At 52.3% G+C, this 62619-nt stretch overlaps 1 protein-coding gene across 8 annotated transcripts; it reads left to right on the top strand.

The window, feature by feature from the left end:
- Positions 1-11597: 11597 nt before the first annotated feature.
- PCBP3 (poly(rC) binding protein 3) lies at positions 11598-52987 on the top strand (the record flags this gene model as incomplete). Of its 8 annotated transcripts, XM_082311686.1 has the most annotated exons (14): positions 11598-11663; positions 30780-30851; positions 31155-31178; positions 32172-32204; positions 32928-33044; positions 33457-33588; positions 33901-34029; positions 36779-36853; positions 39879-39920; positions 44127-44205; positions 44970-45029; positions 47969-48021; positions 50996-51165; positions 52951-52987. In XM_082311686.1, the coding sequence occupies 14 exons, from the start codon at positions 11598-11600 to the stop codon at positions 52985-52987; spliced, it is 1089 nt and encodes a 362-aa protein (XP_082167812.1). The 8 variants fall into 8 exon arrangements, with proteins under 8 accessions (XP_082167812.1, XP_082167814.1, XP_082167811.1 ...); XM_082311688.1 differs by lacking the exon at positions 11598-11663 and having other exon boundaries at positions 30783-30851; positions 44130-44205; XM_082311685.1 differs by lacking the exon at positions 11598-11663 and having other exon boundaries at positions 30783-30851; positions 36779-36922; positions 44130-44205.
- Positions 52988-62619: the final 9632 nt, after the last annotated feature.

Below are 62619 nucleotides of genomic sequence, written 5' to 3'. Positions count from 1 at the left end.
AGGGGGCCCATGCCCCGTCCCTGCAGCAGCCCAGCCCTGTGCAGCCTCCTCCGGCGGCCGCTGCACTGCAGAGCGTCCCCACGCCAGTGCAGATGCTGCATGGCCCCCCTGGGAATGGCACAGAGCACCGCGCCTCAGGGCGTCCTCCCCCAGCTTGCAGCATGGCAAGCCCGGGGCAGATGGGGCAGCTCCAGGCCATGATGCCCCAGGGGCTCCCACAGTGCTGGGCGTGTGGGGTGAAGCTGGGTGCTGCAGCCATGCAGTGTGGTGCAGGGGACCCAGGCTTTCCCAGCCTGCAGCCATGGACGGTGCACGCTCACTCTCCATCCTTGCGAGAGGAGAGTGTCTGCGCATCCCAAGGGATGCTGTAGCAAGGAACTGGCTGGTCCTGGTGGGAGATGCACTGGACACTGCTGTGTGCCGATGTCTGAGGGGCATTGGGAGGTGCACAGGGGTCCTGGAGGGTGGAGGGCATGGATAGCAGCACCTAGTGCAGACCAGCTCCCACCGTAAGCAAACAGCCTGGGGATGGAGAGCCCCATGGGAGGTGAAGAAAGCACCCAAAATCTCTGCGATTTATTCCGTGCTTTCTACGAGCATTTCCATAGCGGCCTCTGGGAGGATGCGAGAGGGAAACCCCTGTCTGAGCTCATTTTAAATGATGGCCAAGGAGGTGTAGCTCTGTTATGAAGTTCAGGGCAGGCCCATGCGGGTGCCGAAACTGCTGCCGGACACTGCTGGGGTGGGCTGAGTGATGCTCAGCCCCTGTGCTGCCTGAGCCCAGGGTCCATGGGGCTGCAGCAGGAGGCTCCAGCCCAGGTTAGTGGGTATAAATATAACCCCCAGCTCCTTTTCGTTCTCTTTTCAGTGGCCCCAGGAGAGCGTGGGCTTGTTTTGGGGCTGGAGCTGCCTCCCACCCACCCGGTTGGCATGCCTGCACAGCAAGGCTGGGGTGCTGCAGCCACCCCTGCATGCATGGTGTCCCTCCCACAGGGCAGAGCCTGGGGAGGGGGAACAAATGTCCCCAGCCACCCGCCCAGCTGCCGCAGGGCTGTCTGCGGTGCCCTGGTCCAGCCCTGCGGGAAGCAGGCACGGTTCAGGCAGCTGCCAGCAGCGCTAATGGCAGCGTTTCCTCTTGGCCTTGGTGATCGGACAGAAGCTCTGCTTCTTCGCCCTCCTAACTGGGGAGGTGAATTAGCAGTGCAAAGATGTGGCCGGCATCCCATGCAGTGCCCGCTGGCTGTCCTTCCCTGCACAGAGGCTGCAGGGATGCCGGAGATGCATGCCAGGCTGGGGGACAGCGTTCGTGTCCTCAGGGTGGACCCTTTCCTTCCAGCCCTGGGGCAGTGATACTTGGGGCAGTGACAGGGACATTCTTCACCTTCCTGCCCTGTCCCAGCACAGCGATGCAGAAATACATCCACTTTTCATCAGGCTGGCAGGCAAGCTGGGTGCTAGCACCTCTCTGACTGCCTGCTGGGAAAAACCAAAGAAGAAAAGCTCTTTTAAACACAGAAGGTCCCTCCTTTGAGTGTCCCGAAGGGGCTGTTTTCTGTCAAGAAGGGAATATGGGATCTTCCAGTGGGCAGGTTCCCCCCATTTTGGGGAAAGCCCATTGAGACTCGGCACACCAATTGATGGGGAGCCCTTTGCAGGAGCTATGGACAGTTGGTGACTTCCTAAATGAAGCAAGCACTCAAGAGTGCAAAAATGAAATGCTTTACTCTGAAAATGGCAAAATGGAGCACTTTGAATTTTCCACCTTGTTTTTTTGGTTGCTTCTTCCCTTTGCTGAACCCCAAACTCTGGCCTGTTTGGGCAGGCTTTGCGACGAGACATGCAGAAGAGCAATTCCCCAGCTTGGGGGAAATGTGTTTCCAGCCCCTTTGGTCTGGCAGCAGCCCATCACCAGGGTCTCACGGCGTGTGCCCCCCTGGCCTTGGCACGGGAGCGTTGGCGTTGTGTCCACCAGCCGAGTGGGCACATGCGGTGGGGAAACCCAGGGTCAACCGGAGGAGGAGAAAGAGGGCCCGCATGCGAGGGCAACCAGCCAGCATCTCCCAGGAAGGGGTTAATCCTAGAGCTCCAGATCTGGTATCCTATTGCTGGCTGCTTTGGGTAAAAGCTTTTTTGGCTTGGTTTCAAGGGCAGCGGCTGGAGAATGACTCATGCATCCCTGCCACCAAGGAGTAAACCCTCTTGTCCAGACTCCTAGCGCAAGGTGATGGTTTCCTGAAAATCCAAGTGCCCTGGAGGGCCCCAGTCTGCTGGCCTGGGGTTTGGGAAAAGCTGCTTCCCAGCAGTGCTAGGACTGGCTTGTCCTTAGGGAACTGGGGGGGCGGCAGCATCTCCAGCATGAGTGCTGGGTGATGCTGAAGCGCCTGTGTGGGTGTCCCCAGGATGAGGACCTGCTGTGGCAGGTGCAGGGTGAGCAACCAGCACCAGCACAGCCTGCCCACGCTTGGCTCGGGGTGGGAAGGGAGCAGGGTCTTTTCTTAAAAGCCACTAAATGATAGTAACTTGAGCAACTCATTTGGAAACATAAGCGACATGCTGCTGTGAGTAGAGGTAGCCAATGCTCTGCTCATTCCCGACATTAGCGGCTGAGCTGCTGCTCCTGGAGGGGTTTCTCATCTGCGACATGCGGCTTTGCTCTCTGCATGGTTTGGAGCTCCCCCCAACGTGTTCATAGTGAACATCGCATGAACACCGGACTCATGGAACCACAGCTGGTGTGGGGCTGGGGGTGCTGCCAGGGGTCTCTGCCTTGAAACCTTTAAATCTTGAGACCTTGAAATCTTCCCACTTGTGCAGACATGCCATGATGTGGGCTCTGCCCCCCAGGTCCCTCTCATGACACAGTTACACATCCCTGGTTAGGACATCTTTGCTCCATCAGCCTTGCGAGGATCTTAGGGGGGTTGCCGCTGGGCAGCCGTGTGCCTTGCATTGCATTGGGGCATGTTATTTGGAGGATGCTTTCACCCCGGCGCAGCCTGACTCTCATCCCTTTTGTCCACAGGGCAAGAGCCACCCAGACAGCTGCACCGTCACTTCCCAACACCTCCAGATGTGCCTCCGAGTCGCGCTGCACAGGGGGCCGGCCCCGGGGGTAAGGAGGCAGGAACGGCCCCGCCACAGGTCCAGGGCTGCCCAGGGGACTCCAGGCATGATGGTGGCATGTCCCTCCCTGGCACGATGGTGGCGTGTCCCTCCCTGGCACAGGTCATGCTGGCTGGTGGCAAAGCCAGGCCAGACCAGCTCCGTGCTGCCAAGGGGTGGTGTGTGGCCACTCCATCCCCTCTTACCCAGGTGATGATAAGAAGCTGGACGATCTATGATGAGGTCCCCACTGCCCATTGTGGTCCTGAAATGACAAAAATGAGGACTTTTGGCGATGGCAGTGGATGAGGGCATCCAGCTTTCAGTCCCTGAAGCAAACATCTCCTCCCTTTTGTGTGTCTTGGGAAAGCCCACAGGAGAGGCCCTCCCAGCGTGCAGGCAAAAGAGGGAGGGCTTGGAAAAAGTTTTGAGGTTTCAGGGTGAAATTATTTCATGCCAGGCAGCCTAATCCATCTCTGGAGTGACCCTGCTCGGGGCAGGAGCTGGACCAGAGACCTCCAGAGATGCTCAGAGCCTGACTCGCTCTGTGCCTCTGGCCTTCCTTCAAATATGGAAACGATTCAGTATTTAAAGGCTTTTATTTGACTGATAACATGAAGGCAATGTTTTGGGGAGCTGTAGAGAGGAGACCCCAGGGTACCTGTGAAGCAAAGCCCTTCCCTGTGATGGTGTGGCTCCATGGGGCAGGCGAGCCTCTCTGCTGTGGTTGCCCATGGCCACTCCACGAAACACACCTTGGGAATCTTGGGAAGCTTCAAAGCCCAAAGCCAGCGGGCAAAATCCATATGTTTCTGACATCTCATAGCTTTGGGAGAGATTCTCCTGATCTGGCTATGCTGGATGCTTTTTGTCACGGGAGGAGGATGCCTCGGGGATGCCCAGGGTGGGCTCCCTGAGCTTGTGCAGGGCGAGGGATCTTGCAGGACACACAAGGCTGTCATGGGGAGGATGGTGAGTGCATGGTGAGGTGCAGAGAAGCAGCCCTGTAGCATCATTGGGGTTTTAGTGGCTGCTGAAAAATCCACCTAGGGGGACGTCTTCAGGCACCTCGCTGGTCTGAACACCTCTGTGACTCAGTTTCCCCACGTGGAAAATGTGTTACCCCTCCAGGGGATTTTGGACATCAGTGCATGGCAGGGGATGGACAAGTGAGGGACCTGAAGTTTCCTGTTTTTACTGCACAGCTTGGGTGGCCGTGGTCCCCAGGGACACACACCGATAGCTCACCCTCTCTCTCCCAGGACATTTCCTTGCATGCGGCCTTTGCGCTGGGGGTCTGGCTCCCCAGACGAGCGGCAAAAGTGATGCTGTGCCATGCTGATGTGTGTTACACCTCAGCCAGGTTTTCACTAGGCTCTGCTGGCCGTCCGTGCTCCTCTGTCAGAGGACCAGGGTGCAAACCGTGCCCAGATGCCACGCATCCCAGGCTGTACAGTCTCTGTCCTTGCTCTGGGTTGCAGCCTCTTTCTTTCAAGCATTTATGAGAGCTAACGTGCCTGTCATTGACAGCTCTTCCTGCTGCATCTAGAAAACACCCCAGAGTTTTGCGAGTAGAGCTGACAATATCTGGTGAGACGTTTCTCCCTTGCAAGCACGCAGGAGTAGTTTTGCCAGCCCTTAAGCAAGGGAAGAGGGGCAATGATAAAGAAAGGATGGAAGGAAAAAAACACAACACAGAAGAAGGGAGGATGGCACCAAATTTGCTGACCTCCTTGCTTTCAGTTGCCTCTGGAGCAGAAAGAAAATGAATTGGAGGGTGTTGGCTGCTTGCGAATGACCCCAGGAGCAGGACCGGGCTGTGCAGATCCTGGGGTCTCCTTGGGCTGACCTCTGCTCAAAAAGACCCCAGTCTTTTGGGCAGAAACACTCTTCTGAAAGGCATGGGGTGGGCTTGGCCATGGGTGATGTCCTGGGGAGCTGCTGGTGGCACCTGCTGCTGGGGCTCGGCTCCAGCTCAAGTGCTTTGACATCAGTGCGTTACATCACTCCTAATCCTTTTAGTGATGTCTAGGTTTTAGAGACAGCATGTTTGGCTCTCCAAATCCCATCCTGAGGACCTAAACTAGCCCACTCCAATGGACCTAATCCCTGTCCTTCGCCAAAGGTGAGGAAGGGCCACTGTGGATGGTCCGTCTCATCCCGGTGGCTGCTCCTAAGGCTTCTTAAGCGTACCAAAGACTTCTTGTGTGCAGCAAAGCCTCAGCCCTTCGTGGCTGGGGAGCACTCTGGAAGTTTTAAAAACTCACCAGATGTGGTTTTCCTCAAGGAGACACCAGCTGCTCTGTTTCCCTGGGTAGGGCACTTATGGCATAGCTTGCTGTGACCTAAATGAAATGTCTGCTTGTCCCAAAACCAGGTCTCCACTGGGTACCCAAGGACCCGGCGCTGCCTCCTCTGCCCTCGGGGATGCTGGAGTCCCTCCAGGCCTGCTGGATGCTGCTGGTGTTTGGAGGAAGAGGGAGGAAAAGGCGAAATGCTGAGCTTCCCCCCACCCTTGCCAACTGATTTGTCCTCTAGGAGATTAGTCCCCTTCCCTGGCTTACGGGGGGATTTGCGGCTGCTCCATCTGCTCGAGCCCAGCCGGTCACCAGGTGCCGGGGAGGAGCCGCTGGAGCACGACTGCTGTCCCTGCTCCCAGGCATCCTGGGCAAAGCCACCCTTGGGTTTGCACCCTGGGTTGGGCATTTCTGGCTATATCTGTCAGAAGGGAGCAAAACCCCTGGAGCTACGTGGGTGAAAATCATGCTTGCGATGTGGTTTAGACCCAAGGGCATTTGTCAAAGGAGCTGATGAAAACTGTGTGGAACAACAGCAAGTTTTTTAAGCTGTTGGCTGGTAGAAAGTCTTGAGTATGCTCAAGGACCTCCCCTTCTACCCAGGATGGTCCCAAGGAGATGGTTGCCCCATAAAACCCCTTTGGCCTTTGAGAAAGCAGGTGGGTGGGTGAGGAGGAAAGCATCTTGGTGCGGACTTTCCCAGGCGAACCCACGACATGCCTGCTGGGGTTTGCGGGTAAATGGGAGGAAGTTTGCTGGCTCACAAGCACTTTTAGAGCCAGGTTTTCCGGAGAGGAAAACCGGGAGGTGATAGGGGCGATGTGAGGCTCTCCCCTCTCCCGCTCCATCACTCCAGTCTCATCACCAGGCACTGTTTGAAGGTGGTGGGTAGCAAAGAGGCTGGAGGTAAGTTAGGGAAGAGTTGATGACAAGTAGACTTACAGACACTGGATTTATAGGGACTGACTGAACTAGGTTTGTGGAAGTGGTGGGGGGGAGGCTGCTGGGTGATGCCAGGGGCCCAGGGCTTTGCTGAGTGCCATCCTGCTCCCAGGCTGTGGGGACTGTGGGACATGGAAGACTTTGCCCATGCCCGGATCTCAGCCAAGAGCAAGTCTGGCATGCTGCTGGACCCAGGAACATGCGCTCCTCATGCCCCTGCCTTTTCAGCAGGCATGGGGCTGCGTGGGACCCTGCCGGGCCCCCCCGGAGATGCTCCCGGTGGGGCAGCTCTCAGAAAGCACTGGTTTCTCTTCTAATGTGGCAGAAATTCACACAGAGGGGAGCTCCAGGCAGCAGAGACGAGATGCTGAGATGCCAGCACCATGCCCATCCTGCTCACCCACAGCTGCAGAGCCTGGGGGGGGACCAGTTTCGGCCCCCCATCTCCATTCTCCTTGCTGTTTTGTCAGGAATACCGATGGAGGCTGCCAGGTGTCAGCTCAGAAATCTTTTAACTTTACCTCATCTCCCCAAATGGACAATGTCTCCGCTCATTAGGTACCCGCCCAGGGGGCAGATGTCAGCTCCGCTCATGGCTTTTCTCAGCTCATCTCTGCCGAGACTCTTGATGGCTTCAGAGCGCTCAGGTCCCATCACGTCATGCCAGCTCCTGCCCGCAGAGCTGCCCGGTCTGCCTGCCCGGCAGCCGTGCCATCCCATCGGCGGCTCACCTACGGCCCCCCCCACCCGGGCTCACCACCTCCCCCTCTTGAGGAGTGGGGTTTTGAAGGATGTTTTGTTAAAAGGCTGGAAAACAACAGGCACTAGTGGCACATGCATGGCACGCGCACGCGTGTGTGTAGAGCTGGAATCGTTTTTTTTTGTGCCCGGGCAGCGCCTGGGAGGAGAAGCCATCGCTGAAGCCTGCCCTTTGAGGCTGATGCGTTCTGACAGCTTGTTCACTGGGACATTAAAATCATTGCCTCTGTCTGTGTAAAACACCCAGTAAGGCGGATGATGGGAACACAGGTCAGGGGAGGATCGTTCTCTCCCCTATGCGATGAACGGCAGCACTGAAAACCCCAAGCAGCAGAACAAAGTGGATCCCAGCAGCGCAGGGGCTGGTGCACCCCGACTGGATGTGAGCAGGGTCCTCTCCGACATGAAGGGGGCCAGCAGCCTTGGGGGAGCAATGGAGACAGAGCCGTCTTGCTGAGATTCCCGTCTATAAGGTGTACTATACCTCAGGGATTTGGTGATACAGTGGGAGAACATCCCCATCCCATCCCATCCCATCTGGTGCATTCCTCACCAGCTGCACAGCATGTTTTCCCAAAGAGCTTGAGTTTTCCCTGGGGGGTTGCAGCAAAGCCAGAGAACACCTGCAAGCTCTCCATGCTCTCTGCAGACCTTGGACCCCACACAGGTGCCCCATGGTCCCAAACACAGGGGAAAGCAAGGTGTCCTATGGGCACAAACAGCCGAGTACTCGAAGGTGAAGGGAAGCTGAAGTCCAGCTTTGCTGGCTGAGTTTTCAGGAAAGGCAGGCTGGGTTTTGGAGCAGGCTTTTTTTTTTTGGAGGGGCTGGAATGTAGTAGGGGATACAGGAGGACCTGCTGCTATTTGGGATGGTGGGATAGGGCAGCATGCCAGCGTCCAGAGAGGGCTGCTTCTGCATCTCCAGCCCAGAGCAGGTGCAGAGGTGGGGAGACTCTGGGCAGGGCTGCTGAAAATCTGGTTTTGCCTGAGCAAGCTTTGCTTTGAGGGACCCTTAAAAGCGATTCCCAGTGTGATCTGCTGGGTTGGGCTGGGGAGCAGGGCAGCATGTGAGCTGGGGTGCTCTGAACACCCACCAAGGCAGTGCCAGGGCAAGCCCCCATGCCTAGGTGCAGCCTTGGATGCCTGCAGATGTCCTCAAGGGCAGTGCTTACCAGCTTGCTCAGCCTGAGTGAAAGTGGAGGAGTTGTCACAGCCTCATGGGACTGGGCACAGGACCTGCTCACATGTGGAAGCACCCGGCAGCTCACCTCCGAGGCCGGGCACCAGCAGGGAGCTGCACACAGTTTGTTCACCTTTGCATCCTATTGATGCCATGTGGTCAAACCCTCTTCAGAGAACGCTTGACCACATCTCTGTGATTCCTCCTTACCCACTCAAGAAGAAATGTGAAATTTTGAGCTCACTGGAACAAGGTGGCCGAGTCTTCCAGCACGCATGGGTGGCGTCAAGCTGAGGGTGCTTGGTGCCTCTCTGGGATGAGTTAAGGATGTTGAAATGTCATAGTCTACAAAGGCTGACTGGCCACATCAGTGTTTTGGAATTCATTGCATCCTCAGGTACTTTTATCTGGGAGCAATAGGTGCGATTTTGCTGGGATCTGGACACCTCTGCTGCTCAGCTGTTCACAGATGACTCCTGCAGCATCCTGGGTGATCCCTCGTGAACATTGCTGACCAAATTTGCTAATGGGACTTAGTCCACGAGAGCTAGCAGGCAAGCTGGCCATGCAGGGATGGAGCCATGCTCTCCACTGCCATGGATCAGGAGACAGAAAGCTTTTGGTGTGATAAGCTTGCTGGTGTCTTTCTTGCAGCACCAATGTGTGTTTCACTGGAGAGAAACAACCAAGGAAAAAAATAATTGACTCCTCTGCTTGTACTGCCAGAGCAGACACAAGGTGCAGGGGCTTTAGCCATGCTGGAGAGAGGATTTGGGAGATGATGGCAAGGGTGATAGTCTACCAGCAGACCAAAAAGTTGCTTGTCCATAAGTTTGTGATGATGCCTTTTAAGACGACAACTGACTGCCTTGCATTGGCCACTGATGAGCAAGACCCCGCTGTTGTGTGATGTAGGGACACAGGCAGCCGCCACAGCGGTGGTGGTGCCGCTGGATGGCTGCGCCTGGCAGAGGTCTTCTGGAAACAGCCCTGCAGGAGGTGTTGGGGGATGCTTAAAGCAGCCATCGTCAAGACGTGCTTTGCAGTGCTGAGGTTTCTGCTTGGAGGCAGCTTTGGGATTACTTGAGGTGTACTCGTACCCATGCTGGAACTGAGGTTTGCCCCCATCACTGCACCAGCCCTCTGGGAAACGCATGCATGTCCGTACCTGGTGGTGACCTGCACCTTAATTGCAGAAAACAAGAGTTACATGGCTAGACAAGCATGTGGTTTGACTGACCTGCTCCTGTGCATCTCAGGGGGCTGCAAGACATAGAAATAGCAGGTTTTGAGACTGGCTTACAATTCTATCTGCACCAAATATTTAGAGGAAAAAGCTGTGCTGGAAGCAGGAGTTTCTGTGCATGGGTGTGCACATGGTGCACAGTGCAAGACCATGGGGTTGCGGTTGGGATCTTACCGTGCAGCATGTTAGTGTAAGGGCGGAAGAGTTGTAACATAACAAGAAGCAGAGCTGCTGAGAGATGGACCAATATTTGATTAAGAAAAATGCTGACAAATTCTTTAATGATGCATTTCCTGAATGCTAAGCCTTTTTTGGAGATGAACTCAAACCTGTGACCTGAAAGACAAATAAAAGTTTCTTTCCTCGTGAATTCGTGGGCTGGGTTGCTGTGGGTCACTGCTCTGCGTCTGCGTGGGCAGCGGGGAGGCAGGATGCGCCCATGGGGCTGGGACAGAGGGGCTTGACCTGCACTGGCGCTGGGGAGCAGGACGGGGGGTTTCCTTGCGACCCCTTGTCCTTCCAGCATCCTGAATCCTTGTCTAAGCCCCCTTGTTCACACGTATTTTGATGAAGCTGGTGCCATGGTCAGGGGTTTTCCTTCTTTTTCTGAATACTGGAATCAGTGACCAGAAGTTTGTGCTAATCAGCATAAAAAAATTACCAAGGATTCCTCTGCTTGGGGCTGTTTTACCCATGTGTTTCCCCATCTCCCAGGTTGCCCTCGGCCACAGCGGCAGTGCCAGGAGGATGCTCTTGCGGGTTCTCGGGTAGGGGGCTGGCTGGGCACCCTGGGGTGCTGAGAAGTTGTGCTGCCTTTCAGGTCCTACCCTGCTGCCTGCACTGCTGACCCCCAGCCCTCTGCCCCGCGGCCTCCCAGACCTGCCCCCGCGGCTCCTCCAACGGTGAGTCACCATTTGGGTTTTCCATCCTTTCCAATTTTTTTTGGCAATTTGTTTGGGACCTGTCCTGCTTGCTGGTAACACCAGCTGGGGATGCAGTTGCTACCTTGGAGGACATGTCTGCCATTCAGAGAGACATATAAGATTTTGTAGGGGAAAAAACATTAATTCTGAGGATAGTTGGTCACTGAGAGAGGCTGTGCAGTCTCCATCCTGGGAGGTTTTCAAGCTCCAAAAGGATAAAGCCCTGGGCAACTTGGTCTGATCTTAGTGCTGACGCTGCTGTGAGCAGCAGGCAGGACTGAAGACTGACCTTGGGGGTCCCATGGGCTCCCCTCCCACCGATGAGCTGCTTCCCATGGCAGTGGCATCAGCCCCTTGTGCCCAGGTTGCTGGGGACGAGCGTGGTGGCTGCCGAGTCACCGGGAAGAGGAAGGTTTCCCCTTGTAACACACAAGCTGCCCCGGCACGTCAAGAGCAGCACCGAGTCAGAGCGATGCGTGGGGCCTGCAGCTCGCCCATCCCACTTCCCGAAGAATATTTTGGGTGATGGAGAGGTTTTTCTGCCCTCTGGCCCTCAGCTTATTAACAGCTCAGGCTGCTCAATTGATTTTATTGACGGGTAATGCATGCCCCAGTTAACTTATTGGGAGCAGCAGCAAAAATAAAGCAGTAAAAATAACCCTGCACCCATGTCACGGAAACAAGCTGGATTATTTCCATTGCTGTGGTGGTGTGATTTCTGGATGAAGGAGACCCGGGTTTGCGCTCCCCCCATGAGGGCAGTTCCCACAGCTGGACTGGTAGGCTGTGGTCACCTCGGAGGTCTTGCTGGGGTTGTGTCCCAGGGACATCCCTCCTCCACAGCCTGGCTCTTCGAATGACTTCCCTTGGTCAGTAGAGGCTGGGGCAGGACCTGCCCAAACTTGGTCTGAATGTAGAGAAAAGTATAGACAGGGCTGTGCTGCCTGCCCCATAAACAACTTGGAGGTGATGCTCCTGATCATTTTGTCCCCCCCAAGCCAAACCATGTTTTATTGCTCTCTGAAATTCTCTTTTCCTGGATGGTAAGCAGCCATCAGGTGTCCTTCCTCTGTGCTGTGCCTAACCTCTGCCGTGTCCTGGTCTGCAGGCTTGTGCCGTGGACCCCCGGTTTCCACCCTGCGCTCAGCATGCCCTTTTCTGGTGCAACCGGACCCTCTGAAGAATCGCTCTGGAGCTCGAGGCCAGCCTGCAGGGTAAGGTAAGGTGAGATCAGTCCCTTTCCAAATCCTGTGGGTTCTTTGCAGGTGCACCACAGTCTCTCTTAGGCTATAAATGCCTTATGCCTGCATAAGTCTCTCTTAAGCTATAAATGCCTTATGCCTGCAGGGAGGATGTGGTTGGGCTCTGCAGACAGGGGTATTGCTGCACTGCAGCGACCCAGCCCCGCGTGAGGGGCAATACTGTGACGTGGGCAAAAAAGGGAAGGGGGTTTTGCTCCCTGCACAGTGCAATCCTGCTAATGGCTTCTATGAGAGGTGTGTTTTGCTGCTGGGACCTCTCTCTGCAAAGGGGCCAGCACAGTCCTGCATCCTTGGAGGTCTCCCATCCTGCTGCCTCTGCCCTCCTTGCACTCGACTGCCCACTTTCCACTGTGTTGGTCACAGGGGTCCATTAAAACCAGCTAAAGAGCTAAGCTGGGAAGTGCATAGACGGGGTCATTTTCATCAGCCATTCTGCTTTTGTTACTAAAATAGATCTGCTTTGGCCTGGGGCCATCGTGTTGTCCTAGGCATTGACTATCGCAAATGGATGGCGGGGCAACATTTTCCATTAGCGAAGAGGAGGACACACATTGAGTGAGAAGACGGCTCCATAAAGCAGAAATGTTGTAGCAACAGACAAAGCCACCTCTCCTCTCTCCCTTTCCTTTTAAAAGTGTTGCTAATCCTTGTTTTCCGCACCTAAAACCCTGGGAGACACCAGCCAGAGCAACACCTGTACCTGTGACAAGATGGTGCATTTTGGATAAGGGGATGGAGGGTTTCTCAGAGGAGCTGCAGGTGACCCAGAAAGGGGCAGCAAGGGTAGAACTTGCCCAACAACCTGTGAAGAAGCTTGTCCAAGGTCACTGGTGATGTGGTGGGTACCGGTTGTGCCTGGTTTTGAGTGCACATCATCTGAGGTCTCTGTTGTCACCATCTGCGGGTCCTGTGTGCTATGGGCAGCTTCTTACAAACACGTCCATCTATAGAGGGGTTTTTGGGGCAGTGGAGGGAGGTTTTGGCTTTCCTGCTGGTAGCTTGGAGGCCACAAGCTGAATGAAGGGAAGGCTCTGCTTCTTCCCTGCTTGCTGGCATCCCTCTGAGCACAGCAGGTCTTGGGGAAGGGCTCCCCATAGCCAACTCCAGGAAAACTGGGGCATGGCCTTGCTGGGGGGACTGAGTGTCCAGCCTGGCACCAAGTCCCCAAACTGTCCTCCCACAAGTGCTCATAACCCCAGTCTGTCCAGCAAATGCGTTTTATTCCCTGGCTTTAGTGAAGACACTTTTCTGCAATAAGTGGTTATTAAAGCATCATTTGGATGAACATCATGACATCCCGCAGCTCGCACCTCCCTCCAGGAAGGTCCCCAACCTTATTTTTCTGCCTTCCTGTGCTCCCTGTCCAACGTCCCATCCCTTCACCCAGACCTGTGCCCTGGCCCCTCTCCCACATCCTCAGGCAGGAGAGCAGCCTGGTGCCCAGCTCTGTGCAAGCCAGCAGCTCAAAATGCAAAGGAGGGTGTGGTTTTCATTTTAAATGATAAGCCCCCTTCGAGGCTGTGTCTTGGACCTCTTGCCCCATGGGATTTCATCCTTTGAACTCAGAGCTGATCCTGTGCATGTAGGACCATGACTATTTTATAGAAAAACTACAGGTGTGAAGGACACCTGGAAGAGGACTCTGTTTTTGGAGACCACTTGGCACTGGGAAACTGCTGCTGCTCCATCACACATCCAGGCAATGCAGTGAGTGGTCACGGCTGATGCTGGGGGCTGGAGATGCTGTGGGGCAAGCAAGGTGCTCGGGTGGGAACTGACCATGCCGGCACGGGGAAAAGCTAGCCATGGTGCAACATGAGGCTGCTGGGTGGTGAGGGGGACGTGCCTGCCAGCAGCAAATGTTTCCCAGTTTGACCCTTCTGCTTAATCTGAACTTGAAGGTGAACGAGCAAAGCTAGCGGCATTGATCCGGGATGCGGCTGATGAGCGGCTGTGCCCTGCGGAGAGCTCGGCCCCCAGCGTTGGGTCGCTTTCTCACCAGTTTTTTCCTGCCTCCCCTTCACGCCTTTCCAAAGCGATCAGTCAGAGCGGGGCCTGGCACAGCACCCCGCGCCACCGACCTTGCTGGGGGCCAGGGGGACGCCATATAGGCGCCTGCAGAGAGCAGCCCCACTGTCTGATGGGCTTCTCCCCGCCGTGGACGCCTCCCTGCCACCGGGAAGCCTGGCATCTGCCTGCCGTCAGCTCAGGGGTGCAGGGAGGCACACGCTAAAGGCAAAGGTGTTGGTGCCAATAAAACACATGCTCCGTGCCAGGAGGCACGTTTCTTGTAGGTAATGAAGTTGTCTGCCGAGCCACATGCCGATTCTCCTGAGTCAAGGGGTCTGATGTCTTAACAAGCAGTGATGCGTTGATGGTGTTTAATTCGAACTTGGCTTGCAGAGCAAAATGTAACTTGAAGCGTCTCTGCGGTGCTTTTACGTCTTTAGATAAAATGCCATACAAACTGGCAAATTGTATTTCTTTGACACATTGGGAAGCAAAACCTGAGCGTAGGTTGGAAAACTAGAACTTGCCTTGGCTAATACATACACAGCTCTTTTTGGGGAAAGAAAGATGATGCGCCTTCCCTCAACATCTTCTGTGCTTTAGCCACAGATTTTACACAGCTGAAAATAACAAACCATTTTAATCTAAGTATTGCTTGTTCTGATCTTTTAATCCAGCTTGCTTTCTATCGACAGAGCAGCCTAAAATTATTTCTCCGCCTGCCTCTCTATTATATAATTATTCAGAAGATTACTCGGGAGCCAGATTTAGCTGAGCATTGCTGGGGAAGGATGAGGGGGCTGTAAAGGTGGGGGGCGTTTCTTCTCTCCCTTTGCATGTTGGCCATCACAAAATGTGGGAGGGGAAACCAGCGAGCTAAGCGCTTTTGGCTGTGCCCGTAGTTTGTATTTGAGTATGGCAAGTTTCTCCCTCAGCTTGTATTTGTTGGAATAAAATGCCCGATCGTCTGGCTGGTGGCTGGAGAAGTGTAACCCTCTGAGCCAGAGAGGATTTCAGGTGAAACCCTGCACTTCTCTACACCATTGGGGCATTTTATAGCTGTACTTCTGTCTTCGATAACAGCGTGGTGAGACAGTCCGGCCTAAGGAAGGACCTGGAAATAGGGACTGTGCTCCTGATGCCTCCCATCCCTGTGCAGAACAGCCGTGATGGAGAACCAGCAGCCAGGCTGAGTACCAGGTCGGGACGTGGTAGCGATGCCAAGAAGGCATGGAGGTGGACAGAGCTGTGCTTTCTCACCAAAGCCCAAGCTCAGCTGGTTCTTTGAGGAGCCTTAGGAGTTACCCTTAGATAAGAAGGACTCAAGCCCTTGGATGATAGGATGGCTGGGGACAGCTGGTCTGCAGAAGTAACATCACTGAAATTCAAGGGCAGATGCCAGAGGTAGATTTGCCTGGGGCTTTCCATTGGCAGGGCTGATGAACAGGCTGGACGAATGTCGCTGGCATGACAAGATGGCACAGCTGAGGGATTTTCCAGGTGGAGACTCAGGTTGCCAGAAAAATGCAGCTTCTGACTGGCGCGACCGATGGGCTTGAGCTTTGACAGGAAAAACAAGAGGATGTCTTGGGCTACAAAAATTCCTTTTCCCTTCCCCAAACTGAGTGTTCTGACACTGAAGGGCTGGTACCTGTGGTTACCAAAGGGAGGCCAGGAGCTGCTTGGCCTGTGGACCATGGCTGGCTGGGATGTCGTGGCTCAGAGCTTCTCTCCCCTGGGAAATACAGAGCTGGGGCAAGGACGGACCCCCAGGCACTGGGAGCTGTGGCTTTTCTTGCCTTGCTCCATGGGGCCTTGGGGCCCCTTCTGGGGCAGAACATCCCCAGAATTGTGCTGCATTTTAGGTTTGGTGAGTGTCTGCGGGGGACACTTTGAAATGCTCAAAGGGCGCCTGGCATGGCCATACGATGGTGGGAGCAGGTGATGCCCACCGGGAGTGTGCCACGCTCCCTCCACTGCACTTGGTCCTTCTTCCAAGAAAGCTGTTTCAGCGGACCCTCTGCCTCCAAAGCAGGAGACTCGTCGTCTCTTGGAGCAACCAAGAGTGGTTGGTGCAACCACTGTGCATTAGCCGGGAGGGCAGCAGAGGATGGGATCAGCCTGCAGGGGGGTCAGGAGCAATCGCTTTTTTAGTGACGGAGCAGTTGTAACACATCCACTTCCTCCAAGGCTCAGTGAGCCAGCTGAGTTCTGGGGTCTGCAGTCAGGGCTTCAGCCTGGTCCTTCCTTCCACTGCTGCCTGCCTCTGAGATGCATGGTTTAGCACAGCCCATCACCAGCAGCCAAATTGTTGCTGTACATCCTCCTCTCCCTCCCAGAGGCTCTGTCCCTGGAGCAGGTGGGCAGGCACTCTCTGCCAGTACCCTGGTAAAGCATCTCCAAATTTCCCCGTGCACACGGGCAGCACCCCAGTGCTCGTCTCGTACCCGAGCTCCTTTCTCCTTCATGTTGAAAGCGTTGGCTGGTTTGCCCTCATTGCCTTGAGGCAACATGATTTGCTCAGTGGCCTTTAAAAAAATAAAAAAAAAAATCAAAGCCCACTGAAATGACAAGAACATCAGCGGTGGGTGCATCCCCCTTTCCAGCAAACCGAGGGATTTGGGAGAAAATGGGTCACGTGCTCTTCATCCCATGCCACGTGGTGGCTCTCCCAGGGCCAATGAGGTTTGGAGCCCTCTGCGCCGTACAGTGAAAAAATCACTGGGTTTTTTTTTTCCCTCGTAGCATTTTTCATCCTTTCCAAACGTGAAAAGACTGGCCATCTGTCCGGACCCCCCTCACGCCAAATAGGCACTAAAGCGGCTCTTTGGGGAAGGTAAGAAGATTTAAAATGTGTTGGTGGAAGACCACCTGCCGCGTGCAACTTTTCCTACCAATGATAATCAGGCAAGAATCATGAAATTAGTCAGGTCTGGGGCTCCAGTATGGGTTAAAAGAGCTTTGGACACTTAAGAGCCATCTTAAGTGAATCTCTTGTAGAGGAAATTTAGGTCTGTGTCAGAGGGAGGTGGGATTATGGGAGAAATAGGTGCGTGAGCAAGGGGGTTAGCTTAAGTTAACGGCTGCTCCTCAATTCTGTCCTATAAAATATTTTTGCAAAATTGTTTTGCAAAATATTTTTGCAGAATTGTTTTGCAAAATTGTTGTTGTCTGTTATAGTGTGTGCTTTATTTTGATAACATTCAGTTTTACCTGTGCCTTGTGGCTAACACCAAAGATTGCATCTCTGGGTAGGGAAGCGTTCATCTCTGCATTAACCAGAATATTCAGCCATTCCTAATTTGTGTGATTTACAGTGCAGGCTTTGGACAGTATTGTTTATCTATGCGCTTACAGTGGGAATAGTACAAATCAAATAGCCTTAAAGAAATTGATACTGAAATAACATAGATGTTAATCACATCTTAGTCTGGCAACAATGATAAAACCCCCAACCCTATTTGATTTAATTTTTACCTTTTGGTTCTATTTCCATTAATTTTTTTCCTTGAGATGAGGAAATTTGATTTGGAGAGAGGAATACCTTTTCTTATGAGGGTCGCTTTGTTTTCGTTTCAGTTTGCCTTCAGATAACCATTTTACTCAGGGTGGCTAAATTCTTTCTGATATTGTCGCATTTCTGTTGCATTTTCTTTGGTTACACCATTGCTTTATAAGTAGAAAAGTGAAATATTAGTTGCAAAGGTTATAGAGGACGTAAATGCTGTTGAAATCAATCCCAAACTATCATCTCCTTATTATAAAGGGAAAATGTTCTTGGATGTATTTTTCTTGTAATCTGAATTTTCCGGGATAATGTAATTTTAATGTGAACCATATTAGAAAATCTTATTTTATTAGTCAGAAGTCATGTCCGGCTTAAAAATAAACCAGAAACAGTGAATCAAGGGTGTTGTGTTTAAGTTTCCATAAAATGATTGACCTTTGTTTTGACAGATGCTAAGAGAGATGCTAGCCTGCATTTTGATACAGAAACCAAACCCTGAAAAACAGCAGTTTTTCCTAATATCTGGGGTTTTGCTTTTAATACAGAATTCCAAAATAATTCAGTAATATTTCTGAAGATCTTAATCTCAGACTTTCCCCCTCTTTTATGGATTAATTTGTATAAACATATTTAGTATTCTCAGATACAAAAGTAAATTTGAAATTCTTTCTTCCTGAGAAATAGCTGTAAAAAATGTTCTTTTAAACTTGCTGACTTAAGAGCGCATTTCTTTCTGAAGAAAATCAATCATTTTGGGGTGAGGAAAAAAGGCTACTGATCATGACCAAGGGAAAAATAACTTCTTTAAGTGGTTTCAACATTATTTTAATGTTCATATTGCAATAGGTGCAAATTCTGCCTTCAGAATGCATTAGAGAAGCTGTGGGATTTTAGTGCAAATTATCAGAAAATACAAATGCTGTCAGAATCAGTGGCATGGGTTGTGCAGAGGAGACCTAGGAAACCGCCTCTGCGGTGTCCAGCACCGATTTGAGGTGGAAGCGGAGGGGTCCTGGGTGCCTTCACAGGGAGATGCTCGCCACCTTGTAGGATGCTCTTCTGGGTAACTACCAACGATGCTTTTACCCTCCATGGTTTGGTGGTCCCAGGACTGCTTTTCTCAGGCGGTGATTATTTTTTTTCCTCCAAGTTGCACACCCACTTGGGAAATGGGCATTGTCTGTGCAGCAAGGGGAGCAGGCACCTTGCTGGCGGCACGGTGCTGGCCAGCGTGGCTCCCTGCAGCAAGGGGGCTCATGCCCGGTGCACGGGGACAAGCTCAATCCCACTGGCAGTGGAGCACTTGCAGCCTCAGCTCCTATCTGTAGCGAAGCAACGTATCTGCTTTCAGTAAAGGAGAGGATGCTTTTCTGGCCCTGGGACATGCTGCATGGGGTGGCACCTCTGGCATGGAGCCCCTGTTCCTGCAGCACAAGGATGGATGGCAGCCTGCGTGGCTTGAGTTTGCCAGGCCTCTGTAGCTGCTTTTTGGCCAGCTGAAATGAAAAGTGAATTTAAATGCTTCCGCAATAGGTGAGGGCTGTCCCCATCCCTGCAGTGAGCTTTTTTCAGCTTCTTGCTGAATGCATCTGTCCTGGTGCTGTGATTACACACACATGTATATCTGATTTAATTTCTCTATTTTATGCAGACTTTGCTAAATGAGCTGGTAGCGTGCAGCGGGTGCCAGTACAGGGCACCCCACTGACACCAGACCTGCTCCACCCCATGGATGCACCGTCCACTGGAGCTGCCGAGGTACCACCCACCCGTGGCAGAGGCAGCTCAGGGTGTTGGTGGTGCATCCCATCCTGGATTTCAGCAGGGACCCGCAGCCCCACAGGGATGGGACCACTGCAGCAGCCATGCCCTCGCAGCCGGGGCCAGGTTAGGGGACAGGGGTGGTCATGGCCCTTCCCCAGCAGTTCTGATTTCCAGCCAAGCAAATTCACTGATTCCCTCGCTGGTGCATTTTGCTCAGTGTTTAGACCCGAGGTTACAGAGGACCTACCACGGGGAGAAGGAGAGAGAAGGCGGCGGTTCTCCTTGATTTTAATCGGGGTTGAGGTTTAGCTGAAGTGAAAACAGATCGGGAGTGACAGTTTTGGAGCCTGCTGTCAGGGTCTGAGCGTGGCGTGGCAGCGATCCACCCCTGGCCGCCGAGGGCCCCTTTCCTCCTCCTCACCGGCTGAATGCAGGGAGAGCCACCACCACCGAGTGCAGGACAGGGGCCGTGCATCTCGGCTCCACTGCTGGCACGGCCGCTGGCTGGCTTTGTCACACACCACCCCTGCATCCTCCTTCCTCGCGGTGCTTTTGGCTGGGAACAGCTTCAGGCAGGACATGGCCTTGTGGTGGCCACTGAGCGTGTATTCACCCCTGCCTTCTCCAGCCTTGAGCAAATGGATGCTTGAAAAAGGAAGGATGGGGTTAGTGCTGCATCCTGACCGATCCACTCGGTCCTGATTGAGCGATTCCGAGTTGCTTCTCCAGGGCAGGGAGAGACCCCAAGGGTCTCCCTTCCCATGTCTCCCACCACTCTCACATTCCCATCTATGGCCAGGCTTTAGGCTGATTAGGCTTTAGGTTTCGTTAAGTCACGGGTTTAGGCTTGTGGAGAAATGGCACAGGCAGAGCACTGGATCCAGCCCTATGCCTGGAGGAGCTGGGATTTATGGGACCAGGCTGGTCGTGGCTCCCCCATTGGTCTCACTTGGTCGCCATGCATTTTCCTAAACGTGGAGGGGACCAGAAGAATGATGCTGTACCCAGTCTGTCCCTTATGTCCCCAGCCTGGGTGGGGAGGGAGGGGGGAATGGGAAGACCTGCCTGTTCCCCCATCCCTGGATCAGGAGGGGCTAGGACCTACCCCAGGTTCTTTCAGAAATTTGGTGGCATTCATGAGAGTAGCCCCAAACCCCTCATCTTTCATCCTGCTCAGCCTGACATTGGGCTGCCATCTACTTTTTTTTTTTTTTTTTTTTTTAAAATAAATCATCAGCTAAATCATGTGGGTTTTGTAGAGACTGAGCATGGTCAAAATAACATGCTTCTTGTCTGTCTTGACCCGGCACCTCCTGTTTGCCCCCATGTGCTCTGGGTCAGTCAGTCTATCTGTCCACTGGTGCCTGGACAGACCCCTCCAGGGCAGCCCATGCACTGAGAGCCTCATCCCTGTTTCCAAGGATTAGAGAGAGAGAAATGGAGATAGGATGAGTTGAGGCAGTAGATTGCTTCGCTCTCAGGATGAAGGGATTTGTGGACTGCCCCCAGATCAGTAGATTGAAACTGGAGGGAAATTATTGGGATGATGCTGCCTGTGGGATTAAAGCCAGGGCAGCCAGCAGGCTGTGGAGGAGGGGAAAGAGGGGGGGGTTGTGGATAGGGGGGCCGTGGGATGCCTGCTGCTCCGAGCTGTGGGAGATGCTCCTGGTTGCGTCCTCATCTGTTTTGGAGGATGCACTGGAAGTGGATACCCCCTGGCCCCAGCTCTCCAGGATGCCTGAAAGGGCATGCAGCGTGATGGACCAAGGTGGAGAGAGGGATAAGGGGACAGGAGGCCATGTCCTTGGTGGCTGAATCAAGAAAAATAGTAGTGGTGGGGGTTTGGTGCCTGCTTTGCAGGTGTTGCGGCCACACGTGCATCCATGCAGCAGTGGTGTAGAAACAGGACGGGCAAAAGTCTCGTGCTGGTTAAGTCCATTCAGCCCTTTTAGGTGAGGACAGACTTACCTCCTCGAGGTTATAGTTAAGGCTGCGCGGTCTCTGGCACGGCAGTGGGATAAACATGCCCGTTGCTTTCTGCTTTCCTGAGGCCCCGGAGGTGCTCTCCTCTCAGCTGCACCCTCAGTTAAAAGGATGCCAGGAGCGTGCCTGGAGCACTTTTTGCAGAGCTGTGCTCTGTCATTTCCAGGCTGCTGGAGGACAAGCCGCTTGTCCTCCAAGGTCCACACAGCTTCCCGTGGTCTCTCGTCCTTTACAAGCAGCTGACATGGACCTATGGGCATGAGCATCCTTTTTTGGGTGTCCTTTGGCCTTCCCCTGAAAAATGGCATGTAAAAACTGGCACATAGGGGACTGCTGTCTGATTGTCTCACCCCTCAATCTCCGGAGGGGTGTGTTTCCAATGCTGGCTGCACTGGCATCCTTTGGGCAAGATGTGGGTGCTTCAGAGCTGGTCCATGGCCCCAGCAGAGCATCCCTGGGGCATCTGTCGAGGCATCTCCCAGTGTGAGGTGGTGTCTCCTGGCTCCCGTACCTCAGCCTCTGGCTAGGGGGAAAAGGGCTAAATTAGGTGCATCCCTGAAGCATGACTGACCCTGGGCATAGCTCAATGTCAAGGTTAGAAGTGCAGTTGTCCAACAGAGATGAGCTTTATTTGCAAATACGCAAATATTTGTAAGATTTAAACAACGATGACTGGCAGAATGACATTGTCACCAACAGCACATGGCTGTGGAGAAGCTGTTTTCCAGTACCTGACCTGGATCTTCTTCACTGCAGTTTAAGCCTCTCACTCAAGACTGTTGCCCTGTCTCGCCCCACTCTCCTGTCCTGCAGAGTCTTGGTTCCTCTAGCTCTTTCCCGTGGGCCCTGTTTGCTGGCCCCAGGGATCTGGAGTTGCTCTCTGCTGGCTGGATCTCCTGTGAAGACCCACCTTGTCATTCTTGGTTTCCTTCTGCAGATCCTGAGTTTGCAAGTTGAGTTGTTGCTCCCAGCCCTTTTCAGATGGATGGAGAGCTCTTCCTCTGTCTCTGTGCAGCTAATTGCACACAGCCAAGCTCAGTGCTTTGCCTTGCTGAACTGTGTCTTATTTTCTCCCCTTTGCCAAGCTTGCTTTGGCTTCTTGCCCTGCTCTCCATTATGTTGGCTTCCCCCACTTGGGCAGTCACCTGGCAGTTTAACAGGAGTGCCACTGATAAATGTTTTGGGGGGGTTTAGAGAATTTCCCAGCCATCTTCAAATGGTTTCATCTGCCCCGGGCTTCCCTGGCTCTTTCAGGACAATGCCACGTAGGACAGTATGAATAGCCTTGTTACTGCCACCCCTGTACTACCAGTTAGGGCATATCCCTCCTCTATGAAGATTCATCTCAAGGGTTGTTTATTGCTGGTGCTTGCAGAAATGCTGGATGAGCTGCCCTGGCTCCCTTCACATCACATGGCTTTCTCCATTCTCCAGCGGCTTGGTCCAGCCACCCTCTGCAGCACTGCTAGTGGTGTTTCCCTGTGTCCCACCACACATTCAGGGGTGCAGATGTGGAGCGTGGCACTGAAGTAGTCATCTTCCCAGCCTCCACAGTGGAAGGCAGTGCTGTTTCAGCTAATTCAGGAAAGCTTTGGGATTTTTTTCTGTCTCTCGGTTGCTGCTGTGGAATTTGCCCCACTCTGCAGTACTGAGCTGCGCGGCAGGGTCCAGGCTGGAGTTGCAATGCAGTGCTGCTGGCTCTGCCTTCCTGAGACAACCAGGGCACCTACGCTGAGAGGAGACCGAGCCAACACTTGGTCCTTGCTGGTCCATCAGCAGCTCCTCTGGGGCCTTCACTCCCAGCCTCTCCAAAAAGTTGGCTTGGGTATGGAGGAACAGCCAGTATTGCAGGAAAAACTGTAATGAATCATTTTAATCTGTTCTTTAATGTGCTGGCAGACCAAAAAGCTGTGATGGAGGAGACAGAGTGACCTTTCTTATCCCAGGAAATGTTATTTTCTCAGCGCACAGGGTCTTGAGTCCCCCCAGCACTTGCTAAAGGCTCACAGACATCTGAGGATGCTCTTGGTCACTGAGTTGTAATGGAGCCAACTGAGCAGTGTCAAGAGCATTGGCTCTCATCACCTAATGGGTCAAAATCTCCAATCTACTTAAGCAGTTTGACATTCACTGAAAATACTATTTTTATTGGCAAATTGTTCCAAAAATAACTAACGGGGTGAATTGGAAGTGGCTGAATTAAAGTGCATTTTTCCCACCCACCCGCTCACCCCAGCCTTCCAAAAGAAGCTTTAATTCACTACAGAATTAAACAAATTCAATGAAGACCCATTATTATTCCAAGCAGGGTTGTCTCAGTCAAGACAGTGGTGTAACAGGTTCCAGTCACTGATTTTGCTCAGGGTCCCACAATCAATGATCCCTGAAACCAGCCCAGACAGGGTTTTCTAGGTTGCACAAGGGTATCTAATATCCTGCTCCTGCTAAACTGAATTTCTCTCACTGTCGTGTGTCCAACCTCTGCTTGCAACACAGCAGCAACTCGTGTGAATGAATGGAAATTCTGTATCCTATAGATCTCTGCAGATATATATCTCAGGTTCAGCTACCTAAATTTTCCCTAAACCTGGTAACTAACATAAGCCTCCAGGTTTTATGTCTTCTGCAGATGTGTCAGGGCAAGAGGTAGATGCTATCATTCTGCTGGCCTGTGGTGCGGGATGAAGTTATTGCATGCAAGACCTTCATCCTGGGGTGATTGGTAGGGAAAAGCTGCAGCTTCGTTTGCTAGCCTTCACAAAAAAGACTGCGATAACGGCACTGCCATTGCGACAAAACCAGTCGTTCTCCTCAGACCAGGCTTGCTGTAGAGACAGTGGAGACTAACACCATCTGACATGCAGGGCCCGATTCTGATTTCACGCGTGATTGCGCATCCGTGCACCAGCCGTGCCAGGGTTGCACTTCTGTGGGTGGCTGCTGCTTGTTTGGTTAACTGTTGAGGTGCAGTAGGCTGTGATGAACTACGCGGTGCTCAGTGGATGAGCAGGGACTCTTACTGGACATCCCTCCCTGGGTTTCCAGTGTCCACAGGCTGAAGTCAGGGGTTTGTTCTGCTCTTCATTGTAGAGACTTGCCAGCTTTCCTCGCCCTCTGGGACAGGTCTGTGCTGGAGGAATGTGGTGCTGCATTTCTATTCCTCTTGCTTTATCCATCAGGTCAGAAATTGCTCTGAAATGTGTGAAACCCCACTGAAAACCTACAAATGTAAGGTGGGTTCAGCAGAGGCACATGAGGCTGGTACAGTTGACACCCAAAGCAGGATGCACAGCCTGATATCGGCTTGTGGGTGCAGCAGATGAAGTAGAAACCCAGGAAAGCAGCAGGGAATTTCCTGGAGGGGAGAGCAGGCTTAGCACAGCTTTGGGCTGGTCTGAGAGCAGAGCTGTGCATTTGGTTGGGATGTGGCTGAGCCTACCATGCTATGACAGGGCTGGAGCTATGGGTCATCATACCAGTTGCTCCTGAATTCTAGCTAATACCAATATCTGGAGCCAATATCTCTCGCTGGAGGGCCACCCAGTGTAAAAAAACAACCCTGCTCTCTAGCGGGCAAAGGATCTGGGGAGAAAGCCATGCTGACATGAAGCGTGGTAGGAAATGATTGTTTAGAAACAGAGAAGAGCTTGCAAGAGTTGCAGCCAGCAAAGAGGTTCGTGGTAGAAGCAGGGGACCACCTGAAGCACGGAGATACAAACAAGGCAGCAGGAGAGTTTGCTCTGATGGCCCTGGGACTGAATTTGTGGGCAGAGGAGCCAGCAGAGCAGAGAGGGGAATGGAAGGAGCAGAGGCTCCAGAGGAAGGTGCATTTGCATCCCCACAATAGTAATTGGGGTAATTGGTGTAGAGGTGAGTGAGACTGGAAGAGCCCTGTGGTGCACGTGAGCAAGGAGGGGAAGGCAGGTTATAATTGCTTGTCAGCAGCCAACGAGTGACATCCTGGGCCATGAGCAGAGACATCTCACCTAGAGGAGTGCAGGGAAATGGGAGCAGGTGACTGAGAATGAAGCCTCCAGAGATGCCTGCTGTGAGGGCAAGAGCAGGGACATTTGTCTCCTGTGATCCTTGGAAAGATCAAGGGCAGATGACAAGCAGGGATATACTGCTGGCTGATGTACCAAGGTATCATGGGGTGTCTTTTTTTTCTTTTTTTGTTAGAGATATCTAAAATATTTCCACTCAAGCTGAAGAGTAAGCAGAGGAAACATCAACCAAAATGACTACAGTCTGTGGAAAATGGCAGCAGCTGGAAATGCAGCTGTATTGCAAAATGGCATTTGGTGTCACTCATGTAGATGGTGCTACTGTCCTCTCACGGCTTCATCTTACGACAGCTGAAGCCTGCCGGTGGCGGATGCATTTCCATTTGGAGCCCGGGTTTAAGGGAATGCTTGACTTTGGTTTTCCGCTGTAACATTTTTTCTCCTTCCACCCCCGTCCTGACCTGGACAGACTGCGTTGTCGTCATAATCCTGAGCTGGCTGCATTGCGGTGCTTCCCAGCCACTAAAACGCAATGCTGAAAATCGCCGGATTAGGTCTTAATGGCAGGATCAAGCCGCTGGGAGATGAGTGGGGAGAAAGCTCCTGCTTACGCAGGTGGACAGGCAGTGCTTCTCGGGAAAGCAAGCTAGAAAGCATAAAATGTTGGAAAAGCAGCTTCTTTCTTGGCTTCCCCTGCTTTTCTCTACATTTAGCACATCTTTCATTTTCCAAGAGTAAGAAAATACTGGCTTGAGTTTTGTGAAGGGGATATTGAGAGGTCAGAGGTGTTTAAACATTTCCTTCCTCGCGGTGGAAAATGTTGTCTTGAGTGATGGACTTTCTGGCCAAGATATTAATCCCCAACATGAAAGTCTGCCAACCACATTAGAAATCTGGGCCATGCCATTGCCTGTTGCGGTGGACACTGAAGGACATTGAAGTTTTGTGGTCCATCTTTAACACTTGGCTTTCTGTTGGTGGGGCTCCTGAAGCACCAAAGACCCTGGGAAGCGCGTTGGATGCTTTTCAGGATAGCATTGCCATTGAGCAACTGTCCAGATGCTCCAGGTTAGGGTCTCAGGAGTGGTCCTCTGGGCAGGTGGCACAACATCCCTGAACAGACCGGTGCCCCACCCACCCTGCACTTTACCTGCATGGGTTGGCAAGGGCTCTTGGTCAACAGGGCTCCAAGGTGTTGGAGTTTATCAGCCTGCACTGACCAAACCTGTCAAAAATGTGTGATTTTCCGGAGGCCATGTGATGGGCGAGGGGGGTGATGGAGACTTTCTTCATTGAGTTTGCTTGGTAGTGCCTGTGATCTTTCCATCCAAACCTTTCAGGGAGGGGGTGGGTTATGCCTGTGGGATGTTTTTGTACTGAGTTGTCCTCTCTATTTGTTTTCAGACAGCTTAAAGAAAGAGTTGCTGTCTCCCAAAACAAATACCTAGATATAAAGCAATGAAATTTGATCTCCGTAATGCTGATGAGAATATTCCATGACAAGATCTACCAAATAAACTCTACCTTGTGTGTCTGTCTTCTGGCAGGACCGTCCGTCTCAGAGGCACCAGGGTGACTTTAGTGCAGATAAGAGAGACCCTCCCTTTGGAGTTGGGGTCTGCAATGCTAGTGCCAAGACAAGAACAGTTTTGTGATGGAGCTCATTTATGAGAGCCTGAACCACCTTCTCCAAAACGCAAGCTGCTGCTGCTGCGCCCTGTGGTGGCAGGGGCTGTCTCGAGGGAACTGCCCCCCAGTACTGGCAGCAGATGCCTTGGCTCTCCGCTGAGCATTTGCAGAGGAGGCATAGGCAGCGTTTGCTGGAGCTCCGCTTCAGGACTCACTCGCGTGTGGCTAATGTGCCTGGGGAGCCCGAGAGGATGCATGGGAGGAGGAAGAGGGGGAGGAGGAGGGCTGGCATCAGCAAGCGCAGAGCCAGCAATGTCTCCCAGCCCCTGCAGGGACACCAGCTCTGCCAGAGCTCAACTGAGCCCCCTGCTATCACCTGTCCAGAGGGGGCTGCAGGGATCCCAGCATCCGCTTTTCCAGCTCCTGTTTGGAAACCAGGCTGGAGAACAAAGTCCAGCCCAGAGCTTGGTCTCCCCCCCCCTATTCTGCTTCACGTGCCGTCTCCCATCTGGGAGACAATCATGGTATTAAATTAGTTTAATACATGGTGTTGAGAATTCCCCTAATTAGAAGATTTTGCTCAAATTTTAGGAGAGTGTCAGTGTTTGTTGAGGTATCAGCAAGCATGAAGGTAAGAGCACCAGCTTAGGCAGTTGCTCCAACCTCCAAAAAACTGGAAAGGAGGAAAATTGCAGTGTGTATGTTCGTGTGTGGGGAACGGGAGTCTTTCTGCTATTCTGGGTTTCCATTTTCTTTCCTCTTCTCCTTATCCATGGTCACTGGTGCCTGACCTGCTTTTTCAGACACAGGGAATTCCTGATAGATTAAGGAAATTTCCCAGAATTTAATACATTTAATCTCAAAACCAAGGGAGAGGGAAGAACTGAATTGCTCTGAGTAATGACGATGCCTCCTCCAAGCACTCTCCCAAAAGGCAGCTGCGTTTTAAAGATCTATTTACTCTGCAACAGAATCATCCTTTGGAAAGACGTTACTCAGCTGTTTTGGGGCAGCTCAGCACCAGGCACCGTGCTCCCCACCCTGCAGAGCTCCCCTCACTGCGGTGCAAAGACGTTTGGCTGCTCCCCGCGATGGCCGCGTGTGGCAGGATGCTGCTCCGGGCCTCCACCTGCGGTTGCCCAGGCATGATAGTCGGCAGAGCCTTGCCTGGCTCGCTGTGCAGCTTCCATTTCGGGGCCAAACTCAACACTTCTGTCTCCTAATGCTGCGTCTCTGACCTCTGCGGGGCTGCACCTGCTTTGCACTGGGTTGGAGTTGGGCTCTGGATCTGCTCTGTCCATTGGACTGGATGTAATAGTGTCCTCAGGGCTTTCAAGTAGATGGACAAAGAAGCCATTTCAAAGCTACTGTGAACTAGGCAGAATGCGACGGTAAAGAGGAAGGGTCCAAGATGGGTCTCTCTCTAGGCAGGGAGTGCTTGGAAATGCTCAAAATGGCATTTGGGGGATAATTTTTCCCAGCCCTTTGTCCATGAAGAATGAGAGCTGTGGAGGGAGGCACACGCCCAGGGTAAATGCCTCAGCTCTATTGTTCCCATTATTTCCATTGAGTTTATGAACTCCCATATAAAAGACTTACCTTTCACTAGTATGATTAAGAAAAGGCCAATGTAGCTTTCCCGCTCACTGGAGCATGAAGCGTGTTTAATTTAATAATGCTGATAAATCTTAAAGCCAGGAGCATTTGGCTAACACATGACCCACTTTTTCAATCAATTGGAAACATTTACATAATGGCCTGATGCAGGGTTCCTCCTGTAAGGGATGTGGAGCAGGGGATGGCAGACACCCCTGCACTAAGCACTGCCACTGTAGGACATTTGGTGAAAGCAAAACGGAGAATTTGGCCAGTCCTTAGTGGGCAAGTTGTGACCCACCTTACTGGGACTGCCAGCTCTCCCACTGCCACAAGGACGTGCCCAGGTTTAGAGCACCTCAGCTACCCAGCTGGGCTTTGGGGTCCATCGCCCTGGTGGCAAAGCCCAGACTGCTCCAGGGTCCCAACCTCACCTGCCAGCTCCCAGCCGTGGGGCTGGCACCTGGGCTGTAGCTGCCCACGGTTGGGCAGTTTACAAAAGAAAGCCCTCGGAGTGGTGTACAGAGTGGGATGGCTTTGTGAGTACTGCCTCTGCAAGTCATGAAAGCCACTGCCTGAGCATATGCCTTGACCATCAGCTGTGAACAGCCTCTACTCTCCTCTAGCTCTGCTGTCAGAGGATGCTCAGCAGCCGGGAAAGGGAGCTGTGCCTCTATACGGGCATGTGCCAGCCTCATGGGTGGCTGCAGTGGTGTCATGGCTTTGTTTCTTTCCCTGTGGCAGGGCTAGATTGCTCCTGGGACAGGACATCCCTGGGGATGGCTGTGCCCCTGTGTGATGGGGGCACCTCTTCCATGCAGGCACTTTATCTCCTGGCACACAAGAAGCACCAGCAACGCTGACCTCCACAAATCAGCACGTTCATCCTTTTCAGCGTTGCTTTCCATGCACTGCGTTAACCAACACAACCAGTTATTTATTTTCCTTTATTATTTGGCTGCAGTAGGCTCATTCTTGAAAGAGAAAGTTCCTGATCTTGCGCGTTGTGCTATTGTGTGTCAGGCCACTCTCATTGCTCTGGTCCCCAACATCATCACCTTCTTCCTCTGAAATATTCTCCTCCTCCTCACCCTTAACAGTGCCTTTTGGCTTGACATCTTCAACGCATTCCATTTCTTATCCTTCTTGTGAGGATTTTACTTTTTTTCATTTGTAACATCCAGCGGCCTCAAGCTCAGCATTTGCTAGTAGGTTATAAGCAACCTCATTCCCAATGAGCCTGTGTCCTGTTAGCTCAGTGGGAACACCATCTCCCTGCTAACCATGTAGGTTTTATCCATTTTGGGTTTCATAAGAACCTCTTGGAAGAGGAGGTTTTACATCAAACCTATCTCCCAGCCATGATTTGTACATTTCTGCCTGTTTATTCATCCCAACTGCCTCTTTGCATTAAAATAATACTTAAGAACTGGTTTACCTCCCATTTCTTGGTCACATAAGTCCCCATCTGAGCAAAGGAAAATGCCGGATGCTCGTGACCAGGATGAAGAATCTCCCATCTGATATATACTGAGGGATTAAATAACATGGGGGAGAATTGCTGCAAGTCTCTCCGCATTGCATGTAGAAGGATGCTGGCACCTCCCTCTGAGACAGGACTGGTCTCCCCATGCAGTAGGCTGCAGAGACATTTCACATGCCTGGTCCTCACGCAGAGATGCTACTAAAGAGGTTTCAGGAAAGAATTTGTTGCCGTTCTGTGATCCCCCCCCCCGCCTTCAAAATATCAGTGGCATTTTTGCCTCTAGAGGGCAGAGGAGGAAAGAGAGAGAATAGGAAGGGAAAGGAACACAACAGCACCAGGAAAACTCGCAGAGGTTTCATTAGATACGTGCAAAGCATGAATGGCTGGAAATGGCGTGGTCCTGAGACACAGTGCCCAGCTAGGGTGTTCACAGGTCGGGACGAAAAACGCAGATGTGTAGCAGTCGGGACACCAGCTCCATTCTTCCCGCTCTGTGCTCCTGGGGTCAGACAGATATCCTAGTTACTGAAAAAATGACTTTTGATTTTCTGAGTACCCTTTCACACTTGAAATGGTGAATTTTGGTTTGCTAGATAGGTGCCCTGGGTCTTTTAAAGTCCCAATTCAACCATCGGTCTTTGGCCAGGCTGCTCTGCCAACTCCCTGCTCCCGCATCCACACGTTCAGCTGGACATGGCTACTTTTTGGCTCATGCAGGTGTGGGCTAGCCATCTAGCTGTGCCACCTTGGACAATTGAGTCTTTGATCCCATGACAGCTTTTGCATAAAGCTGGTGGCAAAGCCATGGCAGAGCTTCGGGCTGTTCCCAGGCTCGCACCCAACATGGTCCCTGCAGCGCCATCTGCACCCATGAAGTGCTCAGCCCATGACATCTCCCCGCAGTTTCTCCAGCTGTGGCTTTCTCATGCCCTGGCTGCTCTGCAGGGTCCATCCCATGTCAAGGAACTTGCCTGTTTTGAGAGAAAACCTTTCCCCCTTTCTGTCCCCAGGTGATAAGGCCGTTGTGCTGTCTCCTTCTGCGCCGGGGCTGCCCTCCCAGCTAACACACGTCTCCCGTCCCTCGGTAGGAAATGGAGTCAAAAGTCTCTGAAGGTGGCCTGAACGTCACCCTCACCATCCGGCTGCTGATGCATGGCAAGGTAAGGGGCTCCCTGCAAAGGGGATTCCTCGCAGCTACTTCTGCCTCCACTCTGGCTGTGCCTGGGTCCGGCCAGCCCCACACACTGCCTCCACAGCCCCGGGCTGCAGGGAGTAGGTGTCCTTCTGCTGATGGGGAGGGTGGCATGGTGGCACGGTGTTCCTGGCCCCTCTTATGCCTGCCCCCCGCCTTGCCCTTCTGCCGGAGGCAGTGTGCACCAGGTCTTTCCTTCATTATGGGGTTGGGCTGGATTGTCTTCATATTTTGTAATGTCGATTCCTTTGTGTTTGGCTTTTTTTTGTAGGAAGTTGGAAGCATCATTGGAAAGGTAAGGATGTCTTTTGAATGTGTATTTAATGCTATTGCCTGCACGATTTGCTGCCTATGGTGTGGTAGATGCCAGTCACCTCTTCCCTGTGATGTCCTTAAATGTTTGGTGTGCATGAGCTTGTTGCTGCATTTGTGAGACAAATTATGAGAGACCCACAGAGTGATTAAAGACTATTCCCCTAAAAAAACCCCAACCACCAAACTTATCTAGTACCATTTCCAGCTGCTCCACTGCGGTGATGAATAGGTGTTTATGATCATGTTGCCCTGACTTTTTAATCAAATAGATTCATTAAGAGAGATTAAGAACTGTCATGCAGACCCATTTAAATTCTACAGCACTTGTCTCTGAGGCCACAGGACATCATTTAGCTTGTGCAGAAAAGCTTCATGAGGTGCTCTGCTCCCTGGTGCTTGCCGTGGTGGTTTGGAAATTCCTGGCTATACAGGATTGGGTTTTTGGTGTTTTTAAAAGGCAGGTTTGTGGTAGCGGAGATTTGTAGCATGAACACCTTCTCATATATGCTTGCACCTTATTTTTCCATCACCCTGTCCAGCCCTGGAAATATTCACAGTTGTACCTGCTTTACATCTGAATATAAAGATATTAGATGTCTCTGTAGATACTAGGTAACTGCCCTTCGAAATCACTCTGAAGTGCCAGCTTTTCTCAACATCTGATCAGTTTCTGAGCTTTTTCCATGCAGTTTTCCTCCTAATGGGAAACATAGAAATGGATGTGGAAGCTGCAGTTGTGTAGCTTGTTTGTCTGTCATGTCTTACAGATGCGGGGAGCAGGGATGCAATGGCTTACACCCTCAGCTCTTCAGCCTGCCCATCATGTGGGGACGGAGGGCCAGGCATCACAGAGCTGCCCAAATGTTTGGCTACGTGTTGCCACATATTAGAGAGATGCATGTTCAGAAGGGTTGTTTTGAAGTGAAAGTCTTGAGTTTTTAATAACAGCCTGTGTTTCTGCTTCCTTTTTCAGAAAGGAGAGACTGTGAAGAAGATGCGTGAGGAGGTGAGCAACCCTGCTCTGTAGAAGGATTTGGAGGAGGGGAGAGGAGCGGGAAGGGGCGTCAGACTCTCCTGCCCAGCAGCAGCAGCCAGAGCTGCACATTGCCCTGTGCAGTATGTGCAGTAACCCCCAGGGTCAAGACACACAAGCTGGCTGTGCCAAGAGCTCTTGGGCCCAGTTTGCTCGCTCCATACTCAAACAAACTCCTATAACATTTAATGGGAATTTTCCAGAGCCAAGAATTTGCTCTTAATGAAACAGTGAAATGAAGTCACTCATAAGATGCTTGAGTTTGCCCAAGGTCTTTGTGCCTGCAGCTACCAAGAAGTTACCAGCTCAGTAAGCAACACTTCTTTTTACAAGCATGACCCCGTGAGCTGGTCTTGCCTTGATCGCATGGGTTTGCACTGCAGTAAAAAGACCCAAAGTGGTTGCTTGGAGACCCTTTCAGATGGTTGGGGTAAGACACTGCTGGAAGCACCAAGGAGGGAAGGAGTGGGAGTTTTTAAGGTTAGATGGGATGTCGAGAGGCTGGCAGAGGTGATGACCAGGGACCAAGTGAGCGATGTACTTGCCGGTCACCTGGGACTCTCTGAGCTTGTGCTGTTGGGTGCTGAACCTTCCCAGGCTGGGACAGGATCCAACCTGGAGGAAGGGCTGCACCTCTGGCACATCCCCGCTGGTTGCTTGGCTGTCGTTATTCCAGGGCTGCCCTTCTCTTTCCAGAGCGGGGCAAGGATCAACATCTCAGAGGGGAACTGCCCTGAGCGAATTGTGACCATCACCGGCCCCACTGATGCCATCTTCAAGGCTTTCGCCATGATTGCCTACAAATTTGAGGAGGTAAGCAATGTAAGCCCTTTGCCCCAGGAGGGCAGAGTAAAACGGTCTGCATCCAGACCCTTGGGTGGCCTACCGGCCAAGCAGAGCTCCGGCATGCCCACTGCCAGGGCCAGCAGTGCAGATGGGCCTGGGTACCTCCAACCCTTGCATGCCTGGTTGGACTTGCCTAACTGGTACACAACCTCAGCACAAAACCTTCCAGACATCTCTAACTAGGCAACAACTGAGCTTCAGTGAAGTGTCCCAGAGGTCTCGCAGTTAATTAACTGGCACGACCAGTCTGCAGCTGCAGACCAGCCAGGGTCTGGGGGACATGACCCCTCTTCTCTGGCCCAGGGCATTTGGGTTGGCCTGGATGGCAGGCGTCTGGTTGGGTACCAAGGTGTGATGCATTGCATTCTTCCTTCCCAAGGACATAACCAATTCAATGAGCAACAGCACTGCTACCAGCAAACCTCCAGTGACGCTGAGACTGGTCGTGCCAGCTAGTCAGTGCGGCTCGCTGATCGGCAAAGGAGGCTCCAAGATCAAGGAAATCAGGGAGGTAAGGCAGACCTGGTTTTGTTATTGCATGTAATCTCAGCTCCAACCAAGGAGGAGCGGGAGCTGCCTTGGAAAGGGGGATCCTTATGTTGCAAGCATCATGCATCACGTTGCTTCCCAGGATGGTCCTGCTGACAAGCAGCATCCCATGGGACCTTGCCGGCATGCTCCTGCGGACGCAGGCAGGTTGCCGCATCTGAGCTCGCGCGGGGCAGTGCAGCTCTCGGGAAGCGTGTGGCATCAGAGCTGGAGCTGGCTGCAAGGAAAGGCATTCACCTGTGGGATTTCTCCTCCCCTCTCTTTCTGTCTTCAGTCAACAGGTGCTCAGGTTCAAGTGGCGGGGGACATGCTCCCCAACTCCACGGAGCGGGCGGTGACAATCTCGGGGACACCCGACGCAATTATCCAGTGTGTCAAACAGATCTGTGTGGTGATGCTGGAGGTACAGTCTGTAACAAAGGGGGTAAAGTACATAGGAAAAAAACCCCAGCTGGCACCACAACAATGCTGGGAGCTGTGGAATGTGTCTCTCATACCCTTCACCACACGTTGTCGGACCACTCATTTCCTGGTACCTCTGTTTGAAACCCACCCGGTGTGTTTTGCCCACCATCTTCATTCATTGTTTCTAGATTCCCACACTGGAAACCTGCCTGGTCAGGTGCCCCAAAGGAGACGGTTTGTATCGTAGCACAGGGTGGCTTCAGGAGAGAGGGGTGCCGGAGGAGGTCAGGTGGGCTGGGACAGCCATAGCCTGGCGTCCCAGCAGTGCCAAGGGTGCCGTGGGAAGGGGACGGGGGCTGCAGCCACTTCACCAAGCACCTGGCCCCCTCTGCACAGGGTTACAGTGCCCCGTGAGGACCATGGATGGGAGGAGGAGGCCGGTGCATCCCCTGTGCTGGGGGACCCAGGGCTGGGAGTGCAAACCCGGGCTCCAGCGAGGCACAGCGGGAAAGGTAGTGAGGAAGGCTGGTGGAGAGCAGGCCCCATAGGGTGCATGGACATGTGTCCAGGGTGCTGTTTTCTGGGAGACATGCTAATGAGCAGAGCTTGAAGATCTCTGCCATAGAGAGATGCTGCTGTAACAATGGCTTATTGCCAGGGATAACCACAGCCACATACCCCACATCCGCACCTGCCATCTCAGATGGGAGAAGCTCCGGGAGGAAACCCCCTGGGACACGGTAACGTGACACCCTCCGCTCCTGGTGCCTCCCAGAGGTGGACCCGCACAGACCCACATCAGGCCCCTCTGCCTTGCTGCACAGCCCGCACACCACTGCTCTTTCATGGCAGGGAGGAGTGCATTTGCCCCTGCAAGAGCTTCAGATGAGGATGCCAAGGCTTAGTGGAGGTGAAGCAAAACAAAACGTAAGCAACTTCAGTCTGGCAGCAGCATGGCTAAGGAGGAATTTCCACGAGCCACATTACCCAGTGCTGCTCATAGTGATGCTCAGGCAGGTACACTCTGCTGCCAGAGGAGAGCGATTTTAGCTGCATGGGGACTCCAGGTTATGCTCTGGACTGTGGCAGAGATGGGCCCCAGGTGATGCTTGCAGGTGTGCTATAAAGTCTTTGGTAGCTGCTGTTCTCATCGACCAAAGCAAGGGTTGCTGCTCCTCTGCACGACTCAGCAACAGGAAAGAGAAAAACCCATGAGTTTTCTTGCAGTCTGAAATTGGGAAGTCCCCTGACTTTAACAGTTCGTAGAGATGCTCCTTATAACCTTTCAGTCTTAAATTATCTTACTGCAGAAATCCTCACTCATCCCCTCCAAGATTTATAATGCAATAAAAGAAAAAGCAAGTTTGTGATTATAGAGGCTGTGCTTTGGTCATACAGCTTTCCTGCAGACCTGTGTTAGCAGGAAGATTTGGATGTGCCACTTGGCTACAAGTGGACATCTCAAAGAAAGTACAGAAAAAAATGAAGAATTTTCCATGAGATAGCGTAATTTATATTGCTTAACTTTACATAGCAGTAACTGGGTCATTTCACTTTGGGTAGAACCAGGAAGCTTTTATCTGAAATCTCTCCTGATCTCTAGAAACCTCAAAAATCTCTTCTATGGCCTGTAAGTTATGTTCAAGAGAAAACCAACAGAGATAACTTGGGTAAGAAGATCCCATGCACCGCACAGTGGGATGCATCACTACAGCTTGATGTGCATCACTACAGCTTCTGCTTGGCCCTACCCAGGTACCAGTCAGGCCACAGCAGGGAGGAGCAAGATGTCTTGGCCAGGTGGAGCAAGGCTGCCCCAGGTCACACTGCCACAGGAGGATGACTGGGAGTGCATACGGGTCGGTGCCTCTGATGCTGGCGTCTGTCTGGCTGCTCACATGGACTGCTACCACCATGCAGCTCTAGGATAAGATTTCTGGAAACGCTGGTGTTGCCATCTGAGAGGGGTTTCCAGCATCTGGCTCCTCCAGAGCTCAGCATGCTGGCCAAAGTGATCACTGCCACTTGTCCCACAAGGGCATGGGAGTTCTTGACCACATCCACGTCCCAGCTTGGATGGTGATAGACCATATCAAGTCCTATAGGTGACCTTGTTCTGGTGGTGAGGAAGATGAGAGCGGTCAAAGAGCTTGAGCATCATGCCAGGTCGCTCAGATGGGCTGCTCACTCCTTCTGATGCCAGTGCTCATGATGCCATGCCGCAGCTCCTTGTGCTCAGCAGGGCTGGTACAACTCCGGGGAGGGCTGTTGACGTGCAAGAGCTCTCAGGCTGCAAAGAAAGCCACACTGCATGAGGAGGCTCCTGGCAGCCAGGAATGAAAAGCCTGGTCCGTGGGTGTACTTCCCCATCTTGCTGCACCTTGAGGGTCTCCTTGGGGTGTTTTGAGGAGGGTGCTGTGTTCCAGTGTCAGGCTCAAGTCTAGACCAGGTGATGCAGTTTGCAGAGAGCAGAGCAAAGGCAACGGAGGCAGCAGAGGTCCGGGAAGCGATTTAGGGTCCTGTGCTTTGGCAGGGGATCTCCTGTACCCCAGGTTGTCCTCATGGTCCATTAAACACTGATTTCCCCTGTGTCCTCCTGTCCAGAAACGCGGTTTGTCTGGTGCGGGTGTTGCTGGTGGTGGCCCCGGGGGCCGTGCTCCGTCGGGTGCTTTCTAACGCTCTTTTTGCCGCCGTTTCAGGAAAGCTGTTCTAATGTTCTCTCTCCCTCTCCTTGTCCCTTTTCCTAGTCCCCACCAAAAGGTGCCACCATTCCCTACCGCCCAAAGCCCGCCTCCACCCCTGTCATTTTTGCAGGTGGTCAGGTAAGAGCCGACCCGCTTGCAGCCTCCACTGCCAACCTCAGCCTTTTACTGCAGCACCAGCCGCTGCCCGTTAGTGCACTCAGGTTTCTTGCCTTCTGACTTGCATGGTGTCATCCCATCCGTTGTGTCCCACAGCAGGTGGACTAAAAGCTCTTTGCAGAACCGCTGGAAGTTTGCAAACCCGGGCAGATGGCTTAGCTCTTGTGATGGCTGCTGGAGGATAAAGAAAAGGCCAGCCCAGGGAAACAGGGTGTTAGCTCTGCCAGGCACTCGTGCACCAAGAAAAGGCTGGAGTTTGCTTCATTAGACCCAAATTCAGTATTTGCCAAGAGTTACCAGTGTGGAGGAAAAAATGAGAAAAGCCTCATTGAAGAAGAGGCTGTGACCATGCTCTCACAGTGGCTGCAAGTGTTTATTTTCTGGCATCTCTAGTCCAATTAAAAATAACTTTGCATAGTTGTAATTGATCTGAGATAGGAAGGGCTCATCCCAGCTACTCCAGGACCATGCTGAGCCTCTGTTCAGGGCAGCCTCCATGAAAGGGTCATCCCCATCACTGGTGCTCAGCTGGTTTTGGGGTGCTGCTTCCCCCCAAAATGCCATAAGCTCTGCTGCAAACCTGGGTCTCAGCTCTGCCTGCAGGAGAGCCTGCATTGCATTGCCTTTGGTGACATTGCACAATTCTCAATCTGCAGCCTTGCAGTCATGATGTGGTATTTCTAGCGACCCTTGGGAAGCCATGGCAGATTTTTTTCTTTGCAGGATAACCATCACACGCACATGCCATGGGAGCTGGCGGTTGTTCTGCAAACAAAAATCAGCTCTCACAGCATGTGATTTATGAAACAAGCAGCTGAGCAGGCAGCTGCTTTTAAAGAGGGGACTTGAACCATTGCTTTTTCCACCTCATCTACCCACCTCGCCTCGTGACCGAGGACCTGCCTGTACATGCCACCATGCCGTAGTGCACCAGTATCTAGCAGGAGAGGTACTTTCCCAGGAGCTCCAGCAGCCACGTAGAGCCAGCACCAAAGAAGCTACAGCTGATGCCATCCAGAGCAGCTCCACACGAGTTATTTTGTTTCTCCCCAACCATAATAAATAGCAGAAGGACAAACTTAGGATGGGAGCAAAGCCCAAAGCACAGGTTATTTCAGGCAGCGTGCTGAATTAGCATCTTTTAGTCATTGCCAGCATCAGGAGGAGTGTGTCATTTGGTCTGGAAAGCCATCCTGGAAAAGAGCTTTGAGTCCAGCTGCTTGGTGAACTTATCTTCTCAAAAGGGAGAGTAAAATGGAGGTAGTGTTTCTCCTGCTGGCGAACAGTTGGTGTCTTGCACAGAAGTGACATCGTGGGAAGAAGCAAGCGTCTCTGAAATGAGAGCTCTTCCCTGCCGCCCCTGAGGGAGCACTGGTGAGCCCCTTGGCTCTGCCCAAGGGGCGGCAGGGGGCGGGTGGGCAGAGGACAGCAGGTGACAGTCAGTGGTACTGCAAGATGCTTTGGGGTGGGTTGAACCTGCAGGAGCTCAGCAGGCTGAGGGACACAGTGGCCAATGGCAGCTGCCAAAGCGTTCAGCTGTGTTGTCCATGTGCAATGTCAGCCTCTGAGGAAAGCTGGGTGTCACACAGGCGGGTGCTGTCAGAGTTGGGTTGCATCTGTCCAAGACACCATCCTGCCTTTAATTACTTTTTTCTAATCAATTGTTCTAATCAAAAAACAATGACCAAATTAAACTGCCAGGAAAGAGTGAACTTTTTAGAGCAACCTCTGCCACATCCTCACGGGCACACCAGTCCCCATTGCACCGGGATGTCAGCAGGCACTGGGACTGCTGTTTCTGCGTGCGGGGCTTTGCCTCCTTCCTCCTCCAGGATTTTTGGGGTTTCCTCACACAAAGCGCTTTGCTGTTTGCAAACAACGTGGCGAATTTGCAGGAGGTTCAGAGTGTTTTTTTTCTTTTTCTTGGCTATCTTTACTCTCCCTTTTTAAAGTGTTATCCGTCTCTTTTGCCATTTCTTTCAGAATCATCTGAATAATATGTCAACCAGTGAGACACGTTTTGCTAGTTGGTTAGGTCCAAAATATTGGGCTCTCTAGTGTCTGGCTCTTTACCCACAGCAGTGCTTATTGTCAGGTTATTTACAAAAGAGAAGGAATTGCTACAAACAATGGGAAAAACACTAAACAATTTGCCTAGCAGGCATTTGCATGGATTTGTCAGTTATTGCTGGTGAAAGGCATTGCAGTGCAGGCAGCCTGTCCCTGAGCCCTCACCACACTTGGTGAGACATCAGCACCAGCTGGCTTTCTGCATGGCAATGCCTTTCCCCCCAGCAGGGCACTGGAATATACTGGGTAGATGTAAAGCATGTTGAGAGTTGTGCACCTGAAAATGTGGAGAGACTCACTGCACTGGCTTGCTTTCTAGGATCATGTTTAGGTGCAGAGGGCAGTGGTGATGTTACTGTGCATCCGCTACACAGATAATTCTGGTGTGATGAATACGTTTTGTACAGCGAAGCCCAGTCTTCCCACTCCATGCACTTCTGGCACCTTTAAAGAGCTGTTTCCTTCCTTTTGGAAAAGCCAAACTGAGCCCAAGCCCTTCAAGCTAGGTAGCTCAGCGTGCTCTGGCTTTGATCAGAGGGGTACGTCTCCATCCCGCCCCAAGGACTTGCTGCCCCTGCAAATTTAATGCAGCACAGGGGGGCTCTTTCCCTGGGCTAGCCAGGGGGGTGTGTGGGGCAACTGCTCACTGCACGGAAAGTGCTTCCCTCATCCCCTCCAGCCTCAAAATTAAGCTGGTTAAGTCAAAATTCAAGATCCCACACCCCGATTTCACCAGCACGGGGTCCTGGCCAGAGCAGGGTGGGGGCTGAGCTCCTCTTTAGCCCCTGCATTCACAACATTTACCCCATGTCAGGCAGAAAGGAGCAAAGCCTGGGGAGGGCAGTCCCTGCGGAGGCAAAGGGCTTTGCTGCCATCTCCTGCCAGCCCTAATAATGTCTGTTTTTTTCTTTTGCAGGCCTATACAATTCAGGGACAATACGCTATTCCACACCCAGATGTGAGTTTTACCCTAATTTTTCTTATACCCTTTTATGTCACCTGCATGCTACTGTTAATTCACATAATATTAATATTAGACAATAATATTAATAGCATATTTTCAAAGTAACTGGCCGTGTGTAGTATCTGTAATACCTTGAACAGCCTTTTAACCTGTTAGCACTAAACTTTATTAATTCTGAGGACTTGGCCTGATGCTAAATTGTTTGCATTGTTCAGTGCTATCCCTTTGTTTTGAGACAAACCATACTCTATGCATTTTGTGCCTCAAAATGATCAAAACGCACAAAGAAAGGGAAAAAAAAAAAAGACTTTCCCCTCTGTTTCCCCCCTTATCCTTAAGTATTCATAAGCCAAGGGCTTATTCATAAGCCAAGGGCCTTGGTGGGGTGGGGAGAAGCCAGAGCTCCAGCGGTGCATGGTTTCTTGCTTGAAGCTTGGGCAGGGGGATGTGCCTTTATGGGGGTCCTCCTCTGGCTGACTCGGAAGCAGGCCCTGAGGCTGGGCAAAATGCCACCTACATCCCCCAGAGGGATGGAGAGGCTGCCCGCCACACTGCTGGGTCTCACCTTGCTGATGGCTCTGTGCCTCCCCACGGGAGCTGGACCCCAGACTGAAGCAGTCACGCTGGGTTTGACGGCTGTCTCGCTGGGTTTGGCTCTCTGTTGCCCCGGGGGGGGCATCGTGGGCACAGTCCCTGGTCCCTGCTTCGTCTCGCGCTCCTTGGTGTGGAGACAGGTGCCGCTAAGGCTTGCAGCACAGATAGATTTTGCTGATGCTCAGATCCTCCTGCTCGTGCCAGGCTCCCGTGCCTTGGGTGGGTCAGGGAGCCACAGCATGTTTGCAGGGGGATGTGTAGGGAACATCTGCTGGCATGTCTGTGCATGAAACTACCAACAGAAATAGAAAATGAGTCTATTTTAAAGGATTTCTCTATCAAAAGCAGCAGTGAAGCACTGCAATGCCAGCAGCTCCTTGCCGGCAGCAGACAGCTGCTCAGCTTCTGGGGTTGTCACGGCTGACGTGCTGGGGAGCTCTTGCAAAAAGCTGGGATTTTCTAAATGCATTTCAGTGGGGATAAAATACCCAGCGAGTCCCATTGCAGAGGCCCCTTCTTGCTGGCACGCCTGTGAGTCGGATCCGTAGTGGGAGCTGAGCACAGTGTGCCGCTCTGGGGATACGGCTTAATTGTAAGCGGCGTGGTCTGGGTGGAAAGCCCTCTCCAGCCATCCCACACACAGGAAGAGTTTGACATGGCTCAGTATTCCTCTTTCTGATGGGTGCATTGGGTATTAAATCATGGGATTACTTTTTGCATAATTTAGAACAGAGCAAGGCTGTTCGATACCATGAATGCACGCTCCCCATGGGAATGATTAGGTGTTGTAGACTGGATTTTGATCTTAGGAGCAGTGATTTCACCCAATTTAGTGGAGGCCAGGCTTTGGCTTTCCATGTGACACCAGTATGCGTGTACTTTGAACAGCCTGCTGTGATGGTTGCTCAGAAATATTCATAATTGTGTGCGCTTCACTTTTGCTCCCTAAGTGGAATATAAATAAACACACCTGCATATTTAGAGAGCATAGATCAATATATTCTTTGTCCCAGTTTCCCTTTGCAAGTGGTGGCGACAGCTTAGAGCGTTGTCCTTGTTATTATACTCCTCTGTTTGACAGGAATAAAATACATTTAATACATTTGCTGGCTGCACTCTGCCCTACTCCCAGCAGATTTGCTGAGACCTGGAAAAGGTTGTTTGTGTGGGGGCCACATGCTCCATCCTTACTCTTGTAGCTCTCTCACAAGGATCGGTCATTTAAAACACTGCTCAGTGCAGAAACCAATCTTGAATGTGATTTTAGGGCATTGCCCTCACTCTCACAGGTATCTGTGTTTAGCAGATGCCTTTTGCAGACCCGTGGCTGCAGAGTGGTCAGAATTTTGAATGCCAAAGCTAAAATGCAAGCTCCTGTCTTGATGTTCTCCCCTGGGGAAAAAACCCAGGTCAGTAGGAGTTCTGGCTTATGAAGGGCTTCAGCATTGCTCGGGCACTCATAAGCCGTTCAGGATGTGGTGTGTAACTACCTGCTTTCACAAAATTTGCAGTGGGAGATGGAAGGACAGCGGTGGCAGCTGGGAGTCAGGGGCATTTGGGAGTGAAATAAATGTCAAGGACAGGAAAGCTCCCCAACCAGGGCACCGCTTCTGGGTACGCACCAGGCTGGCAGCCGATGAGATGTAACCAGGCATTACTGTGGGTGCCTAGCGATGCTTGGCGTGACTGTATGTTGGTCCCAGCGCTGCTGTCCTGCCCTGTCCTGTCCCTCCCAGCAGCGCCAGTGGAGGAATTCCCCTCTGGTCTGCGTGGAAAACCAGAGTTTGAAGAAACGGTCTCAGGTTTTTGCGTTCAGTGTTTTCCAGGAAACGGGAGAGGAGGTATTTCATGCACTGCAAGTGTTCACATAACACCTTTCACTTTAACACATAAAGTGTGTTAAAGGATGGCATGGTCATCCTCTCCTCTTGCAGGCTTTTTTTCATTGCTGTAATTATGGGTGTTTGCTAAATACCACTATCCAAACTATGTCTTAAAAATCTGCTAGATCAGCATTAGAAAGGCGCATGGTTGGAGCCCGAGGGGCTCTGCCTCCCTGGTGCTCTTCAGCAGTGCCGGCAAAGAGGCATGAGGTCTCATCTGGAGTCCTGCCGGTGGGACCGGTTGTAACGAGGAGTTCCGCAAACAGGGTGTGCCTGGGCTTAATTTTTCTGTAGAAAACAGGAAAGTTCTTAAATTAAAAAGAAGTGGATGCTGATGTCCCTGCTACCTGCAGGAGCAATGGCGTGCCCAGTCCTATCCATAGCTGACTGTGTTTCGTCAGGAACGCTCTGTAGGCTGTCTTCGGCTTATTTTCAGTGCTGCACAGGGAGATGTGCGCAGGCGCCTCTTCTCACAGGGCGGTGAGACCTCTCCGCCGAGTTGGCGGAGGCTGGAAGTCCTCACACCTCTGCCGGGCAGGGCTCCCTCGGGTACCTCTCCGGGGACTTGCAGATGTTTCTCCTCCCCACTGCTGCCCTCCAGTCTCTCCCACGGTGCGCTCAGCCCCCCAGGTCTGCTCTCTCCAGTGCTTCCCCCTCACTGCTGCCAGCCAGACTTCCCCGCGCTCCCTCCCCAGCCATGCTGCAGGAGCAAGGAGGTTTTTGAGTATTGTTTTCCCCCAAACGTGGAAATTGTAACTCCTGCCTCTCCCTCGCCAGGGAGGGGATGGGTGCAACCAACGGTTTGTGTTTGGGGGATGATGTGATCCTGGCAGGCCTCTGAGCACCTGTGAAATAGATAAAGACCCTCCCTCCTGCTCACTGCTAGACTTCAGCTCAGTTTGTTTTGTTTTCTTTTGTTTTGTTGTTTGTTTTTTTTTTTTTAATATGGAGCAGTAAAACAGAGCACAAAATGTATTCCAAAGTCCTCTATGCAACCACTTCCTGACGGGGCACGAAAACCCACCTGGCACAACAAGGGATACAAGGATCTGAAATACCTACTGGTCATGGCTGAAGCCCATATTTCCATGCACTGCTAAGGAGCTTGAACTCGTAACGAGCTGACGTTAAGAGCCGCAGTTTGTCCGTCTCCCAGAGACGTTTCCCATCCGAGGCGCAGCACAAGAGCGGCTTCAGCAGCACAAAGAGGTTCTTCTGGCTGCTGGCACATGATGGCCACCAGCCTGGCAGTGCCTTTCAGATGGCTCCTCTGCTCTAAAGCTACCCTGAAACGAGCAGCAGCCTCTGGTTGCAGGTTGCGAAGCCTGGGAGGGGAAGGCAGCGGCTGGAAGCACCGTAGAGAACAGCCCTGGCGCTGCTGCAGCAGCCGGCCGTGCGCTGAGGCGGCCGCTCACTCACGGCGAAGGAGCTGAACCGTTTGACGAGGGGCGGAAACTAAGAATGGGCTTCGTGCTGGTATCGTACTTCAGACCCTGACCAAGCATTTCTGCAAAAGATTTGGGCTTTATTGCATTTTACCCAGGCCAAGTCCTTCTGCTAATGTTTTTGCCATGTCTCACCATGGCTTCCTGGTTTGTTTTTTTTTTTTCTTTTCTTTTCTTTTTTTTTTCTTCCATTATAATTTTGTTCTTGATTTTCGGTGTGACTTGTTGTACTCTATGACAATAACCTTCTTAGCTCTAATGTCCCTCCTACCCCTCAGCAGTTGACCAAGCTCCACCAGTTGGCTATGCAGCAAACCCCCTTTACTCCCCTTGGACAGACCACCCCCGCTTTCCCTGGTACGTACCCACACGCCCTTTCTAGATATCCTTCTCTTCTTACCTGTAGAGTTTCTCTCTCTGTCTAAACTCGTGCTATTTAATGGAAACAGGCAGGGCAAGCAAAACAGAAGTTGCAATGTCCACAGGGAAAGGTTAACAGGGAGACAGGATGGACGTTTGGGAGTTACAGTCATCACGGGTGAGCTCTCAGCCATTATCTGTGCACGCCTGGACTGCTCCTGCGAGCCGCACTTAACCTTGCTACCAGCTTTGCTGGCTTTCCCAGCAGAAGCGGTGAGCGCCAGTCTCCCATCCTTCCCTGCCCAGAGGAGGTAGCATCCCCTGCTGTGCACAAATCCGGACCCCAGTGGGACATCCCCACTTTCCCAGGGCGAACGGCTCAGCACCAGCCGGGGATGCTGCCCCAGTGTCTGTGGGGAGTGGTGCCGAGCCGGGCAGGATGGCACCCGTGTGCTAGGGAAAACGATGGGAAGGAGCTGCAGCTGTAGGGAGCCGCGTTGATGGGAGGACAGCCAGCCCCGGCGTGGCTCAGCAGCCTTGTCCCCAAGGCTGGCGTTGCAGTTAATGGTGACCTGGGAAGCAGATAGAGCGCAGGGGATGGAGATACTTAAAGTACCTTTGTTTACTCGGTAGTCAAAGTGCCAGTTGGAAATGCCTTTTCTGACAGTATGTTCATCATATTTTGAGCTTCCTAGATGAAGTGACATTGCTTATCTCCTTGAAGGCAAAAGCATTAAACCTGTTTCTTCTTTGCTCTTCAGGAGAAAAGCTGCCCTTACATTCCTCCGAAGAAGCTCAAAATCTGATGGGCCAATCATCAGGTAAAATACAAAGATACAGGGAAATAAGCAGGCTTCTGTTGAAATACATTTCTTAAATAGGACTGTGCCATTGTTGTGCTCCTAGATAAATAGTGATATTTGTGGAGAAGATGGGAGGTTTTCTTGGTTGGCAGGGAGAGACTGGGGAGCACTGTGCCTGCCATTCTCCTTTGTACAGCATGTCAAATGAAAAATGTCTGGAGTTTATTGCCTAGGTTTTTGATGTTTGCATATAACTGCCATCCATGTAACAGAAAGATGTCAGAGTCATTGCCCTTATTCTCTTATTTGATTTTGTATAACCTTTGCTCAGAACAGTAGAAAAATGCCTGTGGCAAGGGAAACAAGACACAATTTTAGCCATCTCTAAGCCATTCAGAGTGAGCTGCATTTTTAGTGGGGCAGGACCCTGAGGAGCCAAAGCATGTCTGTAATCCTGGAGAAATTTTGATGTCAAATGTCCCTCACATGCATTCATATGTGCTGAGCATGCTTATCTTTTATAACCTACCATTGCTTAGAGGAGTTATCCTAAGACCTGGAGGTTCATAGGTGATGTGAGCCAGACCTCCTTTGGATGTACCTGGGGCACACGCATGCTCTGCGGCCAGCTGAGGTGCATCACATGTATGCCTCAAAAGAGTTTGGGGACATCTCCTAACTATGAAAGCAAATGTAGCCCAAGTAAATTGATCCCACAAGACTAAAGCAAAAAAAAATTCATGATACCAACCTCCACAGCCTTCTTTTTTGCATGCACTGCTTTGCCCTTTGCAATCACCCATGGGACTAATCCTGCCCTGGCCCCCCTGCATAACAGCCGTGGGGACTGCATGTGCATATCAGAGAAGGAGGGTCTGGTATGCCCAAGTAAACAATCTCCAGGTAATGGAGAAGGATGTGGCCATTCCTCGATGGCCATGATGATGCAGGGGGTGATGCAGTACCATGGCACCGCGTGCCCCAAGTGCTTTTAGCAGCACCTGTGGCATCTGAGCCTGGGGTGGGGAGCCCTATCTATGAATCTGAAGAGCCCAGCCTGCATTTCCAAAGACCCCTGGGTGCCTCAGTGTTGCTCTGAGCCCATCCCCAGTGCTCTGGTATCTTCAGAAGACATTTTCTGCCATACTCAAGCTGCTACTGAGCTGAGCCTTGTAACGCATGGCTGAGAGGTGGGGACATCTGCACCCTGGGGGACATGTCTGCGTTAGGTGCAGTACCTCTTGCCCTAGACTGCGAGGAGGCTTGGTGTGAAAGATGGTCTGGGGCTGGTAAAATGTCTCTTCGAGTGCAGTGTGTATAAAGTCAGCATTAAGCATTGTAAAACTGTGGGCTGTGTAAAACCTGGACAGGAGCTGTTTTGTGCAGGCTTTGGCATTATTGCACCCAGCAGGGGTGAAGGAGGGTGTAGGGCTGCTGAGTGGAGGATTTGCATCCCCATTCCTTGCGTTTCTGTGTGCTCCTCAGTGAAAAATGTGGTAGGGAGACCTCCTGCAAGCAGGTGCCTGGGTGGTGTACCCAGGCGTTGCATCTCGGTAAGGGAGGCGTATGTGGGAAAGCACAGGAATCATGCAAGAGCAAATCAAGGATACCTGATGTTCTCCTTTCTAGGGGTGATGCTCAAATGAGATTGCAACCTAAGGCTTCATTTTAGTATGTTAGAAATCTTGCTTTGACAGTGCTGGTACCCAAACCGACATCAGGTCAGACCTGCTGGGTTTTAAAACCTGGGCAGCTGTTGCTGGCAAAACTGGATGGGAGCTCCTCTTCCACGCTACAGAGAGCCTCAATGGAAATGCAGACCATCAAAACTTGGCCATTGTTTGGAGGAGTTGCTCAGCATGGTTAAGGCAGCAGCATAGTGCCATGCAGTGTGAGAAGGCCCTGCTGGACTGGGTGACTAGGAATTCAGTGCTGCTGCTGTCTTGTGTTGTAGTAGCCCAGCACTTCCAGTCTCCTTGTGCTTCTTTTCTCTGCACCCCCTTACTCTGCACACACTGCTCTTAAAAGCCTTCCTTGGTAGTTCATATCATATGGATAAGGGTTTTTTTGAGGTTACTGCAAACTCCTGTTAGCCAGTAGACAGCTTCTGTCTGGCAGATTTGCAATAGGACATCCCTGCTTCAGCATTGAGGTGATTTAATATGGAAACTTGTGGGAGAGGCAGGCTTCAGCGTGGCCTAGGAGCATTGTGACATGCTGTCCTCTTGCCTCTGGAGCTGCACACAGAGGGTAGCCTGCTGGCTGTGTACTGTTTGCCATGCTTTACCTTGAGAGTAAGAGGGACCATGAGTCCCGGGTCCAGCTAGCGTGCATGTCTTAGCAGTCTGGCTTAAATTCAGCGTGCAAGTCTGTGGGGCTTTCACTTGCACAGTTCTTTGCAGGCTGCCCTGTGCTTAGCACCACTGGATCCCCTGGGGAAACTGGTTTTGGGGCGCCAAGCTGCTGTTGTAACCAAGCAGCTCTGCACTGCTGTGTCCAGAGAGGGCTGGAGGGTGTGTGGACAACCCTCCCGCTGGCAGGCTGTCTGCCTCTAGGGTTAGGTTTCCCAGCCAGCAGGTTGTCTGCTGCTGTGTGGAGGAGGGAAGGTGCTTTTCCCACCTCTGTCAGACCCTCCCCAGCGATGCTGCAACCTTGCGCTGTCACACACCCTCCTCTGAAGCCATTCCCAGTGGGAGGATGGAGGGTAGGAAGCAAGGGACTCATGGGGCAGCACCTGCAAGGCCAGCTCGAGGGATGTAGTGGAAGGTGGGACCCAGCTCCAGAAGAGTCAGGTAGCAACTGTCTTCCTCCTCCTTGTACCAGAGTGTGTGATCCCCTTCCCCTCCCAGCCCCGGAGCAGGACGCAGCCTTTGCAGTGTTGACTGTTGCGGGAAAGCAGCGGAGCTCCACCATGCTGCCTCTGCAAGCTATAACCATTTTCCCTTGCATATGCCCAGGTTTGGATGCCAGTCCCCCGGCCAGTACTCATGAACTCACCATTCCCAATGATGTAAGTAAATCCAAGTGCTTCCTCGGCATGTGTGTGTGTGTGTGTATAAGCAGCAGGCATATGACTTTGTTAAATATGTTTAGAGGTGCTCCTTCATCAGGTTCACTCATGCCATGTGCAGCCTGTTGAAGATCAGCCTGCAGCATAACATCACCCATTGGACTTTACCCCACTGGTAGCTTTCCTAGGTACAACCCTCCTTAATGCTCCTTTTCCCTTTCCAGGTGAACTCAGTGCTCATGAACCATGCCCAGTTGACAGCACTGGGAAGGGGAGAGAGCTCCCAAGCTGGCCCTGATTAAACTATAATTGCTTAATCTAGCTCAAGCATAGTTACTGTGGGTGGTGGTGAAGAAGAGGTAAGTAAATAGTGTTTCTGATGCCACAAAGAGCCACACAAGCATCTGAAGGACGGTGTGTCTCACCTTAGTACGAGTGGCAGGCAGCTTTTGGGTCTTACAGATGGAGGCATCGTGGTAAAGTGGATGTTGGACTGGGATGTTCACTGGGAGGAGGCTGGAGTCACGCTGGGCACTGAGCGGTGCGAGAAAGGTTGCTTGGGGATGCTTAGGTGGGAGGAGGTGGGATGGAGAGCCTAACACAGCCGGCACCTGGATCCAAGGGTTTCACTTGCTTCTGGACTGGCCTACCAGTTTCCATGAGTTGATAACCAATGGGCACTCAAATTAGGATCAGGGCAAGCGGAGGGATGATTTCCAGTCTCTGTCCCTGTCTCCATCACCTACAAACACCTTCAGCCCATCCTCATCAGGAGTTTCTGGATCGGGTCTGGCAGCTGTTGCGACTTCTTCCTGCTGTTCACCAACACGCAGCAGTGCAAGGGAAGGGCAGCGAGCCTGGCTGCGGCTGCCAGGCACCTCGGCTCCTCCAGGGCGCTTGTGAGGCCTCCTTCCACCCAAGAGATGTGGCAGTGAAACAGCTTCTGAGCATCTGCCAGCTGAAGCCCTCAGAGATGCTTCACCCTGGGGTCAACCCGCTGCAGGAGGGCTCTGCAGAGGAACCTGTGGGAGATGGCAGCAGGGCTGATCCCGGGTCTGCTTCTGTCCATCCAGCGAGGAGCCCCCTCCGGCAGGCTGCAGGGAGCTCTGCAAGCACTCCTGAGGTTACCACAGCCATGTCTGTCAAGTGTGGGGGACTGTGGCCCTGGCATCAATGAGAGCATCTTCAGGAATATCAAGTGACCCCTTGGAAAGGGGCCTTTCCTCCCCTTTAACGTGCTGAGGGACCCACCATGGGACCCGCCATGGGATCCGGAAGCACCCAGAGCGTTCGCTTACTAAAAGCCCGGCTCTCATCAGGCCTGCACAGTGTTAAGTGTCATCGCCTGCATCTTTCTGCCTGCTGAAAAATACCTCTTCAGTTCTGCTTCCTGTCGTTTTGAAGGCTCTTAACTTCTCATTCCCACCTTCCCAGGAAGCAGAGGACAGGTTTGGGTTTTGTAAGGCAAAGGGCCTACAGGTGTGTTTTAGTGGTGTAGATCAGCTTGTGGTTGTGCTGCAGAGAGAGGAGAGTTGGAGGAAAGCTGATGATGGAATTCATCTTGTCACTCCTCTGACTGTCAGGAGAAACTTGAACAATGTGCAGAGATGCTTGGATGTTGCTGAACATCTCTCCAAATAGGTTTGGCTCCTCGGGGCTCTCCAGCAGGTTCTAGCTGTAAGGGATTTTCATTTGCTGAAGCATCTCTGAGTTATTTCTGTGCAGTGAAGACCAGGCTGGGTGGCTGTTGGGCTGAACATCATGCTGCAGCCCCTGAGATAGTTGATACCCTTCCAGCACTGCAGTGGGGTGTATATTCAGGTCTGTATGGGACAAACCACTAAGGTAGCCCCATAGTCTGACAACAGGACCAGTGAAAATTTGAAGGAGTAGTTGTCTCCACTTCTACAGTGACAGAAATCTAGCAGCTGCCAAAATTAATGTCCCACATATAAAATTCCCAAGTGCAACCTTGGAAAGGAGCTCAAATGCTGATGGCCAAGAAAGGTATACAGAAACACCTCATGCCTGTGCTGGTAAAGCTGAACATCTTGATATATGTTACCAAGGTGCGGAGGTGCTTCAGGGAACCATAGTTTGATGCACAAATGAGTGAAAGCAAAGATGAAGACCATTGAGGAAATTCAAGCCATTGAGGACCATTGAGGAAATTGAAGGGGCAGGCAACTGAGGAAATTCAAGCCTCCAGCTGGCTCTAATTTTTTCATGAGAGTGTGAAAGACATGTTTTTAAGTAGGATTCTCCTCTTCTGCTGGTGCCACGGCCACATGGTGCTCTCCTGTCAATGGTGTGAATGCCAGTGAGCCCTTGCATTGCACTGAAAGAGCTGAAGTAGGTAACAGAGGCAGCAAGGGTGTCCCAGCAAGATAGAAGAAGTCTGGGATGGGGTGAACAACATGAAGCTATCAATGATGTGTGGCTGCATCGGCTGATGAGGGGGTACTTGGGGTTGGGCCGTCCCCAGGGAAGGCAGCAGGCTTGTTTTCTTCTAGTAACGCGCCCTGTATAACCATCTTCAGGTTCGCTGTGATTAGTGAGGGGATAAGTGCGGAGCACAGTCTGAAACGTGATTTATTCCCATCCTTAGACCCTTGCAAAACAGGGACCAACTATTAGACCATGAAAATTATTATTACTGAAATGAGCCCAGTATAATGCCTCATCCTTACTGAAGCCCTCTGAGATGCCAGACATCATGTGTGGATAATTGAAATTTGCCCCACGAAGAGCAGAGCAGGGCAGGCTGCTGGATGTGTCCTGGGAGGACTGTGCTCCCATGCAGGTGGGAGGCTGTCCCTCTCCTGTTTTCATGAGCATTAAGGTCACTCGTGCTCCAGGGCAGAGGGAGGAGGGCTTCTGGCCAGCATCGTGCAGTTGTGCTCGTGTCCTGCCGGTGGCCGGTGGCTGCCAGAGCTGCTGCTTCTCAGACGTTCCCTCCGTGCTTTTTTTCTAGCTAATAGGCTGCATAATCGGACGCCAAGGGACCAAAATCAATGAAATTCGGCAGATGTCAGGAGCGCAGATCAAAATCGCCAATGCCACGGAAGGGTCATCAGAGCGCCAAATTACCATCACAGGAACCCCTGCAAACATCAGCCTCGCGCAGTACCTCATCAACGCCAGGTGAGACCCCCCAGCCGAACTCCACCACCTCCCACCACGGCCGAACACATCCTGCCAGTGTGGTGGGAGCAGCACTCGCTCCTGGCACCGCAGGCGAGGAGGGGCTTCCTGAGGCCAGCTGGGATGGATGGTGGCTTGCTGAGACCTCTGAGTGGGGACCAGACGTCACCAGCAGGACCTCTGACCCCACTAGTGCTTTGCTGGGGACCGGGAGATGCTTCGCTGCCAGTGGAGCAGCCGCGGGTTGCACCGGTCGCCTGCCCACCTGTCACCCTCATTCGAGGATTTTGTTCGTGGGTGGGCAAAATTGCTGCTGTCTTTCCATGTGGACAAGGCAAGGGACGGGGACGGGGACAGAGCTGAGCTGGTGGTGCGGAGGCATCACCTGGGACCTGCTTTCTGGGATCCCAGCATCGCTTGTTGCTGCCTCAGAGCCTCTTCCGTGTGCTTCCAGGCCTCCCAAAGGCTTTCCTCCATCCAATGAAAATAATCAGTCCAATGAACGCAAGACATGGGAACGGCCTGATTGCTTCCTTTTCATGCTAAAAAGCTTGGCGCATCAGGCCTTTGCAGGGGCTGAGTGCTCCTGACGATGCCTCCAGCTGGGGTGCGATGCTGCCCGTGCCGTGGCGGACCGGCGGTCCAGCAAGGGACTGCGAGAGGAGTGTATAGGGGAGGCATAGCTGGAGAGGGGTGGGGGACCAGCTCTGTGCTGGCGGTGAGCCGTGTCCGGGGTGCTCACGCAGACCTGTATGCCTGCATCTACAGACTCGTGGTTGGGGAGCTTAAGGGGAGACAGGGCCTTTCGCTGGCTTCACGCGTGCCTGGCACAGCTGTGCAAGCTGAGGCCATCTGCCTGTCCATGCCCTCTGCCACGGGCAGAGTTGGTGCCATGCCAGACTGCCACCAGCCCAGGATGTGTGCGGCTGAGGGAGGCTGCTGGCAGGGTCCTGAGGATGGGGGGCTGTTGGCAGTGACTCTGACGTTCGTTGGAGTGTGGACTAGGAGCACCAGTGAGGTCTGTATGTGCTTTCTCCTCCTTGCACCCAACCCACCTCAGCCCCAACCTGCAACAGACCTCCACCATCCCATCCTGCCCCGCTGTCCTGCTGCCCACACCCATGGCATCTCTCCAGCCTCTCAGGAGAGGGACAGGGCCAGCCCCGTGCCCACAGGCGTAGCTGAGCAGCTTTCCCTGTAGCTCCTTGAAAATCCTCCCCACCTCCTGAGACAAGAGAAAGAAAAGAAAAACGAGTGGCTCTTCGTTACTGGGAAGGGCTGGCTGAGCTGCAGCCTGTGCTGTGGCGGAGGCAGAGATGACCCAATGGGGGGGCAGGATGGGCATAGCTCAGCCTCTCCCATAGTTTCAAAAACCAGAACAAAACGAAGAAGCCAGAGGAGCTGGAACAGCTGCCTGTCCTGCATGGGAGGGATGCTGGTAGAAGAGAAGCCGTGTGCTGGGATGTCTCCTGCCAGCACCCCTGCTGGGTGGCACCTCTGCCACAACGCAGTGCCAGGGACGGGCACTACCTGGCAGGAGCGATGAGAGGGGAAGTCAGCCAGCCATTGAGCTAGCTCTATGCTCCAGCCCCTCATGCCCTCCACTGGGACCCCCAAGCCCCATGCGCTCAAGCCACCCAGTGATGCTCTGCCCCCCGTCTGAGCGGGGCGTAGGCAAGAGGAGGAGCGCTGCCCTGCAGGGTCTTCATTTTCTTTTCTGCTCCAGATATTAAGTGCTTGTTTTTGTCTTCCTCCCACCCCTCTCTCTGCCCCTGTCTATTCTAGGCTGACGTCTGAGGTCACTGGAATGGGCACACTCTAATTTCCACCCACCATCCTCCACTCCGCACCACCCGACCCTCTCCAGCCACCGGCACTCCACCCAGCCTGTACTGCCTGTACATTTACCGTCTTCCCTTTGCCTCCACAGATACTCTTTTCTTTACTAATGAATATATATATATATATATATAAAAATACACATGCATATGCACACAGTGGAACGTTTCTTTACGAGCTCCTTACTGTGCTCCTGAGGCTGCTCCCGAACTCTTTGGTTATGGTCCTTGTTTTCAGCGTATGGTGTTATTACTTCATCTGCTTTTCGGAGTAGGAAGGGGGGGTTGGTTTTTTTCTGCTGGCAAGACTTCAGAAGATGACGGGGTCTCTAGTGTCAGTCTAGCGTAGCTACTTACACGTTTGAGTTGACGTTGGCGGTACTTGCTGTAGCCTATGGACGTGTGACGCCGCTCAGAGCTGTGCGTGCTTCAGAGTACTTACTTTTCTCACCCTTTGATGCTCCCGCTTCGTTCACTTTGCTTGTCCTGGCTCACCTTTGCAACCTCCTATCCCTGCCCTCAGGGTAAGGCTTAGTTTTCACCCCATGTTATTTGGGAAGCAGAATGTGTGGGAGCCAAGCCGATGCGCATGCAGACATCTGTCTTTGCAATGTGGCAGAGTCCAGACAAGTCATTTTCATACTAAATGAAGGGAATCACACACACACAAATGGTCCTCTTTTTTAACTAGCGAGCAACTGGAAGTGAGAAGAATTCAGCTGTATGGGATTCACACCCCCAGGGGCCTTTGAAAGCACTCTTTTGACAATCCCCACAAGCAAAACCTTTGGACGATAGCTCAGGAAGCTCTGTGAGCCAGCTGTGTTTGTCATTGTTTGTGTTCAATAAATGTCTGTGCAGCTCTGCTACCGATGGGCTCCGACTGTTCTTCTCCTGGGTCGCCCTGCCGGCTCCAGCCCCATCCTTCCCTCTGCATCCTTCCACACCTCTTTAGCTGCTTGGAGGGAAAGTGGGGGTTTTATACAAAACCTTCATTATTATTATTATTATTATTATTATTATTATTATTAATTATTTATTGTCATCATCATCATCTGTTATTTTATTTAGAGAAGGTCCCCATTGAGCAATGCACTTCCTGAGTGATTCTAGGCTTTCTTTTTTTTTGAAGGGGAGGGTGCTTGACTTGCACAATGCTTTGGTTTTCCCTGAGATTAATTTACAAGTTAGAGTATGACAACATCCCCCACTGTCCCCTTGTCTGGACAGATCTGCCATGTTTGTGCCCCACACCCTTCCCAGGACCCTCTATACCCAGCCCTGCCTTCTGCTTCCAGGCTTTACATCTCTCTCCTACCTCTCAAGCGGGAAACCAAATATATTTTCCATCAGTTAATTTCCTACTGTACAAAATGTATGGTACCTGTTTTTCCCATATTGCAAATGAGGGGATCATGATACACCATGTCCCCAGGCAGCTAAAGCAGCCACACAATACGTTTTTGCACTATACCACATGGGAAATATATTGTTTTTCCAGTTGAGCCCCAAGACTTCATGGCCTTTCCCTCTCCTCTTCCCCTAGTGCTGGCAGGTGCTGCTGGCAGCTCCCCTCCCTTCTCGTACTGGGATGCTAGACGACTTCTCCTGGCTCTAAGTGCTGACTGCCTGGCACTCATGCAGCACGCTCAGAGCTCCCCTGGGCTACTGTGTGGACCCCAGGTGATGCCACTGCATCAGTGCAGCCAGGGATGGGCAGGGGGTTATGGCCTCCAGCCCCAGTGCAGGGGCCAGTGCAGCTGCTCAGCAGCTGGCAGAGATGATAGCATAGCTCAAAGGGGGCAAAGAGAAGAGTTTGCTTGAGCAAGACAGCACGTGCCTGCTCCCTGCGTGTAGCAGGCAGCATTGTCACCTCTCCTTAGAGGTCCCTTCCCCCAGCCCAGGAGCCCACTGCTGGCAAAGCTCTGGAAAGGTGGAGGTGGCTGCCAGCCCCTGGCGCTGAGCATCAGCAAGTCACTCAGCCTAGGTGTCATAAAACCCATGTGTGCTCAGCTCTCTGGAGCATTTCAAGCCTCTGCATTTAAAGATGCTTCCAGCTACTTCATAAGATGCTTTGCTGCCTGTTCCCAACCCGTTGCTCTGCTCTCCCTGGCAGTTTGGATTCAGCCATGCCTTCCATGTGGTTCAACATCTAAACATGCTCAAGAGCATCCTCTTATTCCCTGTCCAGGGAGCGCGAGTGCTTTGGGCAGTGCTACTGGGGCTCAGGTGGAGCCAGTAAGCTCCCCCAGGGAGGGGCAGCAGCCTCCCTTGTGTTTGTGCTGACGCTGGATCAGGGAGGGGGCCCAGGCACCAAATATTGCCTCCCTCAAGTTGCAGACTGGCCATAGCAAGCACAGAGCCACCTGCCAAGGTGGTAAGTCAGCTGTGGGCAACTGGCATTCCTCATTCTCTCCTGTTCCTCACTCTGATCTAGCCAAGTATTTTTCCTGTTGAAAGAACAAAATATCTGTGTGTGAGACCCAGCATGAAAATACTCAACTGTCAGCATGCCAGAGCCACCACGGCAGCCTGGGTGGTGAGCCAGGGCATGTGCCAGCCAGCAAAAGCTCCACAGCCCACTGCCACCACCCCCAAGCAAAGCAATGGCAGCCAGTGGCCTGGGGTGATGCCCCCCTTGGACAGCGATGGTGCACGGAGGGAGCCAGCCTGTCCTGCTGTGGCTCAGCTCTCCCATGGGGCTGTAGGACAATCTGGAGCATGCTGCAGGGGATCTTGCAGGGGATCTTGCAGGGGATGGAGGCACATAGAAAGCAGCCTGCCTCTTCTTGCACTGCTTTCTTGACACATAGGAGCACTTTAAAGCACTGGCACACAGGGCACAGTCAGAAATCAGCAGCAGCAGCATGTCGACCAAGACTGAGAAATCCATCACAAGCCAATGCATTTGTGCAGCTTGTACATCTGTTGTACGCGTATGGCCTGAACGTAATAGACCCTAATAGTGTGCTATTTCTGTGAATGTGGAAATGGCTTCGCACAGGGACCTGTGGTTTCTGCAGATCACGGTTGCCCTGAATTTCTTTGCTCTGTGTGTGTCGTGCTCCCTGTGCTATTTGCCACCTCCCCTGAGACAGCACTGCCCAAAATAGCAAATGCCAGATTGGGTCTGCCAGATGCAACCAAGCTCAGAGGCTACTAGAGAGGAGAAGCAGACTGCAGCAATACCTCTACACCCATCTCCATGCCAGTGAACCCACAGATAACATCCCCCTCTGGGTACCATCCCCATCCCAGCCCTCTGCGATACGTCCATCACCCAGCGAGACTGTGCCTGCCAGTAAAGCCACCGCAGGAATCGATGGTGAAGGGGCGGAGGTCAGATACGAGCATCGCTCTGGCATCAGCCAAGTATCCGAGCTGTTGTGTCAAGCCGCACACTGCAGCAAGGACCTGGGCTTGTGGGAGTGCTCTGGGGAACAGTGCATGGGGCTGGGGGGGGGGGGGGAAGGGACCATCCCAGTGGTAGCGGCCACCTTACAGGAGCACTGTGGCAGCAGTCCTTGCTGCCTCGGCTTGGCATGGAGCAGCAGGAGAGTCTCACAAATCTTCCAGCACCTAGATAAAAAGCAATGCTGCTCAGGACGTGGTTTTTAAGGACTGTTGCTGAAATGTGCCATCCTGGAGGTCAGAGCCTGGGACTGGGTTTTGCCTTCTCCCCATGATATTTCAGCTCACTTTATCCGAATGATGTCTGCTTGCTTGACTGTTAAATCTCTAGGTATTTCCAAGAGACTTGAGCAGGCAAAGGAGCCTCAATGTACCAAACTGATCACAATTCTGCTTTTTGCTCTAATGCTGGAGGGTAGGAAGGCCCTACAGAGGGTCCTGGACAGGCTGGATCGTTGGGCCAGGGCCAGCTGTATGAGGTTCAACAAGGCTCAGTGCCGGGTCCTGCACTTGGGTCACAACAACCCCATGCAACGCTACAGGCTGGGGGAAGAGTGGCTGGAGAGCTGCCTGGCAGAAAAGGACGTGGGGGTGTTGGTTGACAGCCGCCTGAACATGAGCCAGCAGTGTGCCCAGGTGGCCAAGAAGGCCAATGGCATCCTGGCTTGTATCAGGAATAGTGTGGCCAGCAGGACCAGGGAGGTGATAGTGCCCCTGTACTCGGCATTGGTGAGGCCGCACCTCGAGTACTGGGTTCAGTTTTTGGCCCCTCACTACAAGAAGGACATCGAGGTGCTGGAGCGTGTCCAAAGAAGGGCAACAAAGCTGGTGCAGGGTCTAGAGCACAAGTCTTATGAGGAGCAGCTGAGGGAGCTGGGGTTGTTTAGCCTGGAGAAGAGGGGGCTGAGGGGAGACCTTATTGCTCTCTACAACTACCTGAAAGGAGGTTGTAGCGAGGTGGGGGTCGGTCTCTTCTCCCAAGTAACAAGCAGTACGACGAGAGGAAACGGCCTCAAGTTGCACCAGGGGAGGTTTAGGTTGGATATTAGGACAAACTTCTTCACCGAAAGGGTAGTCAGGCACTGGAACAGGCTGCCCAGGGAAGTGGTTGAGTCTCCATCCCTGGAAGTATTTAAAAGTCGGGTAGACGTGGTGCTTGAGGACATGATTTAGTGGTGGACTTGGTAGTGATAGGTTAACGGTCAGACTCAATGATCTTAAGGGTCTTTTCCAACCTTAACGATTCTATGATTCTATGATTCTTTTTTGTTTTAGCTATCTGGATACCATTTATTATAGAAAAAGCCACTTGAGCAGCTCTAGCTGGGAAATGCCAGTCCTCCTGCAAACAGAGCCAGGGATTTCTTAAACTGGGCATGCAAAAAATGATAAATCTATACTGGGCCGCTATAAAGCAAATGCTTATTTGTCTCCCATTGCTTAGGAATCCCCTCCTTGGCAGAGGGAGAGATACAGCCCGGCCTGCTGCCTCTCCCCCCTGTGAATTTAGGTTTTAGAGAGAGTGGGAAGGAGCTAAGCCCTTTGCTGTAGGGCTGGAGAGAGGGGAGCCTGTGGAAAGCATCGGGTGGGATCCTGAAGGCGAGGGTGCAGTGAAGGATGCAGTCACACTGGCGTGGCTGAGGCATCCCTCCTTCTGACATTACCTTTGACTTTGCGACTTCTCTTTGGGGACACATTTCCCAGGTTATTTTGCAAATTAAAAAAAAAAAAAAAAGAAACAAAACTCCAGTGTTATGTGGGAATCTAGCAGCTTATCCATCATTATCTGGACTTGAGTGAGGCCTGAAGAAAGAGGTGTTTAAACAACGGCAACATCTCCTGGGAACATGTTGATGACAACAACAACAAAATCACAAAGAATGTATCAAATTCAGCTTTGATTTCTTTGGTATTGCTCAAAAGGACATTTGCTGTTTTCTTTGGAAGGAGCCTCAATGTTTTGCTTTTACTTGTGATATATCTTGGGTTTATATTTTATATGAACTTAAAATGCTCCAGTGATGCATCCACAGCCATACGACTGGGAAAATACATGCACATCTCTAATATTGGAATGAATATCCAATACAAGGTGAACGTCCCAGTTAATCAACAGAATAGCTTTAGTGCATTGCTTTTCTCTCTCTCATTATATCCATACAGAATGATTCAACATTTCTGGAAGTAACCAACTCAGTATTACTAAGTCAAACTCTTTAGGAATGTGTTATTTTTGTGGGAAATTGTTACTTTGGCAGGAAAGTATTGGTCCAATGACTCCCCCTGCCCCTGGAGCACGGTGGGTTTCCATCAGAGAGGGGCCAGCTGAAGACCATGCTCGGCCCTGTGGGCTTCAGCTGAAGGTCTCCACTCCCCCTCATATCCTTCCCAGGTCATGACCCCAAAATTAAGTGTTTGGAGTATTGTTATGTGCAATTTTTTCCTAGACTGTATTTGCAAATCACTAGATTTGCAAAATGGGGTTGGAAAAAATAGATTGTTTGCCCTAAGGGAAAGTGACTTTTACCAGGGAGACTCTTTAAATTTAATACCTCTTTTAGCTGTAATTCAGGTTTTTTTATGTATTCATGTTAGTCACTTTTAATTATGCTAATTTCGAGCTCATGGTTCATTAGCAAGGGTAATTTCCCCCTTCCAGTGCCAGCAGAGGTAGGGTGGGTAGAGGTGGGTGATTGCTCTGTGCTGTGGAAGGGATGAATCCTTAATCTCATTTTCTTCTTGCCCACAGGGGTGGAAGGATGTTGCAGGCTCAGCGCAAACCCTCTCTGACACCTTTCTCAAGCTGTTTGCAGAAGCTGAGCCCCACAGCCCATCTCCTCTAACACTGTGGGCCTGTAGCCCCCAGTCCTGGGGACATACCCCTGCTCCCCGGCCCTGGGCCCCTCCAGGCTGGTCACTAGATGTCCCTCTTGACCAGCTTTTTGCAGACATCCTGCTCCAGCCAGGCTGTGGGCAGCATTTGGGTGTGGGGTGCTCCAAGCCTCTGCTCCATCCGCTTGCAGAAGCCGTGCCATGCTGCTGGACTTGAGAAGGGGGTGGGTATTTGTGTTCCCCCCCACCAGTGACCATCGGTGATGTCCACCTAGCAGGTGGCTGGCACTGTGTCCCACTGCAGGAACGGTTCCATCAGTGCTAGGACCTTCATGGAGACGCCCTAGCCCATCTGGGCAAGCACCATGGCTAGCAGCTCCCTTGGCCAATGGGCATTCCCACGCTCTGTAGTTATACCGGTGGCACCAAGAAACGAGGCTGGTGGCACAAGCCCCCACCTTACACTGGCCCAAGCCCATTCAGTCTCCCTGGCCCAGTGTTTCGCAACAGAAGGACAAGGCTTTGCTGGAGAGGTCCCGAGGGTCTTCAGCCCTCGCTGTCCCCAAGGAGGTCGGCGTGCACAGGCGGGGAGCGCCATGCCTTAGCTCGCAGCAGGAGTGTCTGCAGCTGGCGGGAGCCCAGAGCTTAGGGTGGAATGACTTGCAGAAAGGTCACGTTCTCGGTGCAATTCCCCTGCTCCCATGTCAGACATCACAGGGAGCTGGGCCTCTGCTGAAAGGGTTATTTTTGCTTTCCCTTCAAAAAAAATGCAGCTGCGGATCTTAATTCACTGTGCTATGCATCAAGCCCCAGGCCTCTATCCAAAGGGTAACGTGGCAGTGACTTTTAGGAAGTACTAAATGTACCAGATGTGCAACTCTGCTGACTCCAGATGTGCAACCGCCCCCTCCTGCTCCGCCTCAGCACAGTTGTCCTGCAAAGAGGAACAAGAGACACTAGATTGCTCAGAAAGCATCCCGCAGACTAAATCTAGCCAAGTGCGAAACCAGACTGGCTCTGGATTCCCACACCCGTGTTTAGGCAGTTTAACCGCAAGGATGTCCCTGCCCAGAAATGATGCTCATGCTGGCTCCACACATGGGGAACAAAACCAGCTCAGAGACAAGCGAGTTAAAAATGGAGCAGCAGGAGGAGGCTTTGCTGCTGAGCCCCATGCTGAACTGTGGCCTGTTGGTGATTTAAAACACGCATGCTGTTTCTAGAAGGAACTGCTTTGATCCTGAAAGGGAAAGGCGGGATGTGCATGAGGACTCGAGTATTTGAAGCACTCCCAGAGCGCTGTATTCTGGCTCCCTGTGGGCAGCATCTCAATGGCATTATTTATTCCTGGAGGAAAGCCTGTGTCTAAGAGCATTTGCATCTGGACCAAAAAGGGGACAAGTGACACTTGGCTCTGGAGCCTCTCTGGGTTTTGATGCTTCAGATGAGACTCCGGGGCGCAGCATGCTCCAGGGAGCACAGGCATAGTGGCGCGGCAGTGGTGGGCCACCAGCCAGCTGGCAGCACGGCCAAGCACAAAGAGCTCGGGGAGAGCGGGCTGGAGGGATGGAGTAGTATTACTCCTGAATTCAGGGTTGCGTGCATGGCTTAGGGTCAAACCGCAATGGAAATCCAACAGGATTTCCCAGGGCAAAGGAGAGCAAGACGGCTTCATGACACGCTCACCCAAAAGCTCTCATTTAGTGGTGTGGGGTTTTTCTTGGTGGGGTCCTTTAGGGAAGAGCTCCCACGCAGACATTGCAATGACGTAACCTGAGGCTACTGCTGCAGCCGGTGCTGTGGTTTTCCCAAGGGACGTTGTTGTGTGCTGCTCAGCACGCAGCCATGCTCCCAAATCTCTTACGGGAGCATTGCAGAGGAACGATGTGCTGCTTCTCACTGCCTATAAAAAGCCAGTTAAAGATGCAAACGTGACACCCCAGAGAAATGGCCATCTCTGTGTTTAAAACAAATTTTCAGTTGCATACTAATATTTCTTTTCTTGCCTCAAGTAGGTTGCCCCTCCAAATATTTCAGGCTGAAATGCAATGATTTCAAGATGCATAGGATGGTGCAGTGCATCTTTAAATGCAGCAATACTCAGAGGGGTTTTTTGGACTGAAAAAAGCGTTTGCTCATGTTCGTGTGCTCGTGTACCTGGGATGCAAGATTCAACCTGTGATGCTCATCCCCCTGTGCTGGGACAGCCTGGGGCCGCGTGACCATGGTTCCTTGTCGGCTAGAACATAGGCAGGGTGTGCTTTTTTTCCCTTAGCACAACACCAAACACAAAATCTACTCACAGGCTTTCCACTGTTCAAAGGCAGAGGTGGGGCAAGGGTGCGTACCCTTCCCCAGTGCTTCTCTCCCGGCTGCTGACTCCTGCCCATCACCCCGAGCCCCTTGATGCACTCACCCATGACCATCACTCCCAAACCTCGCTGCCTGGGCTGATGGGGACCAGCAGCACCAGCTCTCCTCAGTTACCATACTCGCAGCCACATTTGCTCGGCAGAGAGATGCAGGTAGAGAGATGCAGGCAGGCAGGCAGGGGCAATGCTCAGCCCAGGGACAGCCCCCTGCATGCAGCATGGAGTCAAGCTGTTTTCCCTGCACAGAGCCTGTGGCCTTGACATGTTCAGATGGCTCCTCTGGAGCTCCCAAAAAGCTGTTCTCAGCACCCACTGAGAGCCCACAAGACAAACCCGCAGCACGCCGGGCAACCACCTCAGCTCACCTGGCAGCCCACGGTGCTCGCATAGGATGTGTTCGGGTGCGAGCTCCAGTGGCAAAGGCAGGTTTGTGTTGGTGTAGCAGAGCCCAGGCTTGGCTTCAGCGTGTGGGTGATTTCAGCATCATGCTGGAGAGTTGTGCTCAGGGTGTTGTGCGGGGCCACATGTCCCCGTAGCCCAAAGCATGGCTGGGGCTGGGAGGGGGAGACACCAGTGCTGGAGCCTCAGCTGAGCCCTGACCATCTCCCTTGATTGTCCCCCTAGCTCTCCAGACCCTGATCCCCATGGCAGGAACACCTTCACCACCTGACCGGAGTGCCGCAGTGGACGCTTGGGCCTCCTCCGAAGATGCTGCTGGCTTCCTGTGAGCTTCTCCCTCTCCTCCGTGGCACCCTTCGGGCCGGCTGCCCGAAGCCTCCTGCCCATGGCTGCACAGACCCTGCTCCCTTGGCTGTGGTATGGGGCAGCGGTGGGACCAGCGGGCTTGAGCAACAGCTCTCAGGAGGACAGCAGCTTGCAGCCAGTGTGCAGCAGTACCGGCTTCTGCAAGCAAGCATTTCCCCATTTCCCCTCTCTGCGCTTCTTTATCACCCCTCACTCCCCTGTCGCTTTGCAATATATATCGTGGCTTATTTGTGTAA

This window comes from Platalea leucorodia, assembly GCF_965183815.1.
Source record: "Platalea leucorodia genome assembly, chromosome: 5".
Taxonomy (NCBI): domain Eukaryota; kingdom Metazoa; phylum Chordata; class Aves; order Pelecaniformes; family Threskiornithidae; genus Platalea; species Platalea leucorodia.
The sequence above is the reverse complement of the archived record's forward strand: the minus strand, read 5'-3'. Positions and strand labels throughout refer to the sequence as shown.